Genomic DNA, 72,089 nt, shown 5'->3' with positions numbered 1-72,089 from the left:
ACATGTAAATGACTTAAGCTTAATTACGAAATTTTTTTTATTTATGCATACATGATAATACCATGGTCTATAAATGCTTCATGGATAACATATCATATATTACTCTGAATGATGAGCACGGGAGTTGAAGAGTGTGTGGTAGTTTGTGTCTATGATGGTTGTCTTCTTGCGATGACGCCTTATAGGTAGAAAAAGAATTGTTGTAAAAACTACCTAATGAAAGAGTAATTGGTAAATGAATGATATTTTCCTTTAGCATATATGGTCTTTTATAGTGATAAAATAAAAATGGAAAGAATAAAATTTTATATTTTTTTGTTCGGAATAGAATTTGATATTTATCGTAATAAAATTAAATAACTAATCAGTTATAATTCATGTATTTAAATAAATAAAATAAATTAAATAAAAATATTTTTAAGAATTAATCAAATCTATTAGTTAATACACATAATTAGTATAATTGATTTTATTTGATTTATTGAATTCAAAAAATTAAATTAGAAAATAATTGATTGAATTAATTAGTTGAAATAATTAATTTATTATAATTGATTGAATTTAATAAATTAAAAAATAAATAAAAAACATATGAGACAATAATTTTTTTTAACTAAATTAATCTTTATTTATTGTATTTAATCATTATAAGTAACAAATCATTATTATGTACCTTATAAATTAATGAATTAAAATAATTGATATAATAAATTACAATTATTTGATTGATATGAATTATAATAAATCATGTGATATTTAAATATTTAATCAAATCAATTTGTTGATATAATTAATTTACTATAATAAATTGTATTCAATGAATTATAAAAAATAAATTAAGAAATACGCTCAAAAGTAGTGACGAATATAATGGAAATAAACATATAGCATATAAAAATAATAAAAAATATTTATAAATATATCAAAATATATAAAAAATAAATAATATAAAAATATTAAATATTAAATAATTTTTATGTAATCATTATCAATATTAATATATTGAATAATAATATGGTTATTAATTTATCTTTTTGTAAATTAAATATAATAATAATAATAAATTAAATTAATCAAAATATAAATAGGTTATCTTCTAATCAATAATTAAAGTGAAATATATTTTTTATAAATTATATACAATAAATGATATTTTAAAAAAAATTATACTAAATTTCTTATATCCTCATTATATATTTTATAGATTATTTAATTATTATTTAATTATTTAATAAAATAAAGACAAAAATTTAATTTCAAATAATAATTATCATAGAATTAGTTACTTAGATAGATAAAAGTACAAAATGCGTTAATATTTTAATTGATTTTTATTTTAATTTATATTTGAGAACTAATTATCAAAAAGATATCCAATACAAAATTCTTTAATTTACTGGTAAATATTAAAGTGGAATTGAAAAAAAACAAAAATTTATTTAGTTCTATTAATTAAATAATGTTACAATAATATTTTGTTTTCATTAAATTAATTTAATATATAATTTTATCTTATATTTTTATATACAAATTAGAGTTTAATTTTAATTATTGATAGTATAAAATATTTTATATAATTGTTTAATTATGTTTATCTTTTTGGATTATCATTTAGGTGAATGCAATCAATATAAAAGATAGTTATTTTTTATGATATGATATTACGTCATTGAATATTTGTGTAAAACTACTTTACACTAATAGTGTATCAAAATTATAAATTGTACCTTAAAAGGATCAATTTCGACGAAAAACGAAGAATACATTCTTATTCTATGAAGTAGTAAAAGAAAAATAATAAATATAAAATTATGAGTTGTCTCTCAAATTTATATTTATGTACTACAGAAAAATACTATATATAGACTTTAGTAAAACAAAAATAAATATGTAAATTATTTATTATTAAGGTAATTTTTTATTATATACAGTAATTACACATCATATATTAATTTTGTTAAAATTATATAATTTTCATAATATGATTAAAATCATTATCTTCTATCATACTCAGAGAAATCCCAGACAATGAATAAGAATATTATACCTAATATACACAGATTGAAATAGAAATACATGTCTTGAAATTTAGAAATATAAATTCTATTATATCTTCCTAAACAAACCTAAACAACTCTACACTAATAGCCCGTGTCATGTCGTGTTTTTCAAGACTTATATTTAGGAACATATAGAATTTTAATAATGACACACGGGTAATTGAAATAGTTTATATACGGGTTTTTCAAGTTATTATTATTATTATTATTATTATTATTATTATTATTATTATTATTATTATTATTATTATTATTATTATTATTATTGGATAATAAATAAGAATTAAAATTATATTAATATTTTTAAAAATAATATAATTAAAATGACTACAAATATTTAAAATTAATGTACGTTATTAATATCATAAAATCTAATCATTTTATGATTAGATTCCAGTGCAATTATTATATCATTATTATTATTATTATTATTATTATTATTATTATTATTATTATTATTATTATTATTAAAATGATTAAAAGTATTTTCAACTGATAATTGATAAGTAGTTTAATAATGCATTAAATATTGATTTGATATAATTATAATAAAGATATGTTTCTAAATTAGTATAATTATGTATTATTCATTAAATATTAATTATAATATAATTATAATAAATATATTTTTTATAAAATAATTTAGAATAGAGAATAGAAAAGTTCATTTTGGAGGAAAAATTAAGTTACGAGAGATTGACACCTCACCTTCATTAATTAGGAGAAAATTCAATTTTAGTATATTAAGTAGATTCTACTAACAATTAAAATTTTATTACTAAAATTTATATATATATATATATATTAAATTTAAAAGAAATAAAAACAAAACACACATAATCAGATACAGCCTACCTGATTTTGGATCCAAATTGGAGTGGTCCAATCCAATTTTCATAATTCCTATATTAAAAAAAAAAGTGGACTTTGGAATATAATATGATGTTATTTTGTTTTTGGAGTTATTAATTTATTTAAAAAAAATCCTTGGAAGAAGGGATTTTAATTTGGAAAAGTTCTAAGTTAAAAAGTGACTTAAATTATGTCTTTTTTTTTCAATCTAAAAATCTTAGATAATTTTATCTCAAACTAAAAAATAATTTGATTGGAGACTTTTTTAGATATTCTCTTAACTTTTATATGCGAGACTCGACTCAAACTGCAATTTGACTTGAAAATATTATAATTCTTTTTTTGTGTAACATTTGTTTTGAGGTACTAAGATAGAGATTGAAAGACTGAGACTGAAAGACTGAAACTCAATATCATATTTGTTGATTCAGAGATTAGTACTAAAATTTTTATTTCTGTTCCCCAAATTTTAGTATTTCAGTACCTCCGAAAAATAGAGACACAGGAGACTAAAACTTTTAGAGATGGAGACTAAAACTTTAATAATATTTTATACCTAAAATACCTTCATTTCAATTAATTAATTTCAATTTTACCCTTTGTATAAATTAAATTAGAATTTTATTCTTTTTTTAATTTCTGTCTCCCACTTTACACCAAACAGAATACTGAAATTTATTTTAATCTCTGTCCCTCAGTCTTAGTCTTTCAGTCTCTGTCTCGCTATTAAATGCTATCTTAATTTTTCTTAAAATTAATGATCACTTATAAACTAAGATAATCTAAAAAACTGTGAAGTTTAAAAATTCATAATATTTTTCTGGTGATTGAAATAAACTAAACAAACACTCTACGATGAACTTATAGATTTCTAAAAAAAATAAATAAAAAATAAATGCATGTTATGCATCTTTAAAGAAATCGGATTCATAGGTCTTGGGAATATTAGAATGCTGGACAATTTTCATTTTTTTTTTGTTACGAAACTATAAATCTAAAACTTCGATTTGTTTTAGAAATCTTTTACTCTATTGGTCTATTTATATAATATTAAAACTAAGCTAAGTATTTATTTAATTAGGTCTAACTAAGTCATTATGCATTTTTTTTGTACATATTTGTTCGCTGCTTCTTCTTTTTCTACTACTACTTCTTCTTTCTTTATTGTTATTATTGTCGTCATCTTTTTTTACGCGTGTTTCTTCTTCAATGTTGCTGTCGTCATCGCCGCTTCGTCTTCTTATTCCTTATATATGTCCAGAAAATTACATGATAGAAATTTTGATATACAACAAAAATTTTGATGTACAATAAAAATTTTTTGAAGTACCGTCTGTGTAAAATATTGACACCCAACTAACAAAATATGAACAACACATAAATTTTAGTATATAATACAAACATTTTGGTGCATAATACAAAATATATTCATAGCAAAATTTATGTGTTATTGCAAAAATTTATATGCTATATGTAAATATTTCTATGATGAAGAAATGCGAAAAAAGAAAAGCGATAATGTATGCACGTGTTTTTTTTTTGTTAGACTTGTACTAACTTAGTTAGATTTAATTAAAAAATATTATATATGTAACATTACCAATATTTTTACGACCTATAAATTTATCTCAAAATGTTCAAAAATGATCTAATTATTTTTTTTAAATTTTGAATATTTGAATATCTTGTTTTACAAATTTAAAAGTTGATCTACATGAAAATTTAATGATGTAATAATGATAATTCATAGAATAAAAAATTAAATAATTTTACTACACGTACAAGTTTTTTTATCAACTAAGTCTAATTAAGTTGGTGCAAACTCAACAAAAATCAATTTCATTAATGAGCGTGAATACACACTCGAACTATCTCCAACCAAGGTAAATGTTAGTACCACGTTCCTCTTTCTCCTCCTCCTCCTCTTCCTCCTTCTTCTTCGTGTTCATCTTTTTTCTTTGCATTCCTTCTTTTTCTTCACGTATTTTTTCATGATCATCGTTCTTTTATTACTGCTATTGTCGCTGCATTTTTTTTTTTTACTTTTCCTTCTCTTCTTTCAAGTGATTTTGCAGCATTATATATTTTTTCTTTTTTTTGTTTGATTTTTTCTTATTTTTATTCTTGTTAAGAAAGCAAAACAAGAAAAATTACAAGAACATAAAACAAAATGGAAAAGATGAACAAAAAAAGAAGTAGAAGAAGATGATGAAAATAAAGAAGAAGGAGGAGGAATTTGTTTGTGTGTCATCATTATTGAGTAATTTTGGTTCATTCTATATTTAAAATAAGGTGCACTTGGTTTGTGCTTGTTTTGAACTGAATTTGTTTGTGTATCGTCATCATTAAATAATTTCGGTGTATTCTGGATCTAAATAAGGTGTAATTGGTTTATGCTTATTTTGAATTCAATTTGCTTGTCTGTCGTCATCATTAAGTAATTTTGGTGCATTCTTGATTTATATACGGTGCACTTGGTCTGTGTTTATTTTGAACCGAGTTTGATTGTGTGTCATAATCATTAAGTAATTTCAAAACATTCTGAATTTAAATAAGATGTACTTGGTCTCTTGTTTTGAACTGAGTTTGCTTATATCTCATCATTATTAAGTAATTTTGGTGCATTCTAAATTTAAATAAGGTGCATTTGGTCTGTGCTTGTTTTGAACTGAATTTGTTTGTGCTATCATCATTAAGTAATTTCGATGTATTCTGGATTTGAACTGTTATATGTATAAGATGACGATGATAATAATAACGATAATGATGATGATGATGATTGTTGAGTTTAGAAAGCTAAACTATGATTAAGATGATGACTAAACATTATTGGGTTATTTGTTTGTGTGATTTGTTTGGTTTATTGTGCAGGAAAATAAGTTAAATAAAAATGGACCAATATGTCTCGCACATTGATCATTTATTGAGCAAGCCCACTTTATTACTCCAAGTCTTGATCTAAAATGGGAAACGGCTGAACCAAGGAAAAGAAAACAAGCCACGTGTTTTGTGTAAGAAATAAAAAGAAACAAGTTGGTCCAAGGAACAAATGTCTAAAGTCCAAGTGATGAAAGCCTGGTTACTAAACAAATTCAGTCCTGTACCATATTAATTCAAAATTAGTGGCTGATCATTAAAAGAAAGAAAATCAAAAGATCTCACTTTGCAAAAGTCACACACGTTACTTCATTTTTTGGGTACTGAAACTTGAAATTCAATTGAGTTTACTTTAATTAAAAGCATGCTTCGATTACTACATTTTTTGGTAACTACAACTCCAAATTTAATTAAGTTTATTTCACATTGAAAGCTTCCTTCAAAAGTTTTTTCTCTCTTCTTTCTCCTCTCTCTTACTTTCGGTCACATCTATCATCAGAAAAGAAGAAAGAAGCAAAAAAGAAGATATCACAGAAAATCCTATGAAGAAGAAAGGCTAAGAAAGATCTTTGCTTTAGAAGAAAAGATTTGAAGAAAGATTTCAAGATTTTGTTACCAAGAAAAGAAGAGATCGGCTTCGGGTAGGAAACAAATCTACTTTGGTAAAAAGATCATTTTCATTTTTGTACATCAAAGAAGAAGATAGCCTGAGTCTTAGGTAGGGAAAAAGCAAAAATGGAAAGCTTGAAGCTGTCCTGGATCAGAACCACATCAACGCTCAAAGTCAAATCTTAGGGCCAAAGTCAAGTTCAAGGGTCAAAATTGAAAAAGATAGATGGAAAAGGTTGAGAGAGTTACATGCATGTAGTTTTGGTTTTTTCTCTCTCTTCCCTTTGTTCAAACCATGACTTAGCCTATGTTAGAAAGAAGTTGCTGGGTTGGTTGAATTGGTTTCAACCTTGGAAGCTTCCCCTTCTATAATAAGGGTGAACAGCCAAGGGTTGAGATCAAGGAGTGAGAGCACACGTTTGGGTTTTCATAGTTCTTTAAGCTGTTTATTCTTCTCCTTCATGGCTTTCATTGAATATTTCTTTTTCTCAGTTTAGTTTGTCTGTGTTTCATTGGTAAAAGGAAAAATGTGAGGTTTTGTAAGAAAAAGTCAATGAGTGAAAAAAGGCAGAAAGTTAAAAAAAGTCATAGTTATCACAAAAATTCTTTGTATGTATTTCTTTTTTATTGTCATGATTCTGAGGGGATTCCTTTGTATGTATTTCAAGTTGGGTTGGCACTTTGCAGTTGAAAGTTAGGATGAGTCCTAGTCAAGTTCAGGTTAGGATAGAATCTGGATTTGTTCCCTTACAAATTGGGTTAGCACTTTGCGGTTGAAAGCTTGGTTTGAGTCCTAGTCAAATCCAGATTAAGTTTAGAATTTGGATTTGTTCCAGATAGGATTGGATAGATCCGAGGGAAAGAATTGGTGTTTGTAATCAGTTACAAATAGTGAAATTCCATCACTGTTGTGATGTAGGCTGGATGTAGGCTACATTGCACTTAGTAGCTGAACCAGGATACATCTTGGAGTTATTTCTTCTTTCCTACTCCTTTCACTGTTTCTGTTTATTAGGAGACAAAAACAAAAGTGTCTCTCAACTCAGCACTAGATGAAACAAAAGTGTCTCTTAACTCGACACGAGACAAAAGCAGAAATATTTCCTGAAATTTCTTTAAAAATCAGAAATTAATATTCAGCGAAAAAGGGGCTAAGATTCAACCTCCCATTCTCTTAGCCATTGATTACCATCAATGATGATGATGGATGATGATGATGATAGAGGAGGAGGAGGAGAAAGAGGAAAAGGAAGTAGGAGATTGAATAAATTCAAATGAGAAAAAAAGGAGGATGAAGAGGAGGAAGAGGAGGAGGAGGAGGAGACGGTAGTGATGGTGTAGTGATAATGACGATAATAAAAGAGAAAGATGAAAAAAAAAAGAGGAGGAGAGACGACGAAGAAGTAGTAACATCAGAAGTGGGAGGAGGAGGAAGAAAAAGACGACGAAAAAGATGCGCACGATATGAAAAACGATTATAACAACTTAGTTAAATTTGTTTAAATATTTTACTTGGTTGTAGAGTTTTATTTAAAATTAAAATAACCATTCAAAAATTATTTGGAACAAATTTAAAATTTCACTCCTAAAAAGAATTTCCATTAAGTTAGAAATTTTTTATATTAATAAAATAAATATTTTATTTATTAATATAAATATAATTTTAAAATAATTTACATATTTAAATAAAATATTTTTAAAATTATATATAGAAAAAGTTTAGGGACCAGTAATTTTTGTGTTTTGTGCCCAGCACTTAACCATAAAAAAAAAGTGTGTGATCTCCCATAATTGGATATAATCTCATACTATTAAAAACATTATTGATGGCCAATTGATGATTACAAAATACAAAAGTTGCTGGTCTCCTAGCACTCCTCATATATATATATATATATATATATATATATATATATATATATATATATATATATATATATATATATATATATTAGTAAAAAGGGATGCTCCCATAAAGATACGTAAAACGTCTTTTTGTAAAGACATTTATGTGTTGCATTATTATTAGACGTATTAATAAATCAATTATTTATTAATTTCTTAATAAATTAGAATCAAATCGGTTTTTTTTATAACAATAACAATAAATCCAAATTTTTTTTAAAATTTAATTGTATTTCTAAATTTTTAGAGATTTAAATGTCCAAAAAATAAAAAGTCAGGGATATATTTGTTTTTTTAACAAAAAATTTTAAAGATATTCGATTTAGATTGGATTAAATCGGGTCTAATAATTATAATGCAGATAATTGGGTCTATTATTGTTGCTATAATAAATCGATTTTGTTCTTGTTTTTTTAAAAAATAAATTATTAACCGATTTAATAAAGATGCCTAATAATAATATAGGACACATATAAACATCTTTAAAAAAATATTTTTAGTGTCTTTATTAAAGTGATCTCTTAGTAAAAATCCCTTATAATTATAAGTAATATGCAAATATTAATTAATTTTAAAAAATAATCGTCATCATAATGATAACTGATAAGATCATAAAAAATTAAAGGGTTAACTACCAAAAACATCTTCAAATTATTTAAACGTTGATAAAAATGTTCCTGAATTTTATTATCGACAAAAATGTCTTTAAATAATTTAAAAACACAACAACAATACCCAATAATAAATATATATTTTAAAAAATGCCTTAGAGATTGAATTTTGATGTGATTTTTTACAAGCATAATTAAAAAAAATGAGATATTATTATTATTAAAATTTGGTGATTTTTTTCTAAGTATATATTTTTTTTGATTTTTTAAAAGTATTATTAGTTGTTAACAAAAAATTAGAAAAAATAATATACTCAACGAAAAATCACTAAATTTTAAAGATAATAGTACCTTATTTTTTTAATCATGTTTAAAAAAATTGGATCAAAATTCAATCTCTAATGTATTTTTTGAGAAATACATATTTAATGTTAGATAATCTTGCAAAAAAACTAACATTAAATATGTATTTCTCGAAAAATACATTAGATATTGAATTTTGATATAATTTTTTTCAAGCATGATTATAAAAATGAGATATTATTAGTCTTAAAATTTGGTGATTTTTTGTTATGTATATATTGTTTTGTGATTTTTTAAATGTATTATTGGTTATTAACAAAAAATATTATAAAAATATATATACTTAAAGAAAAATCACCAATTTTTATGTATAATAATATCTTATTTTTATAATCATACTTGTAAAAAACTATATCAAAATTCAATTTCTAAGGTATTTTTTAAAAATATACATTTACTGTTGGATATTATTATTGTGTTTTTAAATTATTTTAAGGCATTTTTGTTGAGAGTAAAATTCGGGTTCATTTTTATAAGCGTTTGAATAATTCATGGGCGTTTTTGGTAGTTAACCCAAAATTAAAAATAATAGTTGTTTAACGTACAGGTGGAAACAACGTAGTTTGACAAAAGTCAAAACAGCAGCTTAATACGCCGCTCAGTCTTCAACGGTAGCTGCTTTTACAATCTCTCTCTCTCTCTCTCTCTCTCCAATCTGCTAAGACACACAAACCCTTTCTTAATTCTCCATTCAAATCAAACCATGATCTTCAGATAGCATCACATCATCACACTCAGCTTCCAAAACCAAAAAGGAAAAAAGGTAACAACTTTGCAATCCAGTTTGCAGCTCTGTGTACTGTATTTCTTAGTGTTTAAAGCTTTTAGCTCAATCAGAAACATACCCATTAGTTGATTTTTTTTCATTAGTTTCCCAAAAATTCAATATTTTTCTTTACGAAACCCTTTTTTCTCAGTCTCTCATTAGCGGTTACCAATCCCCCTAAAAAGAAAAAAAGAAAGTTGCTGAAGTTGCGTTGATTTGAAGAAGGGTTATCAATCATAGATGGATAGTAGCAGTGGAATTGAGAGCAATGGGCGTGTGCCACTTTCAGGGGTTGTTGCAGATTGTGTGAAACGGTGGTTCAGAGACACTCTGAAAGAAGCTAAAGCTGGGGACATAAACATGCAGGTCTTGGTAGGTCAGATGTATTACAGTGGTTATGGTGTTCCCAGAGATGACCAGAAGGTGTGTTCTTTCTCTTATTTTGGTTCTACAAATTAATAATGCCTTTCAATCAATTTTCATTGCATTGGACTTTCTTGAGCTGTTAAGAGTTTGAAGTTCTGTTGTATTATACTATTTGAGAATGTCCATCTTAATTGGCAATAGAATCTTCAGGTGGGGACTGTGAAAAATTGAAGAAAAATATTAGCATTTTCTATTGGTCTTAATTTTAGTAATGAGATTAATTTTGATGCTGATAATGCATATACACTATTAGGCAATCAAATCTTGTATGCTATATAACTTTTAAGATAGTGGGGATAAGGGTAAAATAATTTCAATGACTGAGTTATATATGATTAGATGACTGTCTATTTAGTTAGGTATGCACAATTAGATGCACTTAAATGGATGCTTCATGTGGAGTTGTGGACACATCTATAATAGCAGCATAGAATGCTTTATCATGGTTGGGTGTAATGACTTAAATATTCTTGTGTTAAAACTTAATGTTTTGTGTTTCTAAATTTGTTGCTCCAACTCTTGACTTGTTATACTTATTGAGAAATTGAAGAAACGGATGTAAATAGTTTGTAGTGTGTGTGGATTCTGTTGGCTGTTAGTTGAATAAAAAGATTAATGCTGGGATTGTGAACTACGTCTGTGGAGTCTGTCGAATCAAAGTGCTTACCTGTTTTTGAATTTTGGTTTCAAGTTCTGATGTCATTGGTTTGGGAATGTAGGGTAAAATTTGGTTGACTAGAGCATCGAGGGTTAGATCTTCAGTTTGGAAAGTTGGTGATAAGCATCCAGGTAAAACACTCCTTTGTTGCTCACAGCATAGCATCTTTCTTTTTGTTGGGAATTCTTTGTAACTGTTTCTTGCCCGGTGCATGTATGTTAGGTTATAATGCAAGTGATTCTGATTCTGATGAATTGAAGGAAGATTCTTAAACACACTAAATGCCTAACATTTGAATGGTGAGTTTATCATAATCTTTGAATGCTTTTGTAGTGGAAATCTTTTTTTTCCGTGTTTATCAACTAATAGAACAGCTTTAGGGTTGAATTTCTGGAGAGATGGTTCTTTTCATGATCCTGGTTAGTGTCTTATTATTTTCTACCAGGAATAAAACATGGACTTGAAAGGTTAACATATCATTGATTGCATATTCTGTGGTATATGAATAGTAAAATGAGATGTTATCAATCTTAAAATGATATGTCATTAATCACTTTAAATCTAATTTTTGCTTAATCAATATGATAATAGAAATGCATCCAATATAGAGTTTAGGAGTTATGAATCATGAGTCATGTTCGTAGGAAACTACTAGTCAATTGGTTGGTTTTTGTTATGGTTCTTTTTTTCCCACCTCAAATTTCGATAATGTAGCTGAGGAGATCTGCTGAAACTTAGATCACCAGCAGGGGCTAGAATAGGGACCACATCGGTTTTGGGTTTATACAAACTCAGTTTGATCTTATATGCATGAACCTATGGATGAATATATTTGTTAGTCAATGTCAATAAAAACAAATCACAGCTATCTCACCGTGTCCGAATGTACAAATATGTACCATGGTGAAGTCTCTGCAATGTGAATTAACCGAGAAACATTGTAGATACACTAATAACTCTCTCCATTCCATTTTATCTGTCATTGTCGCATTCTAGTACACCCTGGGATCAATATATCTGCTCGGATGTACCAAAACATGTAAGTAACAATTAAAAATGAACAAAGGGAGTGTTTATGAGTCCACATATGACAACAAATATAACAACAACAACAACAAAGTTTTATCCTACTAAGTGGGGTCGGCTACATGGATCAAACGACGTCATTGAGCTCTATCATATATCATGTATATAGAGAGACCGTTTACATGCAGATTTCGTTTGACTACCTCATGGATGGTCTTTCTAAGTCTTCTTTTGTCATTCACTCCTTGTTCATCATCCATCTCATTTATCCTCCTGACTGGTGCTCTGTCGGTCTTTTTTTTACATGTCCAAACCATCTGAGACGTGATTTTACCATCTTTTCCACAATAGATGCTACTTTAATTATTTCTCTTATATCTATGTTCCTTATTCTATCCGATCTTTATGACCACTCATCCATCTGAACATCTTCATTTCTGCCACACTTAACTTATCGGCCTCCTCTTTGACCGCCCAACACTTTGTATTATAAAGCATAACCGGTCTGATAGCAATGCGATAGAATTTACCTTTAAGTTTTAAAGATATTTTTTGTCACATGAAATCATATGCATTTCGCCATTTTGACCAATTTGTTTGGATTCTATGATTTACATTCTGTTCAATCTTTCCATTATTCTGTATGATGCACTCAAGTTATTTAAAACTTTTAATTTTTCGTAGGATGTTTTCTTCAATCTTTACCTTTGTATTGGGGTTTTTCCTTCGACGGCCGAACTTACATTCTATATATTCCGTCTTGCTACGACTTATGTGCTGACCATACATTTCTGGAGCTTCTCTTCATAAATCCAACTTCTTATTTAGGTCTTTTCTTGACTCTCCAATAATGACAATATCATCAGCAAAAAGTATGTATCATGGCAAAGACTCTTGGGTATGCTCTATGAGCATGTCTAAAACTAATGTAAAAAGGTATGGATTTAAGAATGATCCATAGTGTAATCTTATACCAATAGAAAATTTTCCTGTCACATCACCTTGAGTTTTCACACATTGTAGCCCAATCATACATGTCTTTAATTGTATGAATATATGTGATCCTTACTTTCTTCTTTTCCAAAATTTTCCATAAGATCTCACTTGACATCCTATCATACGTTTTTTTCAAATCATAAATACCATATGTAGATCCTTTTTATTACTACAATACCTCTTCATCATTCTTCTTAACAGGTATGTAGCTTCAGTGGTGAATTTGGCATAAAACCAAATTGGTTATCTGTTACTTGTGTTTCTTGTCTCAGCCTCCGTTCTATCATTCTTTCCCATAACTTCATAGTATGACTCATGAGTTTGATCTCTCTATAGTTTTCGCAACTCTGTATACCTCCCTTATTCTTGCAGATAAGTATCAATGTGCTCTTTCTCCACTCATTTGGCATCTTTAATTTTAAAATCTCATTAAAAAACTTGGTTAATCAACTGATGCCTTTCTCTTCAAAGCTCTTCCAAGCTTCAATCAGAATATTATCGGATCATATTGCCCTGCCATTTTTCATCCGCTTTAGAACTTCTTTTACTTTGAAGTCTCGAATCCTTCGATAATAGTCGAAGTTTTAATCTTCTTCTCTCGTGCATAACCGACAAAGGGTCGGAAGAGTCTTTTGACCTTCATTAAATAACTTGTAGAAGTAGTTCTTCTACCTTTCATTGATATTCTTATCTTGAGCCAAAACCTTTCCGTCTATTCTTTATGGACTTAACCTGATTCAAGTTTCTCGTTCTTCTTTTACGACTCTTTGCGATTCTATATATACCTTTTTCTCCTTTCTTCGTGCCTAAAGACTAGTAGAGACTCTCATATGCTCTTGTTCTTACTTTACTTGCCAGCCACTTTTGTCTCTATGTTAGCTGTCTTATATTTTTTCTAATTATCTGTATTGCGGCACAAATATCACTTTTTAAAGTACTCCCTTTTTGCCTTTATCTTTTGTTGTATACTTGCATTTCACCATCAACTCTGTCTCTTGGTCCTCCCTTCTAGATTCACCAAAACTTTATTTTGTTGTTTTTCTAATAACTTTTGCCATCTTCTTCCACATCTCCTCCGCACTTCTATCCCCTTTCCTTTGCCTTTTCTCCTAGGAAGCTTCTTTGTTCCTCACCGTTCAGCCGCTACAATCTCGTATTTGGGTTATTCGTATGATGTCTTTTTCTCAACTTTTGCTCAACGCAAAAATTCATGACAAGCATTCTATATTATGTTTTTAAACTCTCTTCCGGATTAATGTTACAATTAATGCAAAATTTCCGGTCGACTCTCTTCAACAAGAAAAAGTCGATTTGAGAGCTTGTCATGCCACTCCTAATAGCAAATATATGAAAAAAAATTGATGGTAGTTCTTTGATTTAGAAATGCAATGTACTAATAGCAAATTAAATATTAAAGTAGAAAGGTTCAGTAGGCCCATAATATTAGGGCATAACAAATTGGTTAGTTCAGTCTTGAGCCTTTGTTCCTGAATGCATCTTTTTCAATAATAAATGTTTGTAGGGTTTAACCGATGAGATTTGTTGGGGGTGGTCAACGTCTCCCAGAATCTTTGCATTGAGCTTCACATTCACAACTTACAATTCTTGTGCTCTTTTGTTTCATAGGTATGCATGCCAGGCACCTCGCTTTGTAACAACCATCATGGATGTTATTGCTACTTAACAGTTCTATTTGGGTTTCTGATGTTTGTTTGATTTTACAAACTTCTGTTTTAACGTCTAGATCTCACTAGGTTGGACTTGGTATATCACGCATTAAAATAATCTATGGTATAGATTTGAACCATGAAAGAGTAGCATCCACCATCGTTCAAATAATCATACGATTGGATTACTTTAATACATGATATAGTAAGTTTTGTTCGGTGTATCATAGCAGTGTTCTTTGTTTCTATGACCTATAGAAAAGGCAACATTGTTACTTTTTGTACAAGTTGTTGCTTGGTAATTGAAGGTATTTTTCTTAATCCTCTCGTTGTATCATAACAAATGTAAGATGATCGTACATAATAACATGATAATTTATTTTCTTTTTGAACATGGAATGTACCAAAGGCTAGACTCTTGAGGATTCCAAATGATGTTTAACATCCTTGATTTTAGACCATCTGATTTCATGGATGCAATATTTAAAGTTGATTGCAAGCTGCTCAAAAATGGCCAATTTTCTTTCATGGTGATGACTAGAGTAATGGATGATTGAAGTTGATGCAAGTACTAACCACACTAAACATTAAGCCAATAAAATAGGTCAATAGCCAACATCTTATAGTTTTTACTTGATGACCCTTCAGATTCTATAAATACAAAACAACAATAACAAAGCCTTGTCCCACTAAGTGGGGTCAGCTATATGAATCAAACGACGCCATTGTGCTCTGTCATGTATCATGTCTACAGAGAGACCGTTTACATGTAGATCTCGTTTGACCACCTCATGGATGGTCTTCTTAGGTCTTCCTCTGCCTTTCGCCCTTTGTCCATCTTCCATCTCATCCACCCTCCTGACTGGATGTTCTATCGGTCTTCTTCTCACATGTCCAAACCACCTGAGACGCGATTCAACCATCTTTTCCACAATAGGTGCTACTCCAACTCTCTCCCTTATATCTTCATTCCTTATTTTATCCAATCGCGTATGACCACTCATCCATCTCAACATCTTCATCTCTGCCACACTCAGCTTATGTTCGTGCTCCCCTTTAGCCGTCCAACACTCCGTACCATACAGCATAGCCGGTCTTATAGCGGTGCGATAGAATTTACCTTTAAGTTTTAAAGGCACTTTTTTGTCGCATATAAAACCAGATGCACTCCGCCATTTTGACCAACCTGCTTGGATCCTATGATTTACATCATGTTCAATCTCTCCATTATCCTGTATGATGCACCCAAGATACTTAAAACTTTTAACTTTTCGTAGGGTGTTCTCTCCAATTTTCACCTCTATATTGGAGTTTTCCCTTCTCAGACTGAACTTACATTCCATATATTCCGTCTTGCTACGGCTTATGCGCAGACCATACACTTCTAGAGCTTCTCTCCATAACTCCAACTTCTTATTTAGGTCTTCCCTTGACTCTCTCATAAGGACGATATCATCGGCAAAAAGCATGCACCATGGCACAGGCTCTTGGATGTGCTCTGTGAGTACTTCTAAGACTAATGTGAAAAGGTATGGACTTAAGGATGATCCCTGGTGTAATCCTATACCAATAGGAAATTCCTCTGTCACACCACCTTGAGTCTTCACACTAGTTGTGGCCCCATCATACATGTCTTTAATTGCCCGAATATATGCGATCCTTACTCTCCTCTTTTCTAAAACCTTCCATAAGACCTCCCTTGGTACCCTATCATACGCTTTTTCCAAATCAATAAACACCATGTGTAGATCCCTTTTATTACTACGATATCTCTCCATCATCCTTCTTAATAGGTATATCGCTTCAGTGGTAGATCTGCCTAGCATAAATCCAAATTGGTTCTCTGTTACTTGTGTCTCTTTTCTCAACCTCCGTTCTATCACCCTTTCCCATAACTTCATAGTATGACTCATAAGCTTAATCCCTCTATAATTTTCGCAACTTTGTATATCCTCCTTATTCTTGTAGATAGGTACCAAGGTGCTCTTTCTCCACTCATCAGGCATCTTCTTTGACCTTAAAATCTCATTAAAAAGCTTGATTAACCAGTTGATGCCTTTTCCTCCAAGACCCTTCCAAACCTCAATCGGGATATTATCAGGTCCTACTGCCCTGCCATTTTTCATCTGCTTTAGAGCCTCTTTTACCTCGAAGTCTCGAATCCTTCGATAGTAGTCAAAGTTTTGATCTTCTTCCCTTGTGCATAATCGACCAAGGCTCGGAAGAGTCTTCTGTCCCTCATTAAATAACTCGTAGAAGTAGCTCTTCCACCTTTCATTAATCTTCTCCTTTTGAGCCAACACCTCTCCATCCTTATCCTTTATGCACTTAACCTAATCCAAATCTCTCGTTCTTCTTTCCCGGCTCTTTGCAATTCTATATATACCTTTTTCTCCTTCTTTCGTGCCCAAAGACTGGTAGAGACCCTCATATGCTCTTGTTCTTGCTTCACTTACAGCCACTTTTGTCTCTTTCTTAGCCGCCTTATATTTTTCCCAGTTATCTGCATTGCGGCATAAAGACCACTCTTTAAAGCATTCTCTTTTTATCTTTATCTTTTCTTGTATACTCGCATTCCACCACCAGGACTCCTTGTCTCTTGGTCCTATTCCTTTAGATTCACCAAAACTTTCTTTTGCTGTTCTTCTAATAACTTCTGCCATCTCCCTCCACATCTCTTCCGCGCTTCCATTCCCATCCCACTTTGCCTCTTCTCCTACCCGTCTTAGGAAGCTTCTTTGTTCCTCACCTTTCATCCGCCACCACCTCGTCCTTGGGTTCTTCGTATGATGTCTTTTCCTCAACTTTTGCTCAACGCGAAAATCCATGACGAGCACCCTATGTTGTGTTGTCAAACTCTCTCCCGGGATAATTTTACAGTTAATGCAAAATTTCCGGTCGACTCTCCTCAACAAGAAGAAGTCGATTTGAGAGCTTGTCATGCCACTCTTATAGGTTATAAGATGTTCGTCTCTCTTTTTAAAACATGTATTTGCGATGAGAAGATCAAAAGTTGAGGAAAAGTCCAAAATAGTTTTACCCTCGGCATTGATCACCCCGAAACCATGGCCTCCGTGAATACTCCCATATCCAGTCACTTCTCTCCCAACATGGCCATTTAAATCTCCTCCTAAGAAAATCTTATCTCCCAAAGGTATGCCTTGAACCAAACTCTCTAGATCCTCCCAAAACCTTATCTTGTGTTGTTCGTCCGAACCCACTTGCGGTGCATAGGCGCTAATCACATGGAAAGCACCTCCCTCCACCACAAGTTTGATAGAGATGATCCGATCTCCCACCCTCTTGACATCAACTACGTCCTTCTTCCACTGCTTATCCACAATTATTCCAACTCCATTCCTATTCTTCACCTTTCCTGTATACCAAAGTTTGAAACCAGAAGAATCCAACTCCCTAGCCTTTGCACCAACCCATTTCGTTTCTTGTAGGCACATAATGTTAATCTTCCTCCTTGTCATGGTGTCCACCACCTCCATGGACTTTCCTGTTAGAGTGCCTATGTTCCATGTCCCAAATCTCAACCTTTTGTCGCTTCGACCTTTACCTTTTCCTTTGTGAACTAGCTTATTTACCCTCGTCCGTTCACGAAAACGCGAGAACCCTTGCTCATTTAACACTACATCCGGGCACCGATGCAGCGGCTCTTGCTTTGACACCGTACTCGAGCCATACGGCGCGTTACTTCCGGGTAACGACCTAGCTTTAGCGCAATAATGTCTTTGATTCATGTCATGGGGGGTTCGGCTATATTTTTACGTTGGTTGCCGAAGACCTAACACAACCCTCCTCCTTTATCCGGGCTTGGGACCGGCTATGTCCCGCAAGTGTAACATAGGCGGAGTTCCTTCAGATTCTATAAATGATTCCACTAAAGACCCTAAACACTAGATCAATGACGGTAAAGAAACGAGTTAGCCATAAAAATTCCTGTTTTTTTATTGTTGCTTAGAAACCCTTCAAAAAAAATTGTTCTTTTAGAAATAAAAGTTCAATATAATAAAGCGGAGAAGCAAAAGACAAAAGTAGTCAAACAAGACAAAAAACAAGAGTACCAAGACTCAACTTCTAGTCACTCCTCATTGCTTGCAAAGGATTTGAGCACTATCTCCACCTCTATTCGTGTGCTCCCGAAGACATTCTTATTTTCGCTTAACCAAACATTTCAGATTATTGCATAGAATAAATCCTTAAAAAAAGACCTTCAAAAACTTCATTCTTAAAGAGACCATCATCATTATTATTATTACAGTTATTTAAAAAAAACAACACTTCGTTGTTTATTGGGCATGAGAGCAGGACAAATATATAACTCCAAAGAAATTTGGGTCTATAATGACTTGATTTGGGATTTTTGTTTTATAGATAGATACCATTATACATCCTAAAGAACTATCTGGTCTCCACCTTCTTTGGTGATTGTTGTGTTGATACTATAAGTGTTATAAGGGCAGTGTGAACATTTTGATCTAATTTTAGACATACTCATCATTTTTTTTTAATGACAATTTGTTGTTGATTTTTCACCAGACTTTATGAGGGATAAAATCTTCCCACATTACTCTCCTACAATCATCAATTAAATGGTTCGCAAATCCTATATACCATTTCACAGCTTCTGGGAATGAAAACAAAATGGCCGGTAAAAGGCTTCATAATACTAAGACATGACAAATCTACCTACACACTGGTTTGACCCTGCAACAAATCCTGAGAAACATGTTGAAAGGCATAACTATGAGAAGCTGAAACAGCAGAATATATACCATAACTCAAATGGGAGACACAAATTTCTAAAATTTTATTGTCTGCTGTGAATGGATAACAAGAATGCATACAAGAAGGCGTTGAAGTATTACAATGTATAGCAGATTCACACACGTGATCAAGAAATTTTCAAACTCACTCAAGGCAATCAAGAAACTCTTGAATGAGCACCTGCTATAAGATCATGATAACACAAATTTTAAAATAGATTTAATTGTTTGATCTCTAGAGAAAACCACAGTTTTCATTGCACATAATTGGTACATAAAAATTGATGATATACTCCTCTTTGTATAATGTTTTATGAAGAATTCTTCATGCTCAAATCACGAGTACCTAAGAAGGAAATATGGCACATTCTGTTTGAACAGCTGAATCATAGCTTGTAGTTCTCCAAGTACCATCTGTATGTATCAACAAGACCATCCTTAAGGGATATTTTCGGTGTCCAACCAATGCCAGCAAGTTTCGAGCTGTCCATCAACTTTCTTGGAGTCCCATCAGGCTTTGAAGTATCCCAAACAAGAGCTCCCTCGAATCCGACCACTTCCTTCATCAGCTCAGCCAATTCCTTAATAGTAACCTCTTTCCCACTCCCTACATTCAAATGCTCTAGTCCACTATACTTCTCCATCATGAAAACAACCGCATCAGCTAAATCATCAACATGCAAGAACTCCCTCAATGGACTTCCAGTGCCCCACACTACAACCTCCTTGGCACCGTTGATCTTTGCCTCATGAAACCTTCGCATCAAAGCAGGCAAAACATGTGAATTCTCCGGATGAAAATTGTCGTAAGGCCCATACAAGTTGGTCGGCATTCCAGAAATCGCATCCCACTTATACTGAATTCTGTAAGCCTGGCACATTTTAATCCCAGCAATCTTAGCAATCGCATACCACTCATTCGTGGGCTCTAAGGGACCAGTAAGCAAAGCATCTTCTGGGATTGGTTGAGGTGCAAACTTCGGGTATATGCAAGAGGAACCCAAGAACAGTAACTTCTTAGTGCCATTACGATAAGCGGAATCAATGACATTGGTCTGGATCTGGAGGTTTATGCTAATGAAATCAGCAGGGTAGGTGTTGTTAGCATGGATACCACCGACTTTTGCTGCAGCTACAATAACATATTCAGGCTTTTTGGAGGCAAAGAAGGCTTCAACATCATATTGGCGAGTGAGATCGAGCTCAGCATGGGAACGTAAGACGAGATTAGTGAACCCAAGTTGTGTCAGCTTGCGAACAATGGCTGCACCAACAAGACCCCGGTGACCAGCGACAAAAACTTTAGCAGATTTGTCAGCTAGAAATGAGTTTGATGCCAATGCTGCAGCAAATACACAAAAAGAGAGAATTCAGGGTTTCAAAAACTCATCTACAACGGAAACAGCAATTACTAAATAACCAGGAATTTTTGTTTTGGTGAAAATGTGTTTATATTATTATCGACTCATCAATACACTGGTAGTTCATATATGGTTTTAGGAATTTAGATCCTCTAAAGCGAGAAAATTGGTAAAGTGATAAAATGAGAGATTAATCACCATTGAATTTGTAACTCTCATTATTTGTGAGCCCCACTATCTTAATTTAAGAGTAATTAACCCCTCAGTTTATCATGTTATCAACTCCCTCACTTTAGAGAATCTTGATCCTTGTTTTTATATATCTAACAACTACCCTTGAATCTAATGAAATTATTGTTGGAACAAAGTGAAAGGATGTAGGAACCTAGTATCAAATGAAGATGAAAATTAGAAACATCTGTGTTTGTTTACTCACAAAGAGAATAAAATTTGCTAGGTATTAAAGAGACCAAGCTCTCCCAAATTCAAATTCCAGTTCTGAGATATTTCTCTCAATATCTCTCTCCTTCTCTATATAGTCATCCAGCTTCCCTCCAAACCTGAACATTTTCTCTCCTATCCCAACCTACACTTAATTACAATTAAGCCCCCTTTGATACCAGTCCACTTTCAACTCTTTCTATCAGGTGCCTAACAGTAGACTCTCAAATGGAATAACATTACTTGGGAAATTGAAAATTGATACAATACTAATAATTGTGGGTCCGAACAATAAGCTTGGTGCACAACACCCCCAACTGCAGTGTAGCATTACTCCTCGGACTTCTAGTCGAATCCTATTGAATCTTAGTTTTACAAGCATGAATCATCTCAGAATTCAGAGGCTTAATTCAATTAGGGAAAGGATTTCAGATCATTTCAATAAATAATTTTTTCTCAGCATTTAAACATTAAAAAAAAGAGCGAGAGGAAGAACCACCGTTGTCATGGCTTCCCATGTTGGTGTGTGATGCAAGATCTGGTTGTCTGGCAAAGCAGCAGGTTTTCAAAGTTCAAATCAAAACCTGAAACAAATCAACATTGTGAAAAACAAATTAAACAAACAAGTTCCAAGTTACTAACAACAGAAAACAACTAAGCATTTCTCTCATTAAGTAAGGTCGGCTAAGATCAAACAGCACCATTGTGTTAAGCTATTAAACCAAATGATTTTTTTCTTAGACCTATCTAGTATTCTTATTGGCGTTTCTACATGTCTTCTAATCACATAAACAAGAATCTCCTTTACACAAATGAGCAAACCACCGACACCATCACCATAAATCAAGGGTTTCATCAAAATCTAGTTAGCAAAAACGGCTACAAATTTCAACGAAAAACCACTTCGAAAATGGTGAAATGAGACGAAGGGCGGAGGAAAAACTGAAAATTTTACCTGACGCTACTGACTGAAAGAAAGCCAAAGGAATCAAAGCTTTTTGATGTAGTGAGAAAATGAAAGAGACTGAGTGAGTGAAGCTGAAGAGTTGAATTGGAACGCACAGTAAATGAATTGGATTCCTGTGATGGTGACTGAGATCTGAAAGGTAGCGTCTCCTCCGGAGAGAAGAACGGCGGCGGCGGAGGGAGAGAGTGAGGTATAGGTGTCGGTGTTCTGAGATCAAATCAGAAAGGGAAATTAAAAGATAACTTCTTAGTTCTTACCTAGTTTACCTTAGGCTAAATTTTTATTATTATTATTATTATTATTATTATTATTATTAAGAAAAAACAAGATAACTGCATCAAATGTGGATTTTTTTTTTTTAAATTACTGACTAGTTTTTATTAACCCGGATCAAGCATACCGAAGATTTCAATATTTATTTATTTATGTTTTTGTTAAAAACAGCTAAGCATGCGTCTAAAATAAGCACAATAATTATATATTTATTAGTTGTCTCATATTTATATAAATTATTAAATTTTATAAAAATATTATTTATATATTAAAATTAACTATTAAAATCAATTATTAATATATTTTTTGTATAAATATATGTGTGGTTTAATTTATTTTTAATATAATATTTATATTCTAAGTTTCAACATATAGTTTTTATGGGTGATTGATTTTGGTAGCTAATTTTGATATACACGTAGCATAATTCTAGATTTTATTGGATAAAAATCAAAAGCTAATATAAAAAACGAACATTAATAGACTCTAATAAATACATAATATCCTAGTACATAAATAAATACTTTAAATGATAATACTTTAATAGACAATACTTTAAATGACAACATAATCGTTTATTTTTAAATAATTAAATATACAATATATAAATACAAAAAATATAAATATTATTTATTCATTAAGACTAATTATTATACAAAAATTTTTTATAATATTAAAAAATTATATAAAATATAATATTTTAAACTGTAACATAAAAATATAACATAATTAAAATTTTATTTTATATTATTTAACAAATAATTAAATTATTATATTCAAAATTTATTAACTAACTACTTTTTGTTAAAAATATTATTATATAATATAACTTTTATAAAATATTTTTAAAATATAATTTATTTAAAATATTATATATAATGCATAAAAATATTAACTTTTAAAAAAAAAGAATAAATAATATAATTTAAAATACATGCCTATCAATTATCATATTATATATTTACTTATATTAGTAAGACTTAAACTAATTAAATTTTTTTTAAAAAAAATAAATGTATTTTATTCATTAATTTAAAATAAAATATAATGGGATCCATATTAGGACATATAGGCATATAGCAAAAGAAAGAAAAAATTTCTAAAATTCACTAAAGTGTGAATTCAACAAAAAAACGTGAATGAGAGAGAAAATAGATTAGAAAAAAGAAAGTGAATGCAGAATTAGAGATTGAAAGACAACTTAATCACAAGTTTCAAGCATGACTCCACCGTTACTTCTGGAGGGATCAATTCTTGTTCAAAGATCATGTTGTTTCTGGATTTTCAAATTTTCTAGCACAACGTTGCTAACAACACCAACTGCGACGACCCACCATGTCAAACTTTGAAGTGCTCAGATCTCTCTAACCAGACCGACTAAAAAGAAGGTGAGTTGTTGTTGACAAAATTTATAGTGATGGGACTTTTATTCCATACCTCTTTTACTTTTTCGCATAAGAATAGACAATAATTGATCGATTCTGCATCTTATTGGCAGCGGAAATATAATGGAAAAATGAAAGGAAGACGCTGGTTGAGCAGATTAAGGACGGGGAGCTTCTCGTGCATGCTTCTCCAGAGAAAAATCTTTAATTTTAGAATAAGAGAGAGCCTTTACATTTGACACCCGATTTTTTTATGTTGGAGAATTTTCGGACAAAACTCTATTGGAGAGTGCTTGAAATGATACGCCACTTAGTAACCAGAGTTTGCTTCATATTTCCTGTTTTGAGTTGTATTTCATTGAAGTCTGTCTTCACCGTCTAAGATTGTGATTGATAGAATTTGCTGACTAATTTCAAGTAAGAAGAGTTGATTAATTAGATTCTAATTCCAGCTTCTATTGGGTAGCGTTAAATCTTTTACCTACATAATGTTATGTATCTGAATTTCTGTGATAGTTGAAGGAGGGATTAGGAATAGATGATTGAGAGGGAGCCAAGGGTCAGGAAGAATTTGGATGTTGTTGCCATTGTCAACCCACTAAGTAAGCTATTTTTTCATAACTGAATAACCTTCTAGAACACTCTGCCATCCTCAAGAAGGTAAGTTACCCGTCTCTGCTTTCATGATAGAACTGTATCTGTAGTATTTTTTATAGACCCTGGTTGTAAGAGAATCTGGTTGGATAGCTAGTTTTCAGCATTGTTTAGCAAGCAATGTCAGATTTTGAACTCGTAGGGCTTTAAATCTGAGACCGCCTTCTTTTTAGACTTTGACATAAGATCCCAACTCATCCAAGCCATTTTTTTCTAAATCTTTTTTAGTCCACCAAAACTGAGATAAAATACCATGAATTTCTCTGATTAGAGATTCCGAGAATTTAAAGCAAGACAAAGAGTAAATAGGAATCGCCTCTCCCACTACTTTTATCAAAACGTGTCTGCTAGCTGATGAAAGGAGACTCATTTTTCATCCTTGAACACTCTTTCTTACTTTCTGTTTAATGGAACTGAAGGTTGCTTTTTTAGAATGTTGGATAACCGAAGACAGTCCCAAATATTTATCTGCCAAGTTCAATCGAACCTCCCTAGGAGTGTTATTGCTGAAAAATAAAGATGATTTATCCAAGTTCACCTTTTGGCCACTCACATTCTCATAATTCAAAAGCAGCTCCATAATTCTGTCACAACTATCATCATTCATCTTACAAAATATAATTGAGTCATCTGCAAAAAAAAAAGTGATTCATTGTTGGGCATCTTCAATTAATTTGAATACATGAGAGGATACCATTTTGCTCTACCTTGTTCAGAAGGTAGGAAAAATCTTTCGCACAAAATAGAAACAGAAAGGGAGATCGAGGGTCACCTTGACGGATATCTTTATTTGGCTTGAAAAAGTCATAGAGTTGTCCTTCAACAACGATAGAGTACGAAACAGTTCTCACCACCTCTTGTATCCAGCCAATCCATCTTGAATCAAAACCAAGCTTCTCTAGCATAAACCATAGGAATTGCCACTCAATTCTATCATATGCTTTGTTCATATCAAGTTTCAAAGCCATCTCATTAACCAAACCCCTCTTCTTAGTTTTCAAGTAGTGCATGCATTCATGGGCTATAAGAATATTGTTAGAGATTAGTCAGCCTTTTACAAAGGCGCTCTGAGTTGGACTAATCAGACAATTCATGAAACTCTAGAGCCGATAAACCAATACCTTTGCATATGGGATCTTGAAAATTAGGCAAATGTGGGTGTGGTTGAAGCTTTTTAATATTCTACCACTAACAAATAAATTTTGGATTGTTTTAAAAATATCTTCCTCTACAATATCCCAATAGAATTGAAAGAATATAAAAGTGAATCCGTCATCACCTGGGACACTCTGGGGATGGACACTAAAAAATGCTCTCTTAACTTCCTCCATTGAGACTGGACGCAACAATTTACGATTCATGGCAGGGATAACTTTAGCACCAAAATCTTCAAATAGAGAGGCTGGATCAGCATTGTTAGTTGAAGTAAACATTTTCTTAAAATATTCCTCGGCAACCGTAGCAATCTCTCCATAAATGGTAGTATAACTTCTATCATTCTTTTCCAATTTTCATATTTTATTTCTCCGAATCTGAGATTGGTAGGATTGATGGAAGAATTTAGTATTTTTGTCACTCTCCTTTAACCATTTTATCCTTGATTTTCTTTTTTAATAGCTCTCTTCTCTAGAATAGACCACTTCAAGTTCTTTTTCCAGTTCATTCAATTGGTCTCCGTCATTAATTCCTGCTTCTCTGAGGATTTTAATCCTATCAAGAAGGTTCTCAATCTTCTTTTTAGAATTGGATTTGGATGACTGTTGCCAAAATACTAATTGATGATGACACATTTTTATTTTTTGTGCAAGAATAAACATTGTTGAACCCTTAAACCTTGAACTTCAAGCAGCTGCGATAACATTCCTTATTTCTTCCATTATACACCAACGATCTTGAAATTTGAATTTTCTCTTGGACTTCTCCATTTGAGGATTAGTATCTAAGAAGAGTGGCGTGTGATCAGACCCATTTTCCAACAATCTAATCACTGAAACAATATGGTAGATATTCAACTAGCCCCCTAAAGCGAGCATTCTATCCAATCTCTCGGCAATATGATCCAAACCCCTTCTTTTATTTGACCATGTGAATGGTCTCCCTACTATGCCTAAGTCCATTAATCCATTTCCATCAATGAAATTAGAAAAATAAGATATAACAGCCTAGAATTTAAGATCTCCTCCCATCTTCTACTCACAATGGCATTAAAGTCTCCGAAAATAATGACATTTTTGGGTAGTTACTGAACAATTGTTGAGATCTCTTCGAATTTGGTTAGCCTTTCATGATCCAAATAGCTTAAGTGAATACCCATCAATTCTCATGCAGAGTTATTAGATGTGTCATTTACCTTTGCGGCTGTATAGTAATTTCCAATAGCAATTACTTCAAGATCTAGGTCTTCTTTTTAGATTAGAACTGTTTCTCCTGCTGTCCCAATTGAATTATTAATCTTCCAATTCACAAATCTGTAGCTTTTCAATTTTTTTTCTACTATGCGAGATTGGTTTTTAGTTTCACAGATGAGCATAATCTGGTAGAGTGGGATTGACATATCCCTTTAAGATTTTGGACTGTCAAGGGTCCAGCATAATAGCTTCATGGGACTTTGGGTGTCATTTGATGGCTGGCACCTGATGTGAAAAATCGTCGATTCAAAATTTTTACAAAAATAATCTCATCGAAGTATAGATCCAAACCAATAGATAACCCTCAATCAAAGTTTAATTTGTTTGTCACAAGTGCAAACAAAAAAAATCGAGAGTATTTAAACCTCAGATCGTCTCTCATGGAATTGCAGGAAAGTGTGCATATTATTGGTTATGAGTATAAGAGGTTTGCAGAGAAAGAAGCGAGAAAGTAAATGACAAGAAAATAAAGCTAACAACTAAGGAAGTGTAAATGCTAAAAGACACTCCTGACAAGGCTTAAGAGTCAAGGCTTCCTATCTATATCATTGACCACAACATGGTAATTACAAAGGGTTAATTCCACTTAGTTTTCTCTAACATCGGAGGGTGAAGTCAAGTGAACATAATTGATCCTAAAATCAATTAACAATCCTAAATTAATAATCACAATGGACATCAATGATATCAAGGCATCTAAGTCCTCAATACCAAACTAAGAGTGCTAAAAATCTACTCTAAAATCCAACCAAATATTTTATCAAACACTTAGAATGCATAAAATAAAAGTATGGTAAAATTATAATAATAATAAAATCTAAAGCTACTAAATGTAAGATAACAATAATAATAACTCAATTAAACATCAATAAATATAAAAGCATCAAATTACATTAATATAAATCAAAGCAAAAAAAGTTCATAAGCCAAAAGTGACACACAAAAAAATTAATAATGTAAATTAAAAGAATCAAGACAAGTAAATAAGGAGAAGCAAATGAAACTAGATCAAGATAAGAAATAAAATCTAAATCTAAGAGAGATTAACCTAATTCTACCTTAATTTTAGAGAGAAGAGAAAGCTTCTCTCTCTAGAATATAACCTAAAATATGTTTCTATTTTAAACCTAATTGCTCTCCCATTGTCCTCTCTTAAATTCGGCCTTAAATACTTCAGAAATGAGTTAGTTTTGGGCTTAGGAAGGTTGGAAATCGCAACCCACGTGTTGCAATTAATGAAGTCACGTGCTTCATGTTATGCGTATGCGCAAGGTCACGCGTACGTGCAAGGTCACGCGTACGCGTGACCTGACGAAATCTCCACTCATGCGTACGCGTGGCCATGAGTTACTCCAAATCCTCATTTCTTCATGAATTCTCCACTTTGCATGTTTTTTCTTCATTTATTCAATCAAATCTTTGTCTTCTAAGCCTGAAATCACTTAACAAACACATCAATGCATCGAATGGAATTAAAATAAATCAAATTTAGCAAATTAAGATCCTAAAAAGCACGTTTTTACTCTTAAGCACAATTTAGGGAGAATTTACAAAACCATGCTATTTCATTGAATAAATGTAGAAAAAATTGATAAAATCCACCAAATTCAATATAAGATAAACCATAAAATTATGGTTTATAGCACCCTCCACCTCATTCTCAATTAACCACTCTTCCTCTAAACATATATTTTTTAACTTCTTTCATTCTCCTTTTCGCCATTGCTTCTCTTATTGCCAACATAAATCTTGATAATATTGTCTCTTATTCTAGCTAGCTGCTTCAGTTTTATTTTTTTATTTTTGCATTTTTAGAAGTAGCCAAATATTCCTTAGTATTCATTCGAATAGATAGCTCTCTAAGAATATTTAGCGAATCAGCACCTAAATTAGTGTTAACAGTCTCTACTTTTGCATCTTTATCTTCTTGCACGTTAGAACTATTTGCCATTAATTGTTTGGGGGTTGGTTGCTACTTCTTGTCCTCCATACTTAGGCTTGAAAATCTCTCTAGAAGCCACATTGGAGCTGGTTTCTTTTTTGGTTGTGCAGAAAAATGACCATCAACTCTAGGTGTTCTTGAATCATCATATTTCTGCCTTTCAACTCTCCTTTCAATCTGATCCGCCTTGACCCAGTCTCTTATACTCTCTTGTTTAATCTAATTTTTAGATGAGTCTTTCAAGAATAATTAACAATTTTTTATCTCATGTCCAAGGGAGGCATAGTAAGTGCAAAACACACCAATACGTTCATACCTCAAACCCATCTCCAGAGGTTGTTGATTTGGCAATTTTATACTGTCTCTTAGCTTTTTATCACCCTCCAGTTTCACCTTGGCTTTGATAATCTGGGATTTTTTGTCTTTGACTTCAAAAAAATCAATGTTAGAGATAGGGTCTAATTTACTCCCTAATTTACGTCCAACCTTCAGGGTTTTGAATTATTTCTGGTAAACCCCAAAATTGAACCTAAATAAGGAGTGTAAAGATCATTCTTTTTCGTGAGTCATTGCCCTCCTCCAAATACTTAACGTGTAGGATGTAATTCTTAAAGAGTCATGGGAGCCTCTTTCAATCTCAGCATATCTGTTTCTTTCTCAAAGAAAAATTGAAATTGATTATTACCTTTGCTCACCACTATGAAACCTTCAGGTCTACCTAAATAGCATGTATTGTACCTTCTATTGCTCTAGCAGAAAATGGTCTTTTTGCAAAAATTCTTCTTAAAAGACTCTTCGTACATGCTTGTACTCCTTTTGAGATATCTTCTTCATCAAAGATAACAATCTCTTCCTCCTTGCTCTTCCTCTCATGTCTAAAACGCTCAGAAGCAGATTATATCTAAGATCATCCATCCTATTTGTTAATAAGAATTCTAATAGTAAAGGCCGTGTTTTGATTTGTTTGTGATGTGTTATATGAAAACTCTAAAGGGCACTAAAACTTTAGCAGAGCACTAAAGACCCTAATGGATAGTGTAAAGGCAATTGTTATCATTTAGTATTTATCTTTTTTATAAATTAATCAAACAATCATACTATTGTAAAAATATAATCACATAAATACACTATTTTCTTTTATACTTTTTTCTAAAATAATATATATACTATATAATATCTGAATTAAAAATACAGTTATTATATGTAATTACACCTATATATATGAATTTGTCTAAAAAGATTGAAAAAAATTTAAAAAAACAAAAAAGTTAATATTTTCTTGTATTATATATAATTTTTAAATAAATTTTATTTTTACAAATATTTTGATAAAAATTATATTATATAATAATATATTTAAAAGTAATTAATTAGGAAATTTTAAATATAATAATTTAATTATTTATCAAATAATATAAAATAAACTTTAATATTATAAAATTTTTCTTGCATAATAATTAATCTTAATAGATAAAAAATACTTATACTTTTTGTATTTATCTATTTTATATTTTTTGGAACAAAAAATTTTCACCTTTATATAATAAAATATGTGATAATCTTCTTATATGATAATTTTATATATATATATATATATATATATATATATATATATAATCTATTAATATTTTTATATATTAAATAATTATAATAATATAATAACATTAAAATCAGAAAACATATTAAATTTGTTACATTAAAACTAAAAAATTATATATTTTCTCTTGAATTTAACAAAATATATTTTTAATAAATTATATGTGATGAAAAATATTTTGTGAAAGACATTTATATACGAATTTCTTATATATATATATAAATAAAAATCTGGTCGAGTTAAAGAATAAAAAAATTAACTAGAAAAATAAAAAACTATTTAAAAAATATAAAATGCTCTTATTATAAATATATAATTATAAATATTATATATATGAAACTATAAATGTTAAATTTTAAAAATAATTTTAAATTATTATATACTTAATATTATCACAAAATAAATATGAATAAAAAAGACTAGAGAAGAGAGCTATGAGGTGATATATATATATATATATATATATATATATATATATATATATATATATATATATATATATATATATATATATATTAGATAGTTTAAAAAATAAAAAAATATATACCAATTTTATATCAGTCACTATTACATACACACATATGATACATATACATAGTTGATACATATTTTTTATTCAGTTTTTCTAAAAAAATTAAAAAATATATTCTCATGTATTACATATAATATTTTAAATACACTATATTTTGATAAATATTTAATAAAAAATTATATTATATAATAATATTTTTGACAAAAATAGTTAGTTAATAAATATTGAATATAATAATCTCATTATTTATCAAGTAATATAAAATAAAATTTAATTATTTTATATTTTTATGTTACAGTTTAAAATATTATTTTAATATAAATTTTTTAATATTATAAATTTTTTTTGCATAATAATTAATTTTAATGAATAAAAACTATTTATATTTTATGTATTTAAATATTTTATATTTTTAATTACGAAGTTTGATTAGTTTAGGTCTTACTAATATATATTAATATATAATGTAATAGGTATATATTTAGAATTATATTATTTATTCTTTTTTTTTAAATTGAAAAAAATAAAAAGGTTAATATTTTCATGTATTATATATAATATTTTAAATAAATTATATTTTTTAAATATTTTGATGAAAAATTATATTATATAATAATATGGGATAAGTATTATTTTGGTCTCTCATATTGAGGGTCAGAATCGAACACGTCCTTGGTGTATATTTTGATTTAAAATCATCCTTAAAGTCATATTTGAATTTAAAATAGTCCCTTACAAAGTACACTTTTTGTAAATGACGACTATACCCTTATGAGCTTTTGTGTTTCATGTGAAACACTTCACCCCTTCATATGCTTCCAAACCCTCAACATTAATCAACGTAAACCCCAACATTGATCAGAACGTTTCATTTCACCAATGTAGTTGCACCGTGTCCTAAGTAAGAATAAAAACCGACAGAAGGTATTTCTGGACTGAAGATTGCAGCCGAGTCCGGTTTACTGGAAGGCAGGGTCATGCACAGTCTATCAGGTATGTTTCATTGTTTACTGAGATTAGAGATAAACATCACTGTGTGGTTTAGGTTTTAATTTTTTTCTTCTATTTCTGTGATATGGCAATGTGTATAGGTTGTTGGAGAAGACAATGGTGTACTTTAAACTGAAAGTCTACCATGGGGGTGGTTTACCTATCGGAATGGGCCGTTATAGTATGTTGGGGGAGAAACAACAATGATAGAAGAGATTGATGCTGATCGGTGGTTTGTATTTGAAGCCTATGCAGAGTTAAAGCAGTTTGGTTATGTGGAGGAGAATATTCCTTCGTTGTGGTTCAAGGATCCTACACATGAAGACTTGGAAGAAAATTTAAAGTTGTTTAAATCTGATGCAGATTCCATTGCTATGTGCAAAATAGCTGGGTTAAGAGATTATGTTGAGTTGTATGTAGTGCACAAAGTTGAGGAGGAAGACGTATTTCCTGCTTTTGGCTACATTGATGTTGGGGGAGATCATAGGATGGATGATGAGGGACAACAGCTGGTTGTGTATGGAGGAGAACAAGCTGGTGATGATGTTAATCTAGAAGCTGATATGGGTAACTATAGTGACAGTGACAGCATTGATTCAGAGTATAAACCATCTGAGGAAGAGGAGGAGACCGAAGATGATTTACACTTTACCAACAGTGAAGATGAGCTTGATTCTGCTGTTAGTGGATTTCAAGATGTTAATATGGTGAATGAAAAAATTAGGGCAGTGAAAAAGAAGGGGGTCGCAACTGATAACTTTGAAGATGAGGATGGAGCAAGGAGTGATGAATTAGAGAATGACCACGAGGTTGGAGGTGCTGTGTCAGATTCAGACCACCAGGGACAGAGTTATCCAGTTCACAAGCATAAAAAAGACATGATCCAATACAAGTGGAAAGTGGGCACAGTGTATGTATCCAGGGAAGAGTTCAAGAACACTGTGACTGCATATGCCGTGCAGACCGCTAGGGTCACATTTAGAAAATGTGATCTGCAGAGGGTTAGGGCAGTTTGTACTGGCGAGTGTCCGTTTTTGCTATATGCTGCGAAAATGAAAGAATAGGATACTTGGCAGCTTCGCAGCATGAATTTGACTCACACATGTACACAAGCACACAGGGTGGGGATTTTGCACTCGAGATGGCTAGGCAATGCATTCAAGAAAAAGGTCGAATCAAATTCGAAGGTGAATATTAGGGAGTTAGTGTCAAAGGCTCAAAAAAAGTGCAACTTGACTGTCACCAAATCAATGGCAACGAGGACCAAGCAGATTGCACTGAATGAAATCCAGGGAACCTTCCGAGAGCAGTATAAGAGGATATATGATTATGCACATGAGCTGATGTGGGCAAATTCAGGGTCCTCCGTTCGCATACAAGTGCAAAGGTGCCCTGACCTTGATAACGCAGCAGAAGCCTCATCCATGACCAGCTACTGTATCTTTCAAAGGATCTATATCTGCTTGGAAGCATGCAAGCAGAGCTTCAACCATTGTAGGAGCTTCATTGGTCTAGAAGGCTATTTTTTGAAGACACCCCAGGGTGGACAACTGCTCACTGCCATTGATTGGGATCGAAACGACCAAATGCTGCCCGTTGCATATGCGGTTGTAGAGACCGACAACAAGGACTCATGGACTTGGTTCCTAAATCATCTTGCATCTAACATTGGTGTTGAGAAGATAGGAAGAACTACTTTCATGTCTGACCAGCAAAAAGTAAGCAACTGTTACCACATTTGACTTATGTACATTGACATTATGAATTACTGCATCTCAAGTATCACTAACTGTGTGCTCCTCCATTTTCTACTTGCAGGGTTTGTTGCCAGCATACGATGATGTTATACCAGGTGTGGAGAATCAATTCTGTGTGAGGCACCTATACATTAATTTCAGGAAAAGGTTTCCAGGGTTACAATTGAAGCAACTAATGTGGAGGTGTGCTAAGGCGACTCACTGGAGGGACTGGGAGAGGAACATGGCCAAACTGAAAGCTGTGAATCAAGAAACCTATAGGTACCTAATTGCTATCCCTCCTAGGTATTGGTCTAGATCTAGATTTACCTATAATTCTAAAGTAGATACACTGTTAACAATATATTTGAGAGCTTTAATGTTGCCATAGTTGATGCTAGAGAGAAACCTATAGTTATAATGTTAGAGGAGATCAGGGTTAAACTGATGACTTGGTGGGCAGAGAATAGGGATTTGGCTCAGAACTATGCAGGGACAATCTTACCTAGGATTAGAATCAAGTTGGAGAGGAGGTCTAGATCTGCTAGAGAATGGCCGCCATATTGGTCTGCAGCTCAGAAATATGAGGTTGTGAATGGGTTAGATAAGTTTACTGTTGACTTAGGATCCTCTGAGTGCTCATGTAGAAGGTGGCAGTTGAATGGAATACCTTGTGTCCATGCAATTAGTTGCATCAAGTTTAAAGGGCTTGGGTTGGAACCTTATGTGGCTGACTGCTACAAGAAAGAAGCATTCTTGAGGTGCTACGAGGCAGTAATACACCCATTAAATGGACCTGATCTATGAGAGATTACACCACATCCTGATGTAATGCCTCCCCTATACAGAAGGCCTAGTCACAGGCCAGTCAGAGAAAGGAAATCAGCTGCTAGAGATGAAGAACAGAGCAGCCGCACTCACATGTCCAGGAAGGAAGAGAAACAAAGGTGCCCTATATGTGGTGTTGTTGGACATAATAAAAGCAGATGCCCTAAACCTATTGAGAACGAGGTATGTTGATTAATTTTTTACATTGCTTGTCTGAGATTTCTCATTAAACCTTATGTTCATCTCTATTGACTGCAACTGTTTCATAGGCCCAAAATTCCAAGAAACTAAGCAAAGGCATGCAATCCAGGGAAAGCAACAACTCACAGCCTCTAGCTGCTAAGGGAGGAAAGAAAACTGCATCTACACAGCCCACTCCTAAGCTCACTATCAAGAGAAAAGTTGCTTCAGCAACACAACCAATAACTTCAGCATAGTCTAACACTGTAGCACAGCCAAAAAGGCCTATAGGCATGATGATTGGATTTTTGTGTGATCTAGAATTTCACAATTGAAGTCTCGTTGCAAGTATAGTTTCTAAACCAACAATAATCCTTTCATACAAAAATTTGTTTGTCACTAAAACAAACCCCTAAAATCTATAAACCGAAGTATTTAAACCTCGGGTCGTTCTCCCTAGGAATTGCAATAAAGTGCCTCGTTATTGGTTATGAGTTATGTTTGGGGTTTTTATAAGAGGCATGAAATGTAAATGGCAATGAAAATAAACTAACAACTATGAAAGCTCTTGGAAAGGTTATGAGAATTAGAAGTCCTATCCCAGTTATCCTCCTCAATTGTGACTACAAATTGTTCATTGTTACCACTTAGTTAACCTCTAACCATAGAGGAAAGTCAAGTGGAGGAATTAACTTGATTCCACAAGTTCTAGCCAACTCCCAAGGGAAAGACTAGCTTTAGTGGTATCCAAATCAATTAGCAACTTCTAATTATCAATCAACAAAGGAATTAGATAACTCAAGTGTCACTAATTACTCTACCTAGGCCAAGAAGAATAAAATCTATACTAAAATCCAACCAAGCATTTCATCAAACACTTGGAAGGCACAAAGGAAAAGCATAGTAAATTGATAACAAGAGTAGAATCTAACAACAATTAAATGTAAGAAATCAACAACAACAATCAAAAGGAACACAATTATTATGAATTACCTCAAATGGAATTGGAAGAAAGTAGAAGAGACAAGAGTAGATCTACAACAAAGTATAAGAATAATATAAAGGAAATTACAACAAAAGAATAGAGAATGATGATTGCAACAACAAGAAATTGAGAAGAAGAAGTAGAAGAAAGCATAAATGAAAACCTATATCTAAGAACTAAACCTAATCCTAATTCTAGAGAGAAGAGAGAGCTTCTCTCTCTAGAAACTAACTTTCCCTCCAAAACTAAACTAAACTAAACTAATGGTAACTAGTGTGTAAAGTTATCTCAATTCCCCTTCAATATTTGGCTTAAATAGCATCAGAAATGAGTTGAATTGGGCCCACAAGGCTTCTAAAATCACTGGCCATGAGTTGCATTAAGTGGATCATGTGCCACCATCGGCGCGTCCGCATACCGTGCTTGTGCGTGCTCCTATGCGCGATGAAACTATGGCAAATCTTATATCATTTCAAAGCCTTGGATGTTATCTTTCCAACGCAAATGAAACCGCATCATTTGGATCTATGTAGCTCAAGTTATGGTCGATTAAGTGCGAAGAGGTCGGCTTGATAGCTTTTGCGATTCCTACATTTCTTCATGAGTTCTCCATTTCAACATGCTTGTCCTTCATTCCCTTGATCCAATCCTTGCCTCCTAAATCTGAAATCACTTAACAAATATATCAAGATATCTAATGGAATCAAGGTGAATTAAATTTAGCTATTTTAAGACCTAAAAAGCATGTTTTCACTCTTAAGCACAATTAAAGGAGAAGTTATAAAACCATACTATTTCATTGGATAAATGTGGGTAAAAGGTTATAAAATCCCCTAAATCATGCACAAGATAAACCCCACAAATGGGGTTTATCAAGGCAGGCCCAAGGGGACCACGAAGCCCACATCTTCAGCCCAACATGATCCACCACCCAAGAAGATTGCAAGCTTAAAAATCTCAGCACCTTCTACGTCCTCATCACAGCCAAACACCACAACTCTTCCAACATCTCAGCCATCCCTTACCACAGCTTCAAGCCAACCCACTGGGCACTACTCTGTCAGTTTTACTGGAGGACCTCATGTTTCTCCCAGAAAACTGAAGTTAATGGCAAAGTTGCCTCCAAGAAAATGGGGATTGATTTAGGAAAATGACAACACTTAGCATCAAATTGTCATAGTTTTATACCATGCATGTTGGTTTATTTTGTTTCATGTTTGTGTTAAGGTTCTGGTTAAACAGTGTGGACTTGTTGGTTACTTTTTGTTGCTTATATTTTACCTTTGTGCTACTGCCTGTTGTATTGAATTATTGGCTTGTTCCTAGCCAATCCTTTTGATGGTTAGTTGATGCGTGAGCATCTTATCCATCTTTTCCAAGTGAATTTACATCTAAATTGTTGAGTTTAATTTAGAATTAATTATATTTTAGCCACTATGGATGCTATTTTGAGTTTTGTGCAATTTTATTCATTTTAGGTAGCATTCGGATGGATTTGATGAAGTTTCTGTAGAGAAAAAGAAGAAACCAAAGGGATGAACAGCGAAGACCGACGCGGACGCATGGCTCACACGACCGCGCGGAATGGAGAAATTGCAATGACGCGAACGCGTGAACTAGAATCCGCACAAATGATGCGAGCGCGTGGACGACGCGGAGGCGTCACATGCGCGATCTGCAATAATACAGAAAACGCTGGTTTCGATTTCTGGACTATTTTTGACCCAGTTTCCAGCCCAGAAAACACAGATTAGAAGCTGCAGAATGGACAAATCAAGTGGTCCCCACCCATCAACTGAAGATCTGTTAATTAATTCGAATTTAAATTCAAATCTTATCTTTTAGGAAAAGATATTATTTTTAATTTTAGATTTTAAACCTATTAGGATTAGTAATAAATAGGAACTCTGTACATTTAGGCAGATACCAGATTGTTACCAGAACCCTTATTTTTCTTCTCTGAACCATGAGCAACTAATCCTTCATTGTTAAGGTTAGGAGCTCTGGCTATTTGTATGGATTTATTCGTTTGATCTTTCTAATTTAATTCATGTCTTGATTTATATTTCAATAATTGTTTTCGTTCTTCATTTTATGAAATATGAGTGGAACGGAAGTATGACCCATGTTCTAATTGATTTCTTGTAAAACTTGGAAAAGCTCTTTACTTGAACAACAGCTTGAAAACATATTATACTGAATTTTAATTGTTTGTATTTAACGGGATACGTGACATATAATCCCCTTATTTTTGGATAATTAGAATTCTTTTCGCATATAAACTAGAAATTGATCATCACCCTCTAATTGGAATTAATTGACCAAGGAATTGGTAATTAATGAATTTTAGAGGAGACTAGGAAGGTCTAAGGAATTAGGATCTAGTCATATATAGTTTGCCATGAAATTAAATCTTGCATGATTAAAATAGTTAGTAAGAAAATAAATCTGGAAAAAATAGATAACTCTGAAACCTTAACTGTTTTCTCTAATATTTTATTCCCAACTTATTAATCTGCCTGTCTTTGATATTCTGAATTTACACTTAAACTTTTTGAACATCTCAAAACCAATTTCAGCTTGCCTAATTAAGCTTATCACTCTATAACTGTTGCTTAATCCATCAATCCTCGTGGGATCGACCCTTACTCATGTAAGGTATTACTTGGTACGACCCGGTGTACTTGCCGGTTAGTAAGTGTGGGTTATAAATACCGCATCAAGTTTTTGGTGCCGTTGCCGGGGATTGACTGTGATTAATAACTATTAGTTGTTTGATTGTTTAGATTAGGCGTTTTAATTTTAATTTAATTAAAAATTGTTTAATATTTTTCAAAAAAAAAATTTCCTTGTCTTTCGTTAGCACCCGTATCCCCCGTTTTAATTTTTTTTACTTCATTTAACGTTTGAATTTTGTTTTTAAAACCTGCGTCCATTTTTTTATTTTCCTTTTTATTTTCCTTTTCTTTTATTTTCATTCTGTTTCTTTCCGTTATTTTTTTTAATATTTTATTAGTTTTATTTCTATTTTTAACCTTTAAAAAAAATTTTTAATAAAAAAATAGGACCAATATTTTTCTTAATTTCTGAAATTAAGTTTGGTGTTGACTATTTATTATTTTTCTATTTATTTTATTCAATATTTTTATCTCTTTACACAGAGTTACCTCACTGGAAATTCTCTACACTCTGACGTAGAGATTCCCAATCTTTCTTGTTTTCTGTTTGTTTATGCGCAGGAACAGAGACAAAGAACATCTCTTAGAATTTGATCCTGAACCTGAAAGGACTTTCAGGCGGCGTTTACAACAAGCAAGACTATACAAGGCTGCAGAATCCACTATGGATCCGACTAATAATGATAATACCAATGCGGCAAACCCGAATGGGAATGAACAAAGGAGAGTACTTGGCTCTTTCTCTACTCCTACTGCAGATCTGTATGGAAAGAGCATTGTGGTGCCTCCTATTACTGCGAACAACTTTGAGTTGAAGCCTCAACTGGTCACCCTGGTGCAACAAAACTACCAGTATCATGGTCTTCCCCACGAAGACCCAAATCAATTCATTTCAAGTTTTCAGTAGATTTGTGATACTGTGAAGACAAATGGAGTGAACCCAAATGTGTACAAACTAATGCTCTTCCCGTTTGCTCTGAGGGATGGAGCAAAACTATGGCTAGATTCTCAACCCAAGGACAGTTTGGATACTTGGAACAAGGTGGTTACTAAGTTTCTCACAAAATTTTTCCCACCAAAGAAGCTGACTAAGCTTAGGATGGAGGTTCATCCCTTCAGACAGAAGGATGGTGAGACTCTATATGAAGCTTGGGAGAGATACAAGCTACTGACTAGGCAATGCCCTCCAGACATGTTCTCCAAATGGACACAAATAGACATATTTTATGAAGGCTTGGGTGAAATGTCCAAAATGTGCTTAGATAATTCTGCAGGAGGTTCATTGCACAAGAAGAAGACACCGGAGGAGACTATTGAGCTTATTGAATTGGTTGCTAGCAACCAATATTTATACTCCTCTAACAAGAATCCTGTGAACTCTGAGGCTCCTCAGAAGAAGGGTGTCATGGAAGTGGAAACTCTTAATGCTATTCTTGCTTAGAACATGCTTATGTCTCAGCAAATAAATTTTCTTACTCAACAGATGGGTGGCATGCAAGTCTCAGCTATCAACACCCAAAATCCCCCTCAAGAAGCCTCTTATGACATGACAGGTAATTTTGTGCAGAATGATAACTATGATTATGCTCAAGCTTCTTCTAAACATGTCAATTACATGGGGAGTGCTACTAGAAATCCCAACAATGATCCCTATTCTAAGACCTACAATCAAGGATGGAGGAATCACCCAAATTTTGGGTGGAGAGACCAATCTCAGAGACCTCAGAATTTTAACAATAATTCTCAGGGCGGCTTCCAATAGAATAATTACAATAACCGCCAATTTCAGGCTCAACAGCAACAACCACCTCATCAGGCAAACTCTAAATCCAAGGAAGATTCTAATTGGGAGATGATGATGAGTTTCGTGCAGGAAACCAGAGCCTCCATTAGAAACTTAGAAATGCAAATGGGCCAAATAAGCAAGCAATTACCTGAGAGGTCTGCAAGCACATTTCCAGGTGGTAAGTAACTGGTTCTGAGACCAAGGCCAATGAAGAATTAGTTGAAAAAGAAGCCATAGAGGAGAAGAAGGAAGAAGTCGAGCACACACCTCCTAAGCGTGCAGACAATCCTTTCCCTGATTCTCTTGACACTTATCCTACCTTGCCAAAGGCTCCTGAATATAAGCCGAAAATGCCATACCCTCAGAGGCTTCAGAAGGCTTCGAAAGAAAAGCAATTCTCTAAATTTTTAGATGTCTTCAAGAAGCTACAGATCAACATTCCCTTTGCAGAGGCTCTGGAGCAAATGCCTCTCTATGCTAAATTTATGAAAGAATTGTTGACCAACAAGAGGAACTGGAAAGAACAAGAAACAGTGGTATTAACCAAGGAATGCAGTGCCATTATTCAACACAACCTTCCTGAGAAGATGCCAGACCCAGGGAGCTTTGTCATTCCTTGCACCATTGGAGATGTCACCATTCAGAGAGCTTTATGTGACCTTGGAGCCATCATCAATCTCATGCCACTTTCAGTGATGAAATAGCTTCAAATTGAGGAAGTAAAACCCACTCGTATTTCTCTTCAACTTGCTGAATTTTCTATTAAATTACCTGTGGGTGTTATTGAGGATTTACTTGTTAAAGTAGGACCATTCATCTTTCTTATTGATTTTGTTGTATTAGACATGGAAGAGGAAGTAAAATCCTCTATCATACTTGGTAGACCCTTTTTAGCTACATGTAGAGCTCTGATTGATGTACAAAATGGTGAATTAACCCTGAGAGTCAATGAAGAACAGGTGGTCCTTCATGTTTTTGAAGCTCTCAAGCACCCTAATGATTCTGAAGGGTGTATGAAAATAGATGTTATTGAACCATTTGTTCAAGAGGTACTGAAAGCTGAGGTACTTGATGACATTCTGGATCCTATATCTGAGTATGAATTAGTTGAAATTGATAATTCACCACCCCAGAAGGCTATGGTCCACACGCCTAAAGTAGAGGAGGAAGTCCCCAAGCTCGAGCTCAAATCCCTACCCCCTTCCCTGAAATATGTATTCTTGGGTGAGAATGACTCATATCCAGTGATTATTAGCTCTTCCCTGAAGCCTGCAGAGGAAGAGGCGCTTATTTTAGTGCTCAAGAGCCATAAAACAGCTCTTGGGTGGACCATTAGTGACTTAAAAGGGATTAGTCCAACCAAGTGTATGCACAAGATCCTCCTTGAAGATGATGCTAAACCAGTTGTGCAACCACAAAGGAGACTCAATCCAACCATGAAAGAGGTGGTCCAAAAAGAGGTAATGAAACAATGAGAAGTAGAAATTATTTATCCCATTTCTGACAGTCCTTGGGTAAGTCCTGTGCAGGTAGTTCCCAAGAAAGGAGGGATGACAGTGATCAAGAACGAAAAGAATGAGCTTATCCCCACAAGAACAGTCACAGGATGGAGAATTTGTATAGACTACAGGAGGCTCAACACTGCTACAAGAAAAGATCATTTCCCCTGCCTTTCATTGATCAGATGCTTGAGAGGTTAGCTGGTCATGCATTTTATTGTTTTCTAGATGGATATTCTGGATATAATCAAATTGTAGTGGACCCTTAAGATCAGGAGAAGACAGCATTTACATGCCCCTTTGGAGTATTTGCCTATAGAAGAATGCCTTTTGGACTTTGCAATGCTCCAGCAACTTTTCAGAGGTGTATGCTTTCAATTTTTTGTAATATGGTTGAAAAGTTTATTGAGATATTTATGGATGACATTTCTGTTTTTGGTAATTCTTTTGAATCCTGCCTTAAACATTTATCTCTTGTCTTGAAAGGGTGTCAAGAATCAAACCTTGTTTTAAATTGGAAAAAATTCCATTTTATGGTTACAGAAGGTATTGTTCTTGGACACCGGATTTCAAGTAAAGGAATTGAGGTTGATAGAGCAAAAGTAGAGGTAATTGAAAAATTACCACCACCAACTAATGTTAAGGCAATCAAGAGTTTCTTGGGTCATGCAGGATTTTATAGAAGATTTATAAAGGATTTTTCTAAAATTGCAAAACCTCTAAGCAACCTTTTGGTTGCTGATGTCCCTTTTGTCTTTGATTCTAATTGTCTGCATGCTTTTCAAACTCTGAAAGCTAACCTTACCTCTGCCCCATTATAGCTCCCCCTGACTGGGATCTACCATTTGAATTAATATGTGATGCTAGTGATTTTGCTATAGGAGCTGTTTTAGGACAGAGGCATGGTAAGCTTGTACATGTCATTTACTATGACAGTCGTGTGTTAAACGATGCCCAAAAGAATTACACAACTACAGAAAAGGAATTATTAGCTGTTGTGTACGCTGTTGATAAGTTTAGGTCCTATTTACTTGGTTCTAAGGTTATTATTTATACTGATCATGCTACTTTGAAGTACTTTCTAACCAAACTGGATTCTAAACTAAGATTAATCAGATGGGTGTTGCTCCTTCAGGAGTTTGATATTGAGATAAAAGACAGAAAAGGGTCAGATTATCAAGTAGCTGACCATCTCTCCAGAATTGAGCCGGAAGCAAGAGTACAACCACCCACAGCTGTGACTGAGATGTTTCCAGATGAGCAATTATTCCTCATTCAGCAGGCACCATGGTTTGCAGACATTGCAAATTATAAGGCCATGAATTTTATCCCAAGGGAGTACAGTAGGCAACAGGTGAAGAAGCTACTAACTGATACAAAGTACTACATTTGGGAAGAACCATACCTTTTTAAAAGGTGCTCAGATGGAATAATCCGGAGATGTGTCCCGGATGAGGAAAAGCAGCAGATTCTTTGGCACTGTCATGGGTCTGATTATGGAGGCCACTTTGGTGGTGAAAGGACAGCTACAAAAGTCCTTCAGAGCGGGTTTTTCTGGCCAACTCTTTTCAGGGACTCAAGGGCATTTGTGAAGCACTGTGGCAAATGTGAAAAAGCTGCAAATCTCCCCGCCAACCATGAAATGCCACAGCAGGAAATTCTTGAGGTTGAGTTGTTTGATGTGTGGGGTATTGATTTCATGGGACCTTTTCCACCCTCACATTCAAACAACTATATTCTAGTGGCAGTCGACTATGTGTCCAAATGGGTGAAAGCTGTGGCTTTGCCCACCAATGATGCTAAAGTGGTAATGAGCTTTCTTCAGAGATATATTTTTAGCCGGTTTGGTGTTCCAAGGACACTTATTAGTGATGGAGGAAGCCATTTCTGCAACAGACAGTTGGACTCTCTTCTGCAGAGATATGGAGTCCGTCATAAAGTGGCAACCCCCTATCATCCTCAGACAAGTGGATAGGTTAAAGTTTCCAACAGGAAACTTAAGAGGATTCTAGAGAAGACTGTTAGTATTTTCAGAAAAGACTGGTCTAGGAAGCTTGATGATGCTCTCTGGGCATACTGGACAGCGTACAAGACTCCCATTGGCATGTCCCCTTATCAGTTGGTCTATGGCAAAGCCTGTCACTTGCTAGTTGAGCTGGAGCATAAAGCTTACTGGGCAATCAGGTATCTGAATCTTGATTCAGAAGCTGCAGGAATCAAGCGAATGCTTCAGTTGAATGAGCTTGATGAATTCAGATATTCAGCCTATAAGAATGCCAAGCTCTACAAGAAAAGAACCAAGCTACTGCATGACAAAAAGATTGCCATCAGAGTCTTTAAGCCAGAACAAAGAGTACTTTTATATAATTCAAGGCTCAAATTCTTTCCCGGGAAGCTGAAATCCCGATGGTCAAGACCGTTTGTGATTACCAGAGCTTCACCATATGGTCATGTGGAAATACAAGAAGAGAATTCTGACAGAAAATTTACAGTGAATGGCCAGAGGCTGAAGCACTATCTTGGAGGCGAGATTGATCACCAGAGGTTCACTCATCTGCTGAACTAGCAGAACTGACCGTCAAGCTAATGACGTTAAAGAAGCACTTATCGGGAGGCAACCCGATAACTTCATATCCTTAGCTATTTTTCATAGTAGTAGTTTTCTTATTTATTTTATTTGAGTTTTTACTAATTTTCTGATCATGCAGCTATATTATTCCAGGAACTGAATACTTCAATATTTCAAAAAAAAAAAGCGAGAGAAGGCACACGACGCGATAGCGTCACTGACGCGGACGCGTCACTTATTTGTGCGTCAAAAATGATATCTGACAGAGAGTTGCGCGAGAGTGGCGCAGGAATGGAGCCTTTCGCACAAAAATCCCACGCGTTCACGTACCCCACGCGTTCGTGTTGTTTGTGATTTTCGCCAGTCACGTGGGCGCGTCACCGACGCGAACGCGTGACCTGCCAATTCGACGTAAAAGAGTGTTTGGGCAGAGAGTTGTGATGGCTTGGGGCAGGAAGTGTGCTAAAAGCACAAATTAGATCACGCGGAAGCGTGACTGACGCATTCGCGTCAGTCACACATATGGCCATCCACGCGAGCGCGTGCATGACGCGAACGCGTCGTATGAATAATTGGCTCCCAAGCCATGTGAACAGAGAGTCGCGCGGGCGCGCGGCTGGCTTCGCGCAAATTGCACAAAAACCAGGGCACGCGGACGCGTGCCTGACGCTAACGCTTCATTAAGAACATTCGCGACCCACGTGTACGCGTGCTGCACGCGTCCGCGTCGCTTGCGTCGCCCAGTTTTCGTTCTCTCTCTCTCTCAATCCTAATTCTCTCTTATTCTTTTTTCCTTTTATTTTTTTTCCTCATAATATTTGTCTCTTCTATTTTCAGTTCTTCTTTGCTTGAGGACAAGCAAACCTTTAAGTTTGGTATTGACGCTGCGCTTATTGGTTTTCTGGCACAAAAGGGAGGTGAATCATCTTCACTGAGGAGCACAACCTGAAGAATAAAGCGACAGCTAGGATAACTAAGGTGGTTGAGTTCCTTTCATTTTTATTCCTCCCCTCTTTTTCTATGTTATGTTCCAGTTTTCTGCTATTTTACTTTGTCTATTGCATGATCTTTTATTAGTTAGAATCCTAGGATTAGTTTTCTTTTAATTGCTTTAATGCTGAAAAGATGTTTCATATACCACTCACTGAACTTGAATCTAAAAAGAAAAGAAAAAGAAGTGATGTATTGCATGAGAAATTGAGTTAATTTTAAGAATAGTCTGATTTACATAAATGTGGTGGTATTAATTGTAATTTTGAATGAATGATATGAACAGTACATACTTGTATTTGAATCAAGGGATGTTGATGTATAAGGAACATGAATTTAGAGAATTATTATGACTTCTCTGAAATAAACAAAAATTTAATCCTTGAAGCAAAAGAAACAGTAAAAGAACAAAATCATTATATAAATAAATAAATAATAATAAAAGCAAGGTCCAAGGCTCTGAGCATCAATGACTAGGGAGGTCGGACATGATTAAAATCTCAAAGAGTTGTTTCCCTAGTCATATGCTTGTGGTGTGATTGTGTCAAGTAATCCTTGAGACAGAATACTTAGAGTTGAGACCAAGTACGTTTAACAGAGTATGCCAAAGGCTTTGAGCACCACTGTCTGGGAGTAATTAAAAGAAAAATCAGAACTCAAAGAGAGTTCCCCAGTTAAGTGCTTGTGGTGTTTCTGTGTCAAGTAAAGTTTGAGGCAAAACATTTAAAGTCACGGCTAGGCTCAAAGGTGTAAAGCACCAAAGAAAAATAAATTAAAGTCACGGCTAGGCTAAATGGCACGTATGTTTCATGCGCTTTCTTAATAGATTTTTCAATCAATCAACGCGTGAATATTTTACTTCCTTCTTCAAAAGGATTTCGTTTCCTTCTTCTGGGTTTTCTTGCCTTCTCTATTCGATCTCTTTCGTGTGTTTCTCTCTGTCTTTTTTGTCGTCGTTTATGTAAATTTCTCTCTCTGTTTCTCTTTCTTCGTTTTTCTCCTTTTCCATTGTTTCTAAAATCAAGCTCTAAAATCGTTTTGAAGAAAATGGATTATTTAACTTCAGATTGTTTGCTGAACTAGAGTGAAGTGGATTTGAAATTTGAATCCAATGAAGTTCCTAAGGTGTGGTTTAATTCTAGTTAATAATTGAATTTGAATTTGAATCCAGTAAATAGTTTATGATTGTGTCACTACAAGATGGACGGATAATAGCAGCGAAAAATTAGCAGCCATTTTTAAAATCGTTGCAAAAACGAAGGACTTGCGGCAGTTATGAACGCGGTTTGGCCGCCGCTGCAAAGCTGCTCAGGATAACAGCGGTTCAGTTTAAATAGCTGCACATCAATCACTTTGGGTATATATTATTATCATTAATTCATTATTATTATTATTATTAAAACACTAACGCTTTATACACTACTCCTCTTTAGAAAACACACACCGCGCTCCAATCCCTCTTCTCCATCATCATACACTCCCCACTAGCCCTAACTCTCAGCCCTAATTCCTATAGCCGTCCAGCCGGTGAAGCCCTCGCCTTTCGCAGCTCTCGCCATCGAAGGTATGCTCATTTCCTTGCGTCGCCAGAAGGTCGTTTCAGAGCTGTTGGTCGCATTGCCGTCTCTGCCCTCGTCGTCAAGCCCGGACCTATCCTCATCATCAAGCTCGGACCTATCCTCGTCATCGTCGGTTCATAGTTGCTGCTCGCCCGTCTTCTGTTCTCCTGTAAGCACTCATTCCTACTTCTTCAGTTGCGTTTTTCTAATTTGTATAATTGTTGTTGTATAGATTTTGACTTCTGACATAATTGTATGGATTCTGAGTTAATTCTAATGGATATTGGATTCTGAGTTAATTTTATGGCTATTGGTTTGAAATTGGGATTTTCTTCTGCACTAATTTTTCAGGTTTTTGGTGTTTCAAGTTCGTTAATTGGTTTTCGAGTAATAATTGTTTGTCCTTTATTATCGTCAGAGATTAGCATCAAGCTTCGCGTTGCATATGCAACAGAGATCTCCACTCGATTCGTGTTATCTCTCTTTATTCGACATCCGTTCTCAACTACTCTGCCTCCTCGTTGAGATCCGGCTTCAATTTCTCTCCAACGATGCCGACATTAATCTCAGGGAAGTTTCTTATTATTTTATTTTCTATTTAATTGATTTATCATTTATTTCATCTTTTTTTTTGCTATCTAGTTTAATCTTGGAAGATGTTTTTAACAAACTATTGAGAGATGAATTTGCTTTTTTTGAGATTCAGATTTGGTTTTAAAATTTGAGTAGATTCTCTATAAAATTCATGTATGTTAGGGTTATCTATTAGGAATTAGGTTGACTTTTTGGATCAGTTTTAATTGATGAGTTTCCATTTACACTCTTTGTCTCTAATTCGAAAAATCTATTGACAGAACACAGTATTATAGTACTAAGTAATCACTGTCACTGAATTGTTTTGCAACTTGTAATGATAATATAATTGATCATATTCTTGCTCATTGAAGGTTATTTACACATGGATGGAAGGTATAAGTAGTGCTAACACAGTTGAAAATGGTGTACATCATTCTCAAGTTCGATGTAGTGGAGACTAGAAAGATACAATTGTCTGGAGATTTTACCAATCTGCCAGCTTTTAATGAAAGGTTGCTATTTATTGCAGAAGTTTGCATATTTCACTTATATTGCTTTAACTTTGGTCTATGTCCTGTAGAAGTATCACATGTTTCTTCAATTAAAAGAGTCATTATTTAGATTTCTTGTTGGACATTTCTTTTTCAACTCAATTGGCAACATAAAAGAGTGATGTATTTTAGTTCCCATTTATACATAAAAGAGTATGTATTTTCATTCCCTTTTATATATTGATTTATAAATTGAAATTCATAAAAGATTGAAGGGTGCTACTTTCTTAAATGTTATCCTCTTGTGGAGAATCTGTTATTCTGATTTCCTGTGGTATATTGAGTGACAAAACTAATTTTAAAAGAAAGTTTGTTAAGTTATCTACTTTCTAAAAGCTTTCCTCTTTCGTCAATTCTTTCTCTTATTTCTCAAGGACTGAATAATTGACTTTTCTATAAAATGTAGCATTGCTGAGGACAGAGTTATTTTTTCAGTAGTGGACACAAAGCTATCTTTCTTTCAGGAGCATGCTGAAGAAGAAAGCCAATTTAATTACTTCTGGTGTTTGATTGAAAGAATTCAAGGTGAAGGAGTAACATCTAATTCCAAAGTTGAATTTTATTCAAAGCTGTGCTCACATGCTGATCATATAATGGAAACCATCTAGAGGCATTTCAAGAATGAAGATGTTCAGGTGAGTCTTCATTGCTAGAGTGAGATGCGGACTGTATGTAGTGTTAATCTTCAACAATAAGCTATCTTTTTATTTATTTAATTATTTTCAATACATGATATATTCTGTACTTCTTAATTCATAGTTGAATTATTGAAAAAAAGTTAGTCAAAATAGCTGCAACAGTAAACTATCTTTTTATTTATTTAATTATTTTTAATACATGATATATTCTCTCTCATCTATAGGTTCTTCCGCTTGCACAGAAGCACTTTAGTATCAAAAGGCAATGTGAACTTTTATATCAAAGCTTGTGCATAATGCCTCTGAAATTGATTAAATGTGTGCTGCCATGGTTGATTGGATCATTGACTAAAGATCTGAAAAATATGTAATTAGCAGGTTTTTTGTCTATTTTAAAATTTTTTTCTTGTGAAAATAAAATACATATATGATGAGTACTTTAGCATGAGACTTCCATATCTAATGATTTTTTGCAATTCATTTCAGTTCCAGCAACAAAATTTGCTGTAGTCACACTACTTTTGTGGTTGGGCTTGCAAGGCTCATAACTATGGTATGTGTTTGTCTTCAAGTGCATTAGCTATTGATCATGGGCCATAGCTAATTTGATTGGCTTTATGTGCAAGTTATTGAAAGTACCTGAATCTTTTCCTATTCAATTTTTAGTTTGCTTTTGTGATTATTTTTGTAATATAATTTACTTTACTGTAATGTTATTTCTATAGAAATATATTATAATTATTTAATTTCATGGTTCAGATAAAATTATATTCTAAGCTCTATGAATGTTGGTGATATATCATATATTATTTCATGCAGAGCACATTTCACATGTGAGTTAATCTTATTCGAATGTGATATAGAGCTTATTATCCCTGAACAATTTTGTTTTGGTGCTTGAAATTGAATTAACCATTTTGGAAATGCCTTTTGGTATCAGTTTAATGAAGAGGCACACTCTCCATACATCAAGAAGTAGAAGACCATCATGCATCCAGGAGAGGTACAAAGGATTCAAATAGTACGTGCTTTATATCAAGATCATGATATATATATCTATTTGATGATCCTTTTAATGTTGTTGATGCTCATGATATTTTATTTGGCGCTTCCTTTTGTATTATCTAATTTGGATCTTTAATAGGGTCATTACTAAATTTGTTATTACTTTACTTGTGATATTTTAGCCATTTTTAGTTTGCTCTTATTTTTGTGTTTGCCTAGATGATGAAGCAATATAATTGAGTAGTTTTATGAAGCCAATTTTTTTTTTAGTTTGCTCTTATTTTTGTGTTTGCCTAGATGATGAAGCAATATAATTGAGTAGTTTTATGAAGCCAATTTTTTTTTAATATAGATGTGAAAATTGTGGGGGTTATAAACCTCTGCAATATAAATTTTTTTTAAATTGCTTATAAAATTGCAGCGGTTTGTAAACCGCTGCAATATTTTTTTAAAACCCGTTAGCCGAATTGCGGCGGTTTTAAACCGCCGCAAATAATCTAATCCCATTTTGCAGCGGTTGTGCCAGCGGTTCATTCGAACCGCCGCAAAATCAAATCTCCACCCCCTAACTTGCAACGGTTACTGAACCGCTGGTATGCTGTTTCGCGGCGGTGAAAAACCGCCGCAAATCCTCAAAAAAACCGCTGCAATTTCCAGTGTGTCTTGTAGTGTGTAGCTGAATAATGCGTGAACCTTGCCTGTGAAATTTGTTGTTCATTGTTCCTTATTTGAATTGAATCTAATGTATTAGTTCTGATGAATTTTCTGTATTTTATATCAGACGTTCTGGTGTAAATCAAGAATATTTGGGTGTATTTTAGGAAAGTTTAGGTGCATTTACAGTTTATGAATTTTCATCTGACTGAGAGTGAATTGTCTTATTCTTTTAATTGAATTGTTTTAGTTTCTGTTTAATGATGATTCATGAATCTGATTTTTTATGATGGTTTTATAGTTGTATTTGCATTCTATAGTTTATGCTTGTGTTTAATAAAGTGTATTTTTGGGTGTATTTTGCGGCCCCTCTGTGTTGTTGACGAGCAGTTTGTTCCCAAGGTTAGGATGACTTTTAACACCCTTGAAGATGCTGCAAAATTCTATAAGGATTATGCGAAGGCTGCAGGTTTTTCTACAAGAGTTTGGAGCACAAATAAGAAGGAAAACGAAATTAAGAATCAATTGATTACATGTAGCAAAGAGGGAAAATGGAAATCGAAAATATCTTCCACCGAGAAGACAAATCCCTCTGCTAGTTTAAATTGTCTTGCAAGAATTTATATACACATATTGAAGAACGTTGGTGTTTGGATCATTTCGAAAGTCGTGTTGCATCATTCACATTCTTGCTGTCCAAATCAAGCAGAGATGCTCAAACAGTATAGGGAACTAAGCATGTCCGTGTGTCGTACCATAGAGAATAACGAGGAAGCCGGTATCAGACCAGGCAAAACTTACCAATCATTTGTTGCAGCAGCCGGGGGTCACCACGAGTTAAATTTTATTGAGAAAGACGTGAGAAATTACATCACGAGAGAAGTGAAGAATGTTTCAGAACTAGACGATGCAAAAGAATTTGGGAAATACTTATTAAGAATGAAAAAGAAGAATCAGATTTTCTTTTTCGAGCTCGAACTCGAGGACGATCAGTTGATTAAGCTTGCTTTTTGGGCGGATGCAAGGAGCAGAGCTGTCTGTGAGTATTTTGGAGATGTTATTTCATTTGACACCACCTATAATACAAACAGGTAATATGCTGTTCTGGTTTATGATGCTGAATTAATGTTGTTTTATGAATCTGTTGCAGAGATGTATATTGGACGTTTTTGGGTGTATAAAGTAATTATTTGGGTGTATTTAATGATTTTAATTTTATTTTGTCGTAATTTGTTTCAGGTATAATCTGGTTTGTAATTCTTTTGTCGGGGTGAATCACCACAGTCAGTCAACACTTCTTGGATGAACTTTGATGAAAAACGAAGATATTCAATCATTCAAATGGTTATTTCAATGTTGGCTTCGTTGCATGGGAGGAAATGCTCCGAAAGGGATTCTCACCGATCAATGCAAAGGGCTATCAAGGCTTGTATGCCCACAACAATTCACCGTTGGTGTATCTGGCACGTCACGAAGAAGATTTCAGGCAAATTAAACGGCTACAAGGGACATATAGAAATCGAACAAGAAATGAGCCATGTTATTTGGAACTCTCATACCAAAGAATTATTTGATAGGAATTGGAATGATTTTATGTTGAAGTATGGTCTTGTGGACAACAAGTGGCTTTCAGGTAATGACGTTTAAAATTTGTAGCAGAGGTGTAAATTGCATGTTTTTGGGTGTATTATAGATCGATTTGGGTGTAATTTGCAGAGCTATACGAAGGCCGTCATATATGGATTCCAATTTATCTGGATCACCACTTCTGGGCCGGGATGAGAAGCACACAAAGGAGCGAGAGCATGCATGCATTTTTTAACAAGTTCATACCCGGAACAGCTCACTTATCCAATTCGTTAAACAATACGATAATTGCCTCAGAAGCAGGGAGCAAAGAGAGAGAGAATCGAATACTGCAGCTTTTTACACCGTCATAGCATGTGCAACAAAATTCTCCATAGAAGTCCAGTTTTAACATGTGTACACTCACCAAAGTTCAGGAAAGTCCAAGCACAATTCAGAGGGAAGGTGAATTGCATCACAAGATTAACAAACTCTACTCTAGGCTATTCAGTATACAAAGTTGTTAAACAAGTTTTTAGCTCAACATTCAACAAGTTTGCAGTTATGTACGACTCGGTAGCAGCCCAAGTTAAATGCCAGTGCTTATTATTCGAGTCAAGAGGGATATTGTGCCATCACTCCTTAAGCGTGTTGAGCTTTGAACGAGTAACCAAAGTGTCACCAAAATACATATTGGACCGATGGAGTAAGAACGTAAAGAAGAGACACACACACATCAAGAGCAACCACGATGCACAATTGTTGGCACCAAGAAGCAAGAGGTTTGACAAATTGGTGTTTCGTTCGCAAAATATATGTGAATTTACATCAGAATCCGAGGAGCTCACCACCATTCTGCACTGTGCCTACGATAATGTCGTGGTTGAGATGGAAGAACTGAAAGTCAAAAGGAAGGGGACATGTTCGTTATCTCACAGAGATGATAGCTTGGAATCTGTTAACGAGCTTCAAAGCCCTCCAAGGGTTCGAACAAGAAGACGTCCAAAAAATAGGCTAGGTTCAAAGTTGGACAAACAGATTGCAAATACCTCAAAGAAGAAGAAAATGAAAGCTCTAAGCGAGGTAAAAGTGATGTTCTTTAAATAGGTGGTAATTAAGTTTAATTTTTTGTTAATAGTTTTGGTAATATGTGAGTTTATTTTTTGCAGTTAAACCTTTTTTATGCTGCATCAGTGGTACAACCAAATTCCAGCCAATATCACGAACATGTTATAAATTATCATTTCAGGGATCCAGTAGCAGGGGATAGATTTTTGGGTGTATAGTGACAGTATTTTGGTGTAATGCTCAGTGTTTTAGGTGTATTTATGCATTCTCTTGTGTTTGACATTTTTCTTTTTTTTTATATTTTTCAGATGCTGCTGTTTATGTTAGAAATTAGTGTTTTGTTTATATTTGTTTGTTTTAATTTTATTATATATAATCAAATCCTAAAGAGGTTAACAATTTAAATTTCTGATTTCTCATACCTCTTTGTTGGTTTTTCAATTGAAATATGTGAGGACTCATTTCGGGTATGTACCGATTATATTTGGGTGTATTATTAAAGTAATTGCGCATATCGATATGTTTGGTGTTGTTTTCCTTCATTTTTTTTTGAACCTGTAATTTACAACTTTTGAATACAGCACAAACAGTTTATTTATGCAAAAAAATCTATATAAAACTGGATTAAATATTCACAAAATTTACACGAAGTGTTCAAACTATCCAAGACTATGTTCAAACTATTCCAAGACTACATAACATTGAAGTTAATCACTGTCAATATCATATTAATCTATTTGACAATATGGACTTAACAACACTGCAGATTGCTTGGACAATCTCACTGCTTCACTTCCCCTAATGGCTGTATCTCTTTCTCACTCTCTCTCTCGATTCATTTTATGAAACAGAATTCGAGAAACAAATTCTACTCTAAAGTGGTCCACCTTTGCCTACAGTTTAAAAGAATATTCTTTTAATCAACTCTGTTAATTTAGTAAACTAATAGAGAGTTACATAGTTTTAAACACAATTACCTGAGTCCAATTGTCCCACTCATACTTCCCCCTTTTTATGTTTTAAGACTGAATTATTTCAAGCCATTTCATTACATAAACAGCACAATCATAGCTGAAAACTAAAAATAAATTAACAAATTAAAATAGGACAGCAAGAGAAAACATAATTTTCAGAGTAAAAGATTTATACATTATTTTTTGGCCTGAAATGTCGATGTATGGCAGTTCAATTTTCACGATCGTTTTTTTTAGAGGTGCCCCAACATATACCCTCATTTTGGAAATGACATACCCCTAAAAACAAAAAACAAAGGATCACAAATTACACCTTATTTTGAACAGAAATACACCTAAATATTAAAACACAAAAAATATAATCAACTTATAACAAATTTATTTAACTTCATTCTGGGTTCGCAGGGACATGTCTTGTGATATGGGTCAAGAACAAAAAATTTTTTCTTTCTAACATCAGCCACCCATAACCACCAATGCTCTAAATAGCAAACAGGTGCAAATATCTGAAGCATGATTGATGAGTGGATTTTTGACGGTTTAGAATTTCACTAATGAATTCTCGTTGTAAAGTATAGTCTCTAAACCAAACAATAATCCTTTCATACAAAAAGTTGTTTGTCACTAGTACAAACCCGTAAAATTTATAAACCGAAGTATTCAAACCTCGGGTCGTTCTCCCTAGGAATTACAATAAAGTGCCTTGTTATTGGTTAGAAATGTGTTTTGGGGTTTTGAATAAGAAGCATGAAAAGTAAATGGCAATGAAAATAAACTAACAACTATAAAAGGCTCTTGGCAAGGTATGAAAATTAGAAGTCCTATCCTAGTTATCCTTCTCAATTGTGATGAGAATTGTTCATTGCTACCACCTAGTTAACCCTTACTAAATAAAGGAAAGTCAAGTGGATGAATTGACTTGAGCCACAAGTCCTAGCCAACTCCCAAGGAAAGACTAGCTTTAGTGCACTCCAAACCAATTAGCAATCTCTCCAATTACCAATCAACAAAGGAATTAGATAACTCAAGTGTCACTAATTACTCTACCTAGGCCAAGAGGAACAAAATCTATACTATATCTAGAAGAGGCATTTCAACAAACACATAAAAGGCAATAAAAGTAAACAACATAAATTGCAAGAATTAAAGAGAGATCTAACTACAAAGGCAAGATATCAACAATAGAAAAGCAAAGAAGAACAATTATTATGAATTACCTCTTATTGAATTGAAAGAAAATGGAAGGAACAATAGTAGATCTACAACAAAGTATAAGAACAACATAAAGGAAATTACAATAAAAGAATGGTAGAAGAATGAATGTAACAATAAGGAATTGAAAAGATAGAAGTAGAAGAAGATGAATTAAAATCTAGATCTAAGAACTAAACCTAATCTTAATCCTAATCCTAGAGAGAAGTGAGAGCTTCTCTCTCTAAAACTAATTTTCCCTCCAAAACTAAGCTAAACTAAACTAATGGTTAAAAGTATGAGAGTATATTCATTCCCCCTTCAATCCTTGGCTTAAATAGCATCAGAAATGAGTTGGATTGGGCCCACAAGGCTTCTAAAATCGCTGGCCACGTTTTGCTTTAAGTGAACCAGGTGGCAGCAACGGCGCGTGCACGTACTATGCGCATACGCATCACCATGCGCGATTCAACCATAGCAAATCTTATATCGTTTCGAAGCCCCGGATGTTAGCTTTCCAACCCAACTGGAACCGCATCATTTGGATCTCTGTAGCTCAAGTTATGGTCGTTTAAGTGCGAAGAGGTCGGCTTGACAGCTTTCCGGTTCTTTCATTTCTTCATGAGGTCTCCAACTTTTCATGCTTTCTTTCTTCATTCCCTTGATCCAATATTTGCCTCCTAAACCTTAAATCACTTAACAAACATATCAATTCATCTAATGGAATCAAGGAGAATTAGATTTAGCCATTTTAAGTCCTAAAAAGCATGTTTTCACTCTTAAGCATAATTAAAGGAGAATATACAAAACCATGCTAATTCATTGGGTAAATGTGAGAAAAGGTCTACAAAATACTCTAAATTCAATACAAGATAAACCGTCAATTTGGGGTTTATCAACCTCCCCACACTTAAACATTAGCATGTCCTCATGCTAAACCAAGAATGAAATAAGGGATATGACACTTATTCAAAGCAAAGAAACTATATGCATGCAACTAAATGCAAAATGATTCTACCTACTTGGTTAAAAAATAAATCAATCTCCAAGACATACATGCACAAGTAGGGCATAAGATCATATAACGATTCATGAGTCCTACCAATTGAAGTATAAACATGAAGTTCACATAGACTTGCAAGAAGAACGCTCGTGAAAGCTGGGAATCAAGGAATTGAGCATCGAACCCTCACCGGAAGTGTTTGCACTCTAGTCGCTCGGTGTTTGGGGTTGATTCACTAAATTCTCCCCTAATCATGCTTTTCAAGATTTGTTTTTCATCTATCAATCAACAATTATTCAATGCACGCATACAATTATCATGAGATCTTTTCTTTAGGTTTTAATGGGGCTAGGGTTAAGGTAGGATGCATATTTGGTCAAGTGAGCTTAAATTTTGAATCTTTGATAGGCTTAGACTTCCCACCTAACCTATGACATCCTATACAATTAATTTCTAACCTAACTAACCATTCTTCACTTTTCCACATACTCATGCATTCTCTTTTCATTTCACAACACATATGCATTGACTTTTGTTTGAGCTTTACTTTGGGGTATTTTGTCCCCTTTTTATTGTTTTTCTTCTTTTTCTTTCTTTTCCTATTTTTTTCTTTTCTTTTCTTTTTCTTTTTTTTCATATTTATTTATTTTTCTTTTTTTCTTTTTCTTTTATTTTTCTCATTTTTTTTTCAAGAATATCAATGCATAAGGTCTTACATTTAATTAACGCATGAGTATGTACCCAATTCCCAATATTTACAATAATAATACAAAACTACCCTTTTATTCACCCAATGTCCCAAGGTTCCCACACTTGAATGATACTCACACACACTAGCCTAAGCTAATCAAAGATCCAAATAAGGACTTTTATTGTTTTCTGCTTTAAGGCTTGTAATGTGCTAAATTAAGAACAAAGTGGGTTAATCGTAGGCTCAAATTTGGCTAACAAAGGAAGATAGAAGGTAAGGCCATTTGGGTAAGTGAGCTAATGAAACAATGGCCTCACTCATATAAATGCATGAATACACAAAATAATGGACATAAAGAATCAAACAAATCAAAGATTACAATCATAGGAAGAGAATAATGCACACAAGAAGGACAATAAGTGGTTATAAGATGTAACCACACCATTAGGCTCAAATCTCACTTGATTGTGTTCTTAGCTCAAAATCCATGTTCCAAAGTACATTCTTTCAAGCAAATTCAACAAAAAAAAAAAATTTTTCAAACTGGTAGGTTGCCCTAAAACGGTTTCTTGGGAAAGAAATCATCACCCTAACCAAGTAGTCCTAATAAAAAAGAAGTGGTAAAAATATGTACAAATTCTAACTAACATGCAACCTATCATGCAATGCAATAGCTAATCTAACAAAGAAAACTAAGAATTGGTGTTGGACAAGGAAATTGTTACCCACGGAGATCGGTCGACGACCTCCCCACACTTGAGGATTGCATCGTCCTCGGTGCATGCAAAGAAGAGCAGGGTGGATGGGTTGCTACAATTGATGAGTTCCTCAAACGGTTGTGCGGATGACTTATTTGTTGCCCCATTTAAAAGCTTTTCCTTTCTCCCTCCTTGGTGGCCAACCTAAAAGGATAGAAAAGGAAAGGAATATTAAGCCTATGACAAAGATATCAAAGCAAATAGAACATAGGCGGGGGTTAATGCCAAGTAGGAGTATGGTTCTCTACTACATGGTAGCTACAACATGTAGAGGAGGAAACAATAAGAGAAAATGGCATATCAAGAGGCACCAAAATAATGCAAGGAATCCTCAACAATTGAGTAGGAAGATGCAACACCATTATTAAAATTACTAAAAAAACGAAAACATGCTACAAAAACTAAATGAAAATGGGAAGAGTAGAAGTATGCGAATGTGATAAGCAAAAGAAAATGGAAGGGGAGAAAAAAACTCTTTTTTTTTTACCGACGCGTGTGCGTCATGCACGTTTACGCGTCAATGGGCGAATTAGTTGAAGGACGCGTACGTGCCAGGTGCGCGCACACGTGCGTCGAGTTAGGCCGGAGGCATAGTATCGGCCCAAGTCTGGCACAACTCTCGGGTAAAAGTACCGGGGGTGCAGATTGTGCAATCGACGTGCGCGCGCACACTGTGCGCGCGGGTGCATTGCGAATTTAAGATCATGTGCGCGTATGCGCCAGGTGCGCGCACGCGTGCACAGACTTGTGCCTTAGGCCCAATGTTCGCACAGTGCAGGCCTAACTCTCGGGTTTTTGGCTGGGGTCGAATTTTTGCATCCACGCGTACGCGTACAGTGCGCGTCCGCGTGGATGGTCGAAAAATGCTCAGGTGCGCGTACACGTTATGTGTGCGCACGCGTGGATGGTGTTCTGTTTTTCAATTTTTTTTTTAAGTTCTTGCACCAATCCAAGCCTTTCAATCCCCCAAACAGCTACCAAAACACCCTAAAACCTTATTTATCATATTATACTTCTAACTAAACTTAACAAACCAATAAAAACATGAAATTAAACTAATTCTACCAATATGTACAAAGAAAGAAAATGAAAAGATGTTACCATGGTGGGGTGTCTCCCACCTAGCACTTTTGTTTATTGTCCTTAAGTTGGACTTATGGGGAGCTCCTCTCAAGGTGGCTTGTGCTTGTACTCATCTTGGAACTCCCACCAATGCTTGGTTCTCCATTGTGCCCTAAGATTCTTCATGGATTGAGCCAAGTGTTGATGGAGTTCTTCACAAGCTTGGGCTCCAAAAGTTGATCATCGTTTTCTAATCCGGGGTCCCACACTTTATCTTCACACCCATCTTGAAGTTGATCATCATTATTGGTCCCACCGGGTGGTGAGTAAGGTGAATTCTCTATATAGTGGCCAACAATCCTCCTAGACCCATCTATTTGAGCACTACTCCAACCTTTATATCTCATGTTTGATGCATCAACCATAATGAGCCTTGATTTGCAACGCCCACCACAAAACCTTTTCCGCTTACGCTTCATCCCACAAACTTTCCTAAGTTGGCCATCCGTTTCAAGAAAATCATATTCAAGTGGGATAATAAAGCTAATAGAAATGAATTTCACCCACTCAAATGAAGGTGTAGATGGCAACCTAGGCAAAGATGCTTCCAAAGATCTTGACAAAGCGTATTCCACTCCCATCCTTCTATTTCTAAGGACTTCCACCTCTTCACAAGATCTCTTAATCTCAATCCTTTGTTTAACAACTTTATTTAAACCTTTTCCCTTACTTAAATCATAATAGGTAGGGTGAGAAAAATTTACCTCCTCAACGCTTTCAAATCCAATGGGAGAAGGTTCTTCATGCTCAAAGGATTCTTCACCACTAAGACTTGATGCTTGATCTTTATCACCAAGGGAACTCAATTCTTTCTCTATCCTATCCAAGCCTTCATATGGAATATGCTTTGGAAGGTGTGCACTTTCCTCCCTAGCATTAATTTCAATCATCTTGGAGGGGTTTTCTTCAACTTTATGTTCCCATGGAGGCTCCGCATTTCCTAAGTCTTCTACCACTTCTTCCTTGTCTTCAACAATTAAAGCTTCCTCCAATTGTTCCAATACAAAGCAACTTCCTTCATTTTCCACCGAAGTTTCCAATCTCTCCTTCATGCTATGTTCTTCATTTGATTCTCCACATGTAGCCATGGGAGTTCCTTAAGTGTTCAAGCATTAGGAGGCTAATTGATTTGTTACCGTATCCAAGGCGGCCATGAAATTTTGCACATCCCTTTTCATCTCTTCTTGCCCTTGAACAAGAACACCAAGGATGTCATCCATTGGAGGTTGGGGTGGATGGAAGGATTCATCATTTTGGAAAAAAGGGTTCATAATAGGAAGGTGGTTCTTCTTGGTAGAGTTGTGGTGGTTCAATGTTTTCCACTCTTTCCACTTGTTGCACAATACACTCCATGGTTGCTTGAAATTGATATAATGCTTCCTTGAGACGATCCCTTGACTCTTGTTCCTCTTGGATAATATGATTAGGATCATGTGGCTCTTGGATCAATGGATCTGAGTATTCTTCCATGGGAGGTTGTGGTGGAAAGTAGTATTCATCTTGTGGTTGAAAATTTTCATATATTGGAGGTGGTTCATCTTGGTAATAATGTGGAGGAGGTGGCTATTGAAAATATTGATGTTGGAATGTTGGTGGCTCTATATGTGGTTCATATGGCTCATATGGTTGTTGGAATGGTGGATATGGATTAGGGTCATATGAAGGTGGTTGGTAAGAAGGGGCTTGTGAGTATGGTTGAGAGTTATATTGAGGATATGGTTCATAGGCATATGGTGGTGGTTCTTGAAAGTCACAAGGTGATTCACCATAGCCATTGGATTGATATGCATCATAGAATGGCTCTTCTTCATAGTGCATTGGTGGAGGTTATTGCCATGAAGATTGATCATATGCATATGGCTCCTCCCACCTTTGATTGTTCCATCCTTGATACGCATTCTCATTAAAGCTCTCATTTCCTACAACATAATTAGAACCAAACTCATAGCCAAAGTGAGAATTCATAATGGAAAAGCAAAATAAAACTAACAAAAACTAGAAAATAAAGCAAAAAGCAAGATATTCACACTATTCACATATGTACAATAACCAATAACATAACACCATTGCAACTCCCCAACAACGGCGCCATTTTGATGAGTGGATTTTTGACGGTTTAGAATTTCACTAATGAATTCTCGTTGTAAAGTATAATCTCTAAACCAAACAATAATCCTTTCATACAAAAAGTTGTTTGTCACTAGTACAAACCCCTAAAATTTATAAACCGAAGTATTCAAACCTTGGGTCGTTCTCCCTAGGAATTACAATAAAGTGCCTTGTTATTGGTTAGAAATGTGTTTTGGGGTTTTGGATAAGAAGCATGAAAAGTAAATGGCAATGAAAATAAACTAACAACTATAAAAGGCTCTTGGCAAGGTATGAAAATTAGAAGTCTTATCCTAGTTATCCTTCTCAATTGTGATGAGAATTGTTTATTGCTACCACTTAGTTAACCCTTACTAAATAAAGGAAAGTCAAGTGGATGAATTGACTTGAGCCACAAGTCCTAGCCAATTCCCAAGGAAAGACTAGCTTTAGTGCACTCCAAACCAATTAGCAATCTCTCCAATTACCAATCAACAAAGGAATTAGATAACTCAAGTGTCACTAATTACTCTACCTAGGCCAAGAGGAACAAAATCTATACTATATCTAGAAGAGGCATTTCAACAAACACATAAAAGGCAATAAAAGTAAACAACATAAATTGCAAGAATTAAAGAGAGATCTAACTACAAAGGCAAGAGATCAACAATAGAAAAGCAAAGAAGAACAATTATTATGAATTACCTCTTATTGAATTGAAAGAAAATGGAAGGAACAATAGTAGATCTACAACAAAGTATAAGAACAACATAAAGGAAATTACAATATAAGAATAGAAGAAGAATGAATGTAACAATAAGGAATTGAAAAGATAGAAGTAGAAGAAGATGAATTAAAATCTAGATCTAAGAACTAAACCTAATCTTAATCCTAATCCTAGAGAGAAGTGAGAGCTTCTCTCTCTAAAACTAATTTTCCCTCCAAAACTAAGCTAAACTAAACTAATGGTTAAAAGTATGAGAGTATATTCATTCCCCTTCAATCCTTGGCTTAAATAGCATCAGAAATGAGTTAGATTGGGCCCACAAAGCTTCTAAAATCGCTGGCCACGTTTTGCTTTAAGTGAACCAGGTGGCAGCAACGGCGCGTGCACGTACTATGCGCATACGCATCACCATGCGCGATTCAACCATAGCAAATCTTATATCGTTTCGAAGCCCCGGATGTTAGCTTTCCAACCCAACTGGAACCGCATCATTTGGACCTCTGTAGCTCAAGTTATGGTCGTTTAAGTGCGAAGAGGTCGGCTTGACAGCTTTCCGGTTCTTGCATTTCTTCATGAGTTCTCCAACTTTTCATGCTTTCTTTCTTCATTCCCTTGATCCAATCTTTGCCTCCTAAACCTTAAATCACTTAACAAACATATCAAGGCATCTAATGGAATCAAGGAGAATTAGATTTAGCTATTTTAAGTCCTAAAAAGCATGTTTTCACTCTTAAGCACAATTAAAGGAGAATATACAAAACCATGCTAATTCATTGGGTAAATGTGAGAAAAGGTCTACAAAATACTCTAAATTCAATACAAGATAAATCGTCAATTTGGGGTTTATCAATGATCACATTGAACAGTATTTTAGTTTAATTGGCACATAACCAAAGAATTGTGATAAGAAGTTTTAGAAACAAAAACTTACATATGGATGTGATGCTAATTTTTTCAGGTCCAAAAAGGGTATGAACATTTGGTAATCTTCAATTATAAATGGCTTTTTTATTTTGGCTGTAAGTATTTTCCACCTACATGATTCTAAATAGCCACGTTCTACAAGATTTGTGAAACACCAAAAAAATATTTAATACACCCAAAAGATTACATAAATACACCCAAATTTGATTATAATACACCTTACAATATTAGGGGGAAGACAGTAAATTTCTTCTTCAAATCTTTGAATATTTTGTTGGTTTAGGATCAGGCACATAGCATTGATAATCTAGAAAAATAAAAACCCCAAATTAATTACATCAATCAACATTACAGTCATATGTCATAATAAAATCAATAATCTTATTCTAATATTCCTCAGATTTAATATATGAACTAGCTTTTAGAGATGTAAAATGGACTTTTGACAATAGCAATGGTTCTTGGGCATTGAGGGTGCACACTGGATCATAATTATTAGTACTTCCATCTGCGTATGTCTTTACACTTGTGGCGCACAAGTAACACTTTTCTTTCATGTCACCCGACATTTCTTTGATCCTTGCAAGAATTTCAAACTTTTCAAAAATTTGGCCTGCAGGCTGCTTTTCGATCGAGGGACTTTTACCCTCTGCAAAATTCATTGTTGCCTTTACCCCACTGTTTACAATTTTCTCCACCAGCTCCTCTAATTGTTCGATTAGTATTGGTGTTTCAGGACTTTTTCCTTTTTGAGATCCTGGTTACCCCCTCTTAGGTCAGTATTTCTTCTTGACTTGAATCAATGAAGCCAAAGCTGAATGATGACATAAAAAATTTTTTAGGTACGTAGGATGCTGTGTAGGCCATCATCTTCAATGCAGCAGTGGCTTCAGGGGCTGGATTACTGCATGTTGACATATAAGATACTATAAGAATAAGAATAGACGAATGATATTTAAAGAGAGTTATATTGTACTGAACTTACACTTTAGATGGAGCTGATGGCACCATGGCTGTGCTTTCATCAAGTTTTGGGGTTGTGGAGTGCTACAGGGTTAGAGAAAATGAATCAAATTATAAAAAAGTCAATAACAGCTCAATTCTGAATATATACACCCAAATAATAACCAAATACACCCAAATATTATTCCTCACCTTTTAGTTCTTTCTTCACTAATTTTTTCGCTCAGGGACTTTGGGGGGAGGGGGGATGGTTCAGTTTGTGGCACAGGGCTTGGTGTTGTTGTCTGGGACAGAGGCATGCATACTTGAATCGGAACTCTAAACAAGACAAAAATAAAAAGTTAAGAAAGTCCCTTAAAATAGATGATTAGAAGATTGAAATTTAGTTGTAAAACTCACATATTAAGCGGTTTAGGTTGCGAATGTGTCTCATCTAAACAACAATCATCTACTGTTGAACTGGGTCACTATTCTTCTTCCAGACTCAACTTGAAATCCACCCAAATAATGTCAAAATACATTTGAAGCATTGAAAAGAAATATAGACTCTTTTTTTGAAAACTTACGTAGTTGCAGACTTTTTTTTCCTGTCTTTTTTTTCTTGAATAAAACATTAAAGGATTTTTTTTTTCTAAAAAAATATATACAGAATTAGAAGCAGATGGTAAAAAAAGAATTAAGCAACCGGTATTAGAAACAGAAATTACATGCTATCCGCGAGTTTGTTTACGCTTCTTTGATATGTTTGTCCTTGAAACAAAGGATCATTCTCGCTTCCTAAGTTCACCTCCAGCATTTTAAGCATTGAATAAACATTATTCAGTAAAAATACTATTTAATTAAATTAGGATATCAAAATTATATCAAATAAAGGATCTTACATTTTTGATAAGTCATAGTGGCCTTCCATTGATGGACCCCAGCTTTCTTCATCCTGAGAAAGCAAGAACAATTATCAGCAACCAAATCACCTTAAAAAGGATAATATACAACCAAATTCAACATACCCCTGTGCAACAGCCCTTTTATTGGTTTTCTTCTTTTTTGATTCTCTTAAAAATTCTTCTATTATTTCAGTTATAATATCAGTTCTGAGAGTACATTTAAAAGAACATGTTAACAAAATATAATTTTGATTATAAAGTGTAAGATAGCTTTACAAAGTATCTTACACATCATAGGATTGAATTTGTTCTTCAGAAGACAAATCCTCAACTATCTGTTTTCTCTTTTTGGATTGTGTCCTGAAAATAAAAAAATTATGAATTAGACAAAAACAACAATATTGATGATAAAATACTCTCAAAAGTAATGCATACTTTTTGGGGGGAGTCTGAATGTTTTTCTTTGATTTTTGTTTTCTAATTGGTGACGATTCTTCACTTTTGAAATTAAATAAGAAACACTCTATTAATACATCAAATTTCGATAATAAACAAAAAAGAAAACGATAATAATTTTAGAATCTTACTCATCATTGGATTCACTTTTACTTTCTGAAGTAGAATCCTCCAAAATCTGTTTCTTTTTTTTGGATTCCATTCTGGAAGGCAAACAATCATTAGCAAAAAATATCCTAAAATTGACAAAATACACCAAAAAATATTACTTACTTTTGACTGTCCTGGTGGGTTGTTTCCTTCTTGGTTCCTCTGATTCTTCTTTAGACTCAGACTCAGAGAAAAAATCAAGTTCACTCTCCGATGAATCACTTTCGGATGAACATTGCCTTATTCTTTTTTGTTTTTTTCTCTCTTTTCTTTTTCTTTCATTTTCTTCAACTTCTTTTTCGTTTCCGCCTTTTTGATGATACCTTGAAATAGTAGAAACGTTATTTTACACCATCTACATAAATAAAATACACCAAAATTAGAGGATGTATTTTGTTTAGTTACCATATGACCATCTATCTCTGTTCTCATCCTTGCAACCAGCAGCTCTCTATTCAAGTTGCTAACCCAGGGCAGTCTAGGGATTGCTTTTCCCTTCTTGTCTGGGTGTTTTGTTAGATGGAAATAGACTATCATCAAGGCATAGAGGCAGCTGTCAATTGATTTTTTTTTTCAGACGGAAATTGATTATGCCTTTGATGATGAAATTGAGCACATGGGCACCCCAGTTGTTATCTGTTATTTTGTGCATCTGAAAAATTGGAACTAGGTGCACAGGAAATACTTTGTTTATCGTAGTTGGCAACAAGAACGCTGTCTGAATATAGAGGATGAAAATTCTCTTGAACATTAGGCGATCTTGGTCGTTGTCAACACCGATATTCATCATTTCATCGGTCAGATTCTTTAATGTCTTCCCCTGGAACCTTCTAAAAATCAGTTTATTCTCCACAAAAAGTTCCTTATAACTCACTTTATCGGAAAATAGATCTCCTAGAAAAATAATTTACGCTCCAAATCACTTGAAATAGATCCAAATAGCACTCATATAAACCTAAATTTATTACTTGATTACATGAGATCAGAATAAGATATTACAAAGAATATATTACAGAAAATGCAAGTATAAAGATTTTATGTAATCAGTTACCTAGAATAGCCCCTATTGTTTTGGGTTTAACTTTAAACGAACCATATCCTGTGTCCAATTTGTTTTTGTGAAAATTAAAGGAGTTAGCTAACTCCTTTAATAGTTTGTGTGGCACATTCATTGGCGGGACGTGCATGAGGCCACCAAATCCTAATTCGCGAATGATGACTTTCTTTGGCTCACTCATCTTTTCAAACTTTTCGCTCAATAGTCTCGTGGCACATTTCAAGTCTTTGATTTGCTATATAAACAAAGCAATATGAGAGTCATTTCAATAACCTATATTTACAATAGGAATAATTAATTTGTTCTAAGTGCTTGTTTGGGCGCTATTATTTTGATTAAAAAAAGATATTTTTTCAATGAAAAAAGATCTTTTTTATTTTTTAGCGTGTTTGACAAATTTCTAGTAGTAAAAGTAAAAGCACTAGAAAAATAAAAAAATCATTTTTGAGAAGCTGTAATTTACATCTTTTTTTAAAAGATCTTTTTTTTTCTTAAAAAAAGATGTTTTTCATATAATAAATAAATAAAAAAGTGCTTTTATATTGTTATACCCAAACATAATTGATAGATAAAAAAAGATCTTTTTACATGAGATATCCAAACATAAAATTACTTTTACTTTTACATAAGATCTTCTAAAAGAAGATAAGTCGAAAAAAGATCTTTTCTTAGAAGCTCACCCAAACAAGCCCTAAGATATATATATATATGTGCTTACATTGTATTTTTTCACCTTGACTCTTGGTTGTCATTTTTACTGTAAGGAATAAGAAATACTGTGAATAAATAAAAATACCAGGCAAGTATCAAACACATACACCTAAATACCAACCACATACACACAAATACCGTCCTCATACACTCAAATCCAGTTCTATACACATTTATTATTTTTTCGATTACACGAAATTAAATGAGTTTAAAATGATATTCAACTCACCCAAACATGCATACAATGATACTACAAGGTCAAGCACAAGTACAACAGCACCAGTTATACTTCAATGATTCTTGTCATTCTAACAATTGGCAAACGGTTATTTTTATTTTTCAAATTTAAATCAATTCAATTGGATCATAATTTAATTTAAAATCTTTTATGTACTCTATTTTAGTACTAATTGATCAAACATATTCATTTTAATCTTTTCTACCAACTTTTTTATGTACCATTTGCATGCTAAAAGTTTTGATTATTAGTAATATTAATATTTTTTATTATTTTCAAATTTTTTTTATTAAAAATATATGTATCTCGTTTACAGTAAACGAAATATTTATCTTATTTACACTGTAAATGAGATATATTTATATTTCGTTTACGCGTCCACCTCTCTTATTTCATTTACTGTTTACACTATAAACGATGAGATAAAGAGAGAAATATTTATTTTGGTAAATATTTTTAAAATTATTTATTTATGTAATTATTATAATTAATTTATTTATTAAAATAAAAAACCCGTGTTTATGTTTCATCGAAAGGAAAAAAAAATAATCCAAACTCTCAATACCAAGTTATATATATTTGAATTGTCTTGATAAATATATTTAACTACTAATTACTAACTTTTAACTACAATCTAACATCATTAATACACATTATTATGATAACGATATTTTTTAGTACATTGTTTTTTTCTTTTTTTTTTTAAGTTCTGAAAATCAAACTGGTCAATAAATTGATAAAATTAGAGATTCAAATGTCTAAAAATTTAATCAAGTTGAACTGAATATATTAAAATAATATATTTATGTATAAAATGATGTTTTGTTAAAAATATTTTGAAAAGCTTATTGTAAGTTAAGGAACATTATCTCCCTTTTCCATCCTCGTTGAATATACGCTATACAGTAGATATGGCTTGGATAAGAGTGAGAAATTAAAAAAGCATACGGTAGAAACTAGAAGAGAATCATGGTTGCGAAAATTCAGGGTTAGAAGGATGCAAACATCACCATCAACAAAGGGATAGAAGGTGGCTCCACTATTGAATTTTCATCTTATGGAGCACGTTACCACCCGTGAACTCTTCGTTGGAATTTGGATTTCTCAGTCTCATCACACTTCACTCTTCTGCATGGACCATGCCATATGCTATACCTAGTCCCATCACCATTATTCTTCTTTCCATTCCATTTGGATTTGGATTAGAAAACAAGGCACAACAAACTTAGTAATGATTTCTTATTCAATCCATCAAATAGGAGCACTTTTAACTTAAAAAGTATTTAATTTATGCTCTTAATTTTGCCACTTTAGCGTTCTGTTATTCTATACTCATATGAAAATAACTTCAAATTACATAAACATCTATAGTTCTTCCATATTTAAATTTTCAGCCAACAAACACTTGCTAATGAAATGTTTATTAATAAGTACTTTAATAGCTTAAAATGTTTCATTTATCATTAAAAATTTCGATATTAAAACCGTAACAATTATCACATACCCATGTTGACTAAGAACTTTTGTGTTGTTTGATTTAATAATTAAAAATTGAAAAAGATTATCAACTTAATTAAAAACCCATGTGTTGTGACCGAAACAATAATTCTTTCCAAATTGTTCAGATACTTCTCCGAAACAGAGATGTAAGAACAAATACACTACAATACTGCGTATAATCAACAAACTCGTTATCATGATGAAATGAATGCATTCAATACTAAGCAAAGCTAATTGCTTTTTCTTCTATACCAATTCCCAATTGAACATGTCCTACCACCCATTTTCCAAATTTTATACATAACACCAATACACTGCTTAGTAACTTCATTAGCCTTTAACAAGCTCAAACCATAATTAACAAAAACTATTGTTTTAAAAAAGAGAGAAGCAAATATCACAAGCTTAACATAATTATTATTTGATGCTTAATTATTTAACTGCACAAAATAGCGGTAAGCAGCAACTTTTTTCTTCCTACAAGCACTGTTATCAACAGAGAGCACCAATTTGCCTGATTCCTTTGAAGTGAAAGTGTTGTGGATGGCTTCTTCTGAGGCTTCAACTTTCCTTGCCCTCTCAACTGCTATGGTGTAGCTGCCTTCTTCATTTGGGACAAACTCAGCACTGTATTCCAAGTCCCAACCTCCCACCACTATGTCCCATGTGATACTTGCACCACTCTATATAACGATCACAACAAATTAACAACTAAGAAAAGAGTAATATTAGAGATCCAATTTTTGTGTAGTCAATATCAGCCAACTTCTTGAAATTTTATTTATTTATCTTATCATAAACCCTTAGCTCTAGACTCTAAATTATAAATTCTAAAACAAAGTTGGCTAATTAAAAGTGGGTAATTTTTTTTATATAAAAAAATATTAAAGTTTTTGTTGAAAATAGAATTATTTGGTATAATTACAGGTGAGTGAATTTTATAGGTAGAGAGTCAACACGTGGGGGGCGTGTTGAACACTTGACATGACCAACATACAGGAGACGTAAAACACTGTAATACACTTCAAATGTCAATATTCAAACAAAACACCATGTGCATTTCCATATTAAAAATAATTTCCAACTAAAAGTTGGTTTCTTTTTTTTTTTAACGAAAACAAAATGCATTGCCACATATACATAGAAAGTAAAGGGTTATAGTTTAAAAAATGTGGGTTGCCTAGTTTGTTAGGGCGGGTTAGTTGAAGCAAGACTTAAAAAAAGTACTATTACTATATACCCAAGCAACGGGTCTTTCAATATAAAGCATGAACAAATAGTGTGATTGGAAGAAGGTTAAGTGTGATTAAATTCAAGAGAGATTATTAGCCTTGTTGCTTTATAATAGGAAAGACAAAAAAGGAAGCTTGATGTTCAAGCATCCTACTTTATCACAAAGTTAAGAGACAACTTATTCCACGACGAATTGGAAAAAGATACCTTTGAAATTTATAAAATTCATGGTTTCTCAAGATATCACTCTCCCTATGTCACACTTGGAAATTCAAAGGAATAAGGCTCATAGGGGGAGGAGAGGCTACTTTAAGAACTGAAATGATGTTTGCACTATTTTAGTATTTTTTGTATACAGCTCTCTTTTACATTTCCTTTTTCTTTTTATAACATAAAAGACAAATTTATCTTCTCTCACTTCTTATCAATTTTTTTTTTTTATCATTCTTCCTTTATAAATTTTTCACTCGAAGCCAAAAGGAGGAATAGCCTTTATCTAAAGGCCAACAGTTACCAGTTACCAGGGAAAATTTTATAGAAATGTGGCAAATTGTCTACCTCAATTCCTTCAATTTGTATGTTAACTTTCTCTCCTCCTTTAACTGTGAACTCAGAAGCAGGTTTTGGGGGACCATTTTGCAAATCACTAGTCCTACTCAGTCCTCCATACCTTACAGGAATATCCTCAGGCCTGATAAATCTGAACAATAACACAACAAAAGCCACACCTCAAATTTCCAAACCAAAAAGAAAAAGGAGAAATTGTGGGGGTAAGAAGCACCTTTTATTGGTATAGGTGTTTCCTTGGAATTGAATTTAAACTAATAATTAAAACACAAAATCAAAAGTAGATAAGGAAGTTGAGGGTAATTTTGGAATATTGTTATAGATAAAATTAAGAAACTTTTGGAAAAAATTAAAAAGAAAGAAAAATCAATATTTGTAGATAAAAAATTAAACATTACATAGAGTAACAATTAGTCTCACTTGTAAAGTGTCTCAGCAGCATTTCCTTCTTTAGAGATCACAAACTTGCTCTTTGTTCTTGGGGTCAGAAATGGACAGAACATTGAATACAGCACTGAGAAGTACCATGGCACATTGATGAAAATCTGGAAACCAACCACAGTAAATAAATAATTGAAAAGAAAACAGTGGAATTTCTGTCAAACCAGACCACAGGTGCAGTTGAAATTAGATGACATTAATAACAGTCACCAAACATCTGCATCCACAACCCCATTCCAGACCAAAAACAGAAAATTGTTCATGTTTCAAATAAAAACAACACCACAACATGGGTCATTTGATCTATGTACTCTAATTCACCAAAGTAGGCACAATTTGCCAATTATCTCAACAAAAAAATACAAATAAAATATGGAACACATCCTATTTAAAAAATAAGAAAAATAAATACTCAAATTACTCTCTATAAAATTTTAGATAGAACATTTTGCTATCGAACAACAAATTTTTATTCTTTAGAAGTCTTCGAATTACTCTCATCGAATAGGTTGGTATTTCTATCGCTTTCAATCATATTTTTAATACGACCATGTTAATGTATAATAAAATCAGCTACTAAAATGAACTACAAGAGTAGAATTTATCTTAAAATACAAAATATACACTAAAAATAAATTAACCTAAACATATATATTTATACAGACAAATTAGTCCCTCTTCAAAGAACCAATCTGTTAAGAACCAATCTGTTAAGGTAGCGTTTGGTAAAGAGACAGAGACCGAAAGACTGAGAGGGAGAGACAAAGATTAACAGACAGAGACCAAAATAAATTTCAATATTCTGTTTGATACAAAGTGAGAGACAGAAATTGAAATAAGAATAAAACTCTAATTTAATTTATAAAAAGGATAAAATTGGAATTAATTAATTGAAATGAAAGTATTTTAGGTATAAAATGTTATTAAAATTTCAGTTTCCGTCTCTAAAAATTTCAGTCTCTTGTGTCCTTACTTTTTAGAGGTACTTAAATACTGAAATTTTAGGGATATAGATAAAAATTTTAGTATAAGTCTCTGAACCAACAAACATAATACTATGTCTCGGTCTCTGTCACAGTACCTCAAAACAAACGCTAGCTACCTTAGAGACCAAAGTGATTGATCTGGAATTAACAAAATTAACTAGTAATTTACCTTGCGAGCCACCATTTCAGGATAATTATCTTGAAACAAAGACAAAATGTGATTAGAAGCAACCCTTAACTCTCTCTTTGGCATGTCCTTAAGATCAGTAACCTGAATGAGAGAATTAACCCCACCAGGCTTAAAATTGAGAAGCTTAATACCCCTCTCAAGAACCTGAACCCTCCATCTCAAGAACTTGTTCAGCTTCTCTTCATCGTCACCGCCATCACCACCACCGCCAAAAACCTTCCCATAC

The 72,089-nt window shown here is 33.5% G+C and overlaps 5 protein-coding genes and 1 non-coding gene across 34 annotated transcripts in view; 3 read left to right on the top strand and 3 right to left on the bottom strand.

The window, feature by feature from the left end:
* Positions 1 to 9,832: 9,832 nt before the first annotated feature.
* On the top strand, positions 9,833 to 15,248 carry LOC112797116 (uncharacterized). Of its 2 annotated transcripts, none has more exons than XM_025839888.3 (5): positions 9,833 to 10,040; positions 10,195 to 10,466; positions 11,189 to 11,258; positions 11,350 to 11,426; positions 14,776 to 15,248. In XM_025839888.3, exons 2-4 carry the CDS (start codon positions 10,284 to 10,286, stop codon positions 11,397 to 11,399), a joined length of 303 nt encoding a protein of 100 aa, XP_025695673.1. In that variant the 5' UTR covers positions 9,833 to 10,040; positions 10,195 to 10,283; the 3' UTR covers positions 11,400 to 11,426; positions 14,776 to 15,248. The 2 variants fall into 2 exon arrangements, with proteins under 2 accessions (XP_025695673.1, XP_025695674.1); XM_025839889.3 differs by having other exon boundaries at positions 9,847 to 10,040; positions 14,672 to 15,248.
* A 4,368-nt stretch (positions 15,249 to 19,616) lies between these two features.
* On the bottom strand, positions 19,617 to 22,746 carry LOC112797115 (putative GDP-L-fucose synthase 2). Its single transcript, XM_025839887.3, has 3 exons — positions 22,349 to 22,746; positions 21,893 to 21,977; positions 19,617 to 20,933 (listed from the first exon to the last, which is right to left on the bottom strand). The coding sequence occupies exons 2-3, from the start codon at positions 21,909 to 21,911 to the stop codon at positions 19,978 to 19,980; spliced, it is 975 nt and encodes a 324-aa protein (XP_025695672.1). The 5' UTR covers positions 21,912 to 21,977; positions 22,349 to 22,746; the 3' UTR covers positions 19,617 to 19,977.
* Positions 22,747 to 33,391: 10,645 nt separating this feature from the next.
* Positions 33,392 to 35,142, top strand: LOC112795110 (uncharacterized). Its single transcript, XM_025837066.1, has 5 exons — positions 33,392 to 33,859; positions 33,960 to 34,183; positions 34,225 to 34,638; positions 34,726 to 34,888; positions 34,975 to 35,142. Exons 1-5 carry the CDS (start codon positions 33,392 to 33,394, stop codon positions 35,140 to 35,142), a joined length of 1,437 nt encoding a protein of 478 aa, XP_025692851.1.
* A 4,496-nt stretch (positions 35,143 to 39,638) lies between these two features.
* On the bottom strand, positions 39,639 to 39,745 carry LOC112798690 (small nucleolar RNA R71). Its single transcript, XR_003200289.1, has one exon. It is a non-coding gene; the product is annotated as a small nucleolar RNA R71 (small nucleolar RNA).
* A 6,845-nt stretch (positions 39,746 to 46,590) lies between these two features.
* LOC112797114 (protein FAR1-RELATED SEQUENCE 4-like) lies at positions 46,591 to 53,414 on the top strand. 28 transcript variants are annotated; one of them, XM_072235802.1, is made up of 11 exons: positions 46,591 to 47,120; positions 47,370 to 48,039; positions 48,485 to 48,713; positions 48,941 to 49,083; positions 49,203 to 49,269; positions 49,476 to 49,549; positions 49,657 to 49,719; positions 50,766 to 51,466; positions 51,615 to 52,008; positions 52,092 to 53,024; positions 53,111 to 53,414. In XM_072235802.1, the coding sequence occupies exons 7-9, from the start codon at positions 49,705 to 49,707 to the stop codon at positions 51,679 to 51,681; spliced, it is 783 nt and encodes a 260-aa protein (XP_072091903.1). In that variant the 5' UTR covers positions 46,591 to 47,120; positions 47,370 to 48,039; positions 48,485 to 48,713; positions 48,941 to 49,083; positions 49,203 to 49,269; positions 49,476 to 49,549; positions 49,657 to 49,704; the 3' UTR covers positions 51,682 to 52,008; positions 52,092 to 53,024; positions 53,111 to 53,414. The 28 variants fall into 28 exon arrangements, with proteins under 28 accessions (XP_072091903.1, XP_072091889.1, XP_072091902.1 ...); XM_072235788.1 differs by having other exon boundaries at positions 49,657 to 49,737; XM_072235801.1 differs by having other exon boundaries at positions 48,941 to 49,094.
* Positions 53,415 to 68,637: 15,223 nt separating this feature from the next.
* LOC112797113 (patellin-6) overlaps positions 68,638 to 72,089 on the bottom strand; it is a 4,280-nt gene continuing 828 nt past the window's right edge. Inside the window, exons 1-4 of the mRNA XM_025839886.2 lie at positions 71,843 to 72,089; positions 70,667 to 70,791; positions 70,238 to 70,379; positions 68,638 to 69,129 (exon numbers count right to left, since the gene is read on the bottom strand). The exon at positions 71,843 to 72,089 is cut by the window's right edge and continues 828 nt beyond it. Of these exons, the coding sequence (XP_025695671.1) occupies positions 68,875 to 69,129; positions 70,238 to 70,379; positions 70,667 to 70,791; positions 71,843 to 72,089 (769 nt within the window). The 3' untranslated portion in view covers positions 68,638 to 68,874. The remainder of the gene's footprint in view (positions 69,130 to 70,237; positions 70,380 to 70,666; positions 70,792 to 71,842) is intronic.

This window comes from Arachis hypogaea, chromosome 4 (assembly GCF_003086295.3).
Source record: "Arachis hypogaea cultivar Tifrunner chromosome 4, arahy.Tifrunner.gnm2.J5K5, whole genome shotgun sequence".
Lineage (NCBI taxonomy): Eukaryota > Viridiplantae > Streptophyta > Magnoliopsida > Fabales > Fabaceae > Arachis > Arachis hypogaea.
This window is presented reverse-complemented; position numbering and strand designations above follow the sequence as displayed.

Excerpts from the sequence above, each read along its gene's own strand:
- LOC112797114 (XM_072235786.1), top strand. The coding sequence starts at position 49,705 with ATGCATCCAGGAGAGGTACAAAGGATTCAAATA. Across the intron at positions 49,738-50,765 it reads AGGTACAAAGGATTCAAATA|TTTGTTCCCAAGGTTAGGAT; the intron begins GTACGTGCTTTA and ends GTTGACGAGCAG. Across the intron at positions 51,467-51,614 it reads ACCACCTATAATACAAACAG|GTATAATCTGGTTTGTAATT; the intron begins GTAATATGCTGT and ends AATTTGTTTCAG.
- LOC112795110 (XM_025837066.1), top strand. The coding sequence starts at position 33,392 with ATGGCAACGAGGACCAAGCAGATTGCACTGAATGAAATCCAGGGAACC. Across the intron at positions 34,639-34,725 it reads AAGAAAGAAGCATTCTTGAG|AAGGCCTAGTCACAGGCCAG; the intron begins GTGCTACGAGGC and ends TCCCCTATACAG. Across the intron at positions 34,889-34,974 it reads CTAAACCTATTGAGAACGAG|GCCCAAAATTCCAAGAAACT; the intron begins GTATGTTGATTA and ends ACTGTTTCATAG.
- LOC112797116 (XM_025839888.3), top strand. The coding sequence starts at position 10,284 with ATGGATAGTAGCAGTGGAATTGAGAGCAATGGGCGTGTGCCACTTTCA. Across the intron at positions 10,467-11,188 it reads TTCCCAGAGATGACCAGAAG|GGTAAAATTTGGTTGACTAG; the intron begins GTGTGTTCTTTC and ends TTGGGAATGTAG. Across the intron at positions 11,259-11,349 it reads AGTTGGTGATAAGCATCCAG|GTTATAATGCAAGTGATTCT; the intron begins GTAAAACACTCC and ends CATGTATGTTAG.